We start from the raw sequence: 72,089 nt of genomic DNA, 5'->3' as shown, positions 1-72,089 counted from the left end.
TGTCACAACATTTGCTTTGCAGACACATATGAGACAGGAATTGATGGTATGAATAAATTACTCGAATAAACTGTGTTAACTTAGTGTCTTGTCAACACAGAGCTAGCTAATTTGCTTAATGTCACTAGGCTGAGATTATAAGAGTATTCAAGGGTGGATGAGGCAAGGCCTTTGTTTTGTTTTGCTCAACCAATACGTATTAATAATAATAATAATAATAATAATTATAGAAATACCAGCTCTATTTGTATACCACTTTTCAAAAAACGAAGTCAAACTGTGCTTTTCAGAAATGAAATAAGAGTAGACTAAGACTAAAACAAAAAAGGAAATTGCAATATACATAGCAATAATGATATAAAATTAATACAAATTAAAATGCACATCACTCTTTACATGCAGATATGTCCATCAGTCAACACTGAAGCTGCAGTAGCAATTGTGAGGAGCAGTTACCTTACACTTTTTTTTTTTTTTTTTTTTTTTTTACAACCAGTGAAGAACAACGGTGATTTATGAGTTGTTATTTCTTTAAATCAACTCATAAAAGACTGGACAGCTGTGTTTATCTCATGTATAATTGTTGCCATTTTTCTGTCATTGTTTTTCATGGGTTTAACCAGGCACCTTTATGTAAAAGGATGTACCCATTCTTAATCCTGCCTACAAAACTCGGATTTGTCGTCAACACCAGACATAATCGCTGAACAAAAGATGCCCTCAGAAGTTTTGGGAGATGATCCACTGGTCCGGAACCAGTCTAATCACATCCACACTCTCTTTAAAAATGATATGTGAATTCAAATGGCAGAGAGACTCTATTCTGTTGTCTCAGCATATACAAGTACCAAGAAATTCTCATGTGAAACAGGTTATAATCAAACCACTAATTTGCACTGAGATGGATAGCGATGCATTCTTTCTTTTTTGGGAGTTTAAGTGAGGAGTTGATGAGCAGCAAATCGGCTCAGTGTGGACGTCCTCAGGGTACTCTGGTTCCTCCCACACAGTCCAAACACCTGAAGGTCAGCTGAAATGGAAACCCTAATTTTGAAAAGAAAAAGAAGGCTTCATATGACAGTACCTCAAATAAAAACACTAAACCTATTAATGCTTTTATTTTAAGTATGAGTTAAAGGTCAAGTTCCAAAACAATACTACTGTATATACACTATCTTACAGACCTAACCTCATAACTCATAGAAAATTATGTTTTTATGAACACAGGGGAACCTATTTATTCCAGATGGACAAGCAAAGGTTATTTCACTGTCATTTAAACACACCAAAAATAATAACAGCTATGTAAACTAGTCCCCCACAGCACCATTTTACATCTTCATAAGCAAGCATTATAGTACAATCACATTACGCTCACATAACATATGAGGATTTTAATAACACAACTTTATTGCCAGCAACTCTTTGTGTGCTTAAATATTCATGTTCATACTTTGTAGTACACACACACACACACACACACACACACACACACACACACACACACACACACACACACACACACACACACACACACAGACAAACATCTATAGACTTAGTACTCACATGTCCCTACAGGGGCAAGAGCTGCACCACAGGAATATTACTCTTCCTGATTGTTTAGCAGTGTATGTATATGTGTGTGTGTGTGTGTGTGTGTGTGTGTGTGTGCATGTATACGTATATAGACTGAAGGTGTGAGAGGATACTAATGCTGCCTTTTTCAGGAGATGACAGAGAGAGGCAGTACTGTCCCATTTTCTTTACCATACCATATGAAGCCACCCTTAAAAATTATATAAAAAAGTTGTTTTTATCAACCTACTGACTGATATCTATGTATGTAACCGTCACACCAAGACTCATGCTAACGGCCAATCTATTGAACAAACTGCAGAATTTCTCACAAACTTCACTAGGTATGTTGAGAAGATTATATAAATAAGGATTACAATTAACATGTAATATACATAAAAGAGTATCAAATTCATGCTTTTGAATTACAATTTGTTTCTGCTATTTAAAAAAAAAAATCTGTGACAAAGGTTTAACTACAACAAATTTTCTATTTGCCCGGATAATGTATATCCTCCTAAACAAAAAGTGTTACTCCAATTTGTCACAGCAGCTCAAGCTCTACAGTTACATATGTATGCATATGTAATGTAGATTTGCATTTTTCATGATTTCATTATGCATTTAGTGACACAAGTGGTTACTGGTGGTAATAGAAAGTGTGCTTCAAAGGGAGACTCAGATGATTTTACATGTGAAGATCAATTGTCATGTGGTGTATTACTCAGCTTGTGAAAGCAGTTGTATAATGTCTTCGTGGGTCTGAGAAAACCTTGATTATGTCATGGATATCTTAGCCTCAGCTAGTTTGAATCTGATTATTCTATCTTTAATATGTCTCTAACAAGTTACCCAACTTAAAGAAATCACTGGAGCTCCTACTTAATAATTGGTTTCCACAGTTCCACTTGCAATTACACATGGATTGACCACTGGGGCAGCAAACATGTATTGAGTGGCTACTTTTATCAAAATTTAAACAGAAGAAGATAAACTTGTGGGCTGAAGGGATTCATTATGTCTCATTGTTTAATTAATGAACACTGAAGAAGACAGTCAACCATGTTGTCTGGCACAGTAATACTGTAAATGTATTGTTTCCCTTGGGGAAAAGATGGATTCCACTAATAGCAATGAAAATGACTATAAAGAGAGGCGATTACTAAATGCAAATACATTGCTGAAAAAAACGGACATTTTTATACTGCCTTAAGCAGTATAAAAATGAGCTCTGATATCCTAAAAATCCTATGTAGGATAATAACTTTAGCTAAATGCAATGATCAGTAAGTAGGCAATCAAAAGTAGGCAATCAAGTGCATGGTACCAATGTGTACCAATGCTCAACATTTACATAACTTGTATAACTGCATTTTGCACACATTTTGTTTAAGGGGTAGCATTTCAGAAGCTGAAATCTTGTTTTTGCAGAACTTCAGTTGCTGGAGTCGTGTATGCATGTACCCATGCTGTTGTCAGTAAACTCTGGCATCATGGTTTGGTTACAGGTGTGATAGACCACATATCTGACCAAATAATGCTTTTCAGCTTGGTGTTAAGTAAATCTTTAATGTCCTACTTTATACAAGTATACCTTTTACCTTTTCATTACCCAATTTGGGTAATGAAATGGTCATTTAAAAAGTTATCTTCTGCACCCTTTGGGCTGTAGTGTTGCTGTAAAAACTGTAAAACCACATGGATGAGGACTCAAAAGCATGGTTTAGAAACAAGCACAAGGTTCAGTAATAAAAGTCTCTAATGGCCAAAAGGTTTGGTACACAGGTAGACAGTCAGTAGAGCACGTAAACAAATCTAATATGAATTAGGCTAGAACTAGGTCTGGGAAACTTATGAGAATCATTAACAAGGAAAGGCAAACCCTAGGAAAACATACTTGGAATGCTTGACACAAAGGGCGAAGAAGAACTGTCACAGGGGAAGGGAAGCAGAGAGACTAAATACATAAGGAAGGGGAAAACAGTGAGACACAGGTGAAACCAATCAGGGTAGGGCAGCCAATAAGACTGGAGACAGACAAGGGCAGGAAGTAAAGGATCTCAAATGCAAGGATATGTGAGAAACACAAAATAAAACAGGAAATGATGGAAAACCTAAAACAAGGAAACATTACCTTAAGACACAAAGGGAGGAATGACAGTGCCCCCCCTCCTCCTCCAAAGAGGAGGTCTAGAGGCAGAGGGTCAAACAGGCGCCACAGAGCATCAGGCATGGTATTCTTAGAACCAGGATGGTAAATCAGAGGAAAGTTGAATCTATTAAAGGCGCTGGGTTGTTTGGTGCTGTGGATGTACTTCAAGTTCTTATGGTCTAATCCTCCAAGGCCACCTTAACAGCCAGCAGCTCTCTGATCCCCACATCATAATTTCTCTCTTTCTCTCTGCAGGAGACAGTTTCCTGGATAAAGTAGGTGCACGGATGGAGCTTGTTATCTGCCGGGGATTGTTGGAAGTGGACTGGCCTAATGCCAACATCAGAGGTGTCCACATCAACAACAAACTGAAGATGAGAGTCTGGGAGACTGAGGATAGGGACGGAGACGAATCTTTCTCGTAACCTCTGGAAGGCTTGGTCAGCCTGGGGAGACCACTGGAACTTGAGATTGTTGGAGGTTAAGGATTATAGTGGAGAAGCAACAGAACTGAAGTTCCTAATAAAGCTCTAAAAAATTTGCAGGAAAGCATTGCAATTGTTTGCAACTGGAGGGCGTAGGCCACTCAGTGACAGCACTGACCTTCAACAGATCCATCTGGATGATGTTTTGCAAGACAACAAACCCAGGAATAATGCAGTGGAGACGTGAAATTCACATTTCTCTGCTTTGAGGATATCAGCCAGATAAACAAAGACAAACAGGCTCAGCATGTCCTGGAGGATGTCTTTTACCAAGGCCTTAAAGTGAGCTGGGACATTTGTAAGTCCAAAAGGCATTAAAAGAAACTCGTAATGACCACTAGGGGTGTTGAAGCCGTTTCTCCATTCGTCCGCCTCCCTCCTCACCAAATGATAGGCATTTTTCAGATCAAGCATGGTAAGGTTCTTAGCATATTGTAACAGTTCAAATGAAGAAGAAATAAGAGGGAGTTTGTACCTGTTTCTGATGGTTTTGTCATTCAGGCCATGGTAGTAGATGCAGGGGTGATGCATTTTGTCCTTCTTGTCAGTGAAGAAAAACCTGGCCCCAGTAGGAGATGAGGAAGGTCAAATAATGCCAGCAGTGAGCGATATTTTTATATACTTCTCCATTGCCTCCCTTTAAGGAGAAGAGAGTAGAGAAGCAGGAAGTAAAAGTGGAGCGGCCCCCCCTTGGAACAAAGTGCAGTAAAACAGGGTAAGTCCAAGTCTTTTTGCCTGTTTCCAATCCATAAAATTTTCATCTGCCCCATAGTCCATTTACACCATGTAAGAGAGAGAAGAAGAGGGAGAACTGAGTTGAATCTGAGTTACAGTTCGAGAAGGAGAAATAGGAAAAGTAGTTTGGCTCACCAGTGCCCTCCTTTTCACTGGTGAACCTGATCTTTTACTGGGCAAGTGACATGATGTAACCCAGTTGGGAGCAGCAGATGATTCTGTCCTCCCAAAGACTACGCTGTTGCTCTTCAGGAATGATCTTGGCCCTTCTGCACAGGCTCCTCCGAGGTACTAAAGGGTGCAAATGAGCTGGTCACCCCGTTGAGACAAGGAGCAAATCATCGAGGAACAGAATGATTGGAGTTGGACTGCCCCCCCTGGTAAGGTGGCTCCAAGTCATGTCTCGATTTCTCCTGTCTCTCTGTAAGGCAATTATCAATCTTTGTAGCAAGGGCCATTAAAGAATCCAAGTCCGAAGGACGCTCAAGGGAAGCTAACTGGTCTTTAATGGAATCAGTCAAACTGTTGTATAGGGCATCAAGCAGAAAGAGGAAAGTCCAGCCACTGCCAGCAGCTTGAGTAGTTAATTCAATGGCGTAGTTTGATACCTGTCGTTTACCCTAGCATAGTCCAATAAATGCCCTGGCTGCCCAATGACCAGGAGCATAATGATCAAAAAATTTGCTGAGAGTGGCCATAAAGAGATCCGCTGAGAAGCAGATTGGAAAGTTCTTGCCCTCTCCACTGTGGTCCAGGCTTCAGCTCGGCCAGAGAGGTGCGTGATAGTGTAGGTCACTTTAGCCTGCTCTGAGGGAGACGATGAGGTTTGCATTTCAAAGTGTAACCTACACTGGACCAGGAAGGACCGGCAGTTGTCAGAGTCCCCAGAAAACCGTCCTGGTCTGGAAAAGTGAGAGCCTGGGGTTACTTGAGCTGGCACGGGGGCTAGAACTTGAATGTGGCAAGACGATGGCAGGAGATGTACCGGAAACAGGAGTAGGTGTGGCAGTCAGAGTGGAGGCTCCTAGAGTGTCTAGATGGGCCATCAGCTGTTTCAATTGTTCACTTTAGGAGACACATCTGGATTGCCGATGTTTGACTGATGACTGAGGTAAGTTGCTCTTCATGCCGTTGAATCTGTCTGCCTTGAGACCAGGTTGGTGGTTTCACAGAGTTAGAGTCGACTGAGTCCATTACATGGCCAGTTTGTAATGTAACAGCTGTAAAACCTCAGGGATGTGGACTCGGAAGCATGCCTCTGAAACAGGAACAGGGTTCAGTAATAAGAGTCTTTACTTGCCAAAAGGTTCAGTACACAGTTAGACAGTCAGTAGAGCAGGCACACAAATCCAACAGGGAACATGCTAAAGATATGTCCAGGAAACTTGAAAAAGTCATTAATTAGGAAAGGCAATTGTTGTAAGGAAACATTGCTGGAATATTAGACACAAAAGACAAAGATGAACTGGCAAAGGTGAGGGGAAGCACATAGCCTGAATACATTAGGAAAGGGAGGACAGGCATATGGGCCGGGGCAGCCAATATCACTGGTGGGAGACGCACACGGGCAGGAAGTACAGGATCTGAAACGCAAGGACATGTGAGAGACAATATAATACAAGGAAAACATGACCTTAAGACACAGAGCGGGGCATGACAATTGCCATGTTCAAATGGGTAAAAGCAGTAAAACTGAATAAAGAGAGATTTTTTGGGATAAAAGACAACTGCGTTTTCAAGAAAAATAATACTTAGCACAGCAGTAGAGACTGAAAAGCTTTTAATGGTTGAATAAAATTTGATGACTTTGAAGATGCATACACTTTGAAATCCAGTTCACACTATTTCTGTGTGATTTCCATGATATCGGAGTTGCTGTTTTCAGCCCCACTCACTTTATGGGGGGGGGGGCACAATTGACCAACAATGTAGGTGCCCTTCTGATTTACTAAGGCCATTTTCAAGGTGAAATGAAGAGGAGGATGAGGAGAGGAGATTATAGGGAGGGAAGAGGAAAAGGAGATCACAGGAAATGGAGAGAAAAAGAAAATAAGAGTTGAGGAGGTGGAGGAGGAGGAGGAGCAAGGGAGCCCTGTCACATGGGACCAGGCTATTGATTAAATTCCGACGCTGATTAAGTATCACCTGATTCACAATGCCATGTGTTTGTGCATGAGCGTGTGCAGACCGTGTTATGTATGAGTGTGTTTGTGTATGCAGGGGGATTGTACTTATTTTAAGTAGTATATAAAGTGAATGAAGGGATGAAGAAATAGGAATGTGTTCATTTTCACAATCATGTCTACTTAAATTTACATGCATATACAGTAATGCGTGCTCTTCTAAAATGAATGTGAGCATGTATGTATGTGTGTGTTTCTACTTCTAGGAGGTCTGACTTGCAATACCACTTCATCTATCCTTGTGGGATAAAAAATTGTCTCTAAATCTTATTCTTATTTATTTTTTTTGCTCCCCTCTTGCTTTTTGTCTCCTTTGTCTGCACTTTCTTTTTTATTCATCATTAATCCTGCAGTCTGAGTATGGGATGTCACCCCCCCACCCCCCTCCACTGCCCTCTCTACACATTCTCACTCTCTCTGTCTGTTATCGTGTGTCTTAAGAGTGTGTGTGTGTGTGTGTGTGTGTGTGTGTGTGTGTGTGTGTGTGTTTGTGAGAGAGAGAGAGAGACCTTGTCATCCTGTGCGCCTGTCACTCTGCTTCTCAGTTCACCCCCCAACCAGCTCTTCTTTTTCTACCTTCTCCTCCTTTACTCTTCTCCCCTCCCCTTGCTATCTATCAAAATTCAAATTCACAAAATGCAAAACAACAGTGTTACATAATCACCAGTATCACCAAAAATATTCATAGCCCATAAATTGTGAACACAAAGCCATGCAGATCACTCAAAAGCAAGTAAGGGACACACTGCTAGTAACTTTAGTATAGAGGTAAGTGTTTTTGTGTGTGTGTGTATATGTGGACATAACGGGGGGTGGGTCATGGATGGAGTGAACCAGGTCAGGTAGTGTACAATGCTTCAGCCCTGGAAGCCAGACATATAAACACAAACAGTGTCAAATGGTAGTCAGTGCCTGTAAATACTGTAGGACATGCACGGATAGTCATGGACACATACCATACCATACAAATACTTTTGCATAATCCATTAATGATTTCCAGACTGGGGTCCAAGGACACTCCATGAGTTCTTGATGAGAGTCCGGGAAGTCCTCCAAAAAAAAAAAAAAAAAAAAAAAACAATAAATCACTACTGTGGTCTTCTTAATAAAAGAATGAATAAGATTTTGTTCATTTTGCCAACTGCTGTGCAAATAATCCCTTTCATAATGACTGTTAGTTCATACTCCATATAAAATACTCCATAAAAATGTTATCTGTAGACATTACTCAAATCCACAGTGAAGCAATCAAAACTGTAACATGTCTACTGTAAATAACAACTACAAGTCAACTGACCAATGTCACAGTATATTGGATGTTCCAAGAGCCTGGATTAAAATGATTTTCACTGATAAAATAATCTTTACTCAAGGGCTACTTAATAGCTCAATTCATAGCTTTCAACTGCATCTCATAGTCTTCATTCAGTGAATGGTGCTGGCTCAAATGTCCTCATGTGATCTACAAACCTGGTTGAAATTATTGGCACCCCTGAATTTTAAGTACAGAATTTAGAATATCTTCAGAAATAAATGCAAACTAACCAATTTTGTATGATCAAAATATTTTTCATAAAATGCCCAAAGTTACTGAACAAAAGAAAAAAAGAAAAAAATTTTGCATAATAGTGAAAAAATGCAAACACAAAATGTACCCCATCCACAATTATTGGCACCCTTCTCTAATATTTGGTTGCAGAACCTTTGGCAACAATGACAGCCTCTAAACATTTATTGTAGCCATCTAGAAGCTTCTTGCACCAGTCTGCTGGTAGTTTTTGCTACTCTTTCATTGCTATGCATTCAAGCTGTTTTAAGTTTGCAGGAGTCCTTTTTGGAACTGCAGATTTGAGCTCTCTCAAAAGGTTTTCAATGGGATTTAGGTCAGGACTCATTGCTGGCCAGTTTAAAACAGTCGATCTTTTCCTTTTCAGCCATTCCTTTGTACTGCAGGATGTGTCCTTTGGGTCCTTGTCCTGCTGAGAGACCCAACACATCAGTCTCAAACCTAGTTTTCTGACAGTTGGTAACACATTTTGCTATAAAATGCCTTGGTAATCTTCTGATTTAATCATCCCTTTGATACATTTAATGCCTCCAATACCAGTGGCAGCAAAGCAGCCCCACAGCATGATAGAACTTCCACCGTGTTATACTGTAGGTAGAGAATGCCCTTTTCTTATGGGCTTCATTTAAGTGACAATAAACAAACTGATGCACTGCATTCCCAAAGAGCTCTACTTTGCTTTCATCTGTCCATAGAACATTATCCTACAAAGACTGTGTCTTATCTATGAAAGTTTTTGCAAACATTAGTCTTTTTTTGCCTTTCTTTCAATAGTGATGTCCTGCTTGGCCTTTGCCCATGGAGCCCCACTTGGTTCAGGGCTGAACCTACAACTCCAGACTGCTCCAGGTCTGCCTGAAGCTCTTTAGATGTCCTGCATGGTGTTTTTTTTCCACAATCTGCATCAATCTTCACAGCCCTCTCTCAATGAGTTTCATCTTAGCTCCCCGTCCTGCAAGCGTTAACAGTTTTATGACTTTGAAACTTCTTGATGACATTATGAACTGTTGAAACAGGGATTTCAAGATCTTTGAAGGCTGTCTCGCATTGTATGTTTTTTGATAATAGCATTTCTGATGGTCTCAGACAGCTCTCTTGTCTTTGACATTGTGAAAAAGAAACTGGAAACAATCAGCCCCTCAGCCCCTGCAGTAAAACCATCATTCATTTGCTAATTCAGGTCATGTGAACACTGAAAATTAAGCATAGATGGGTCTTATTTTTTTTTTTTTTTTGAGGAAGTAATTTAAATTCATCAAAAGTGTGCCAATAATTGTGTCAAGCGTACATTTTATGTCTGTATGTTTTAATTCACTATATGAAAACATTTTATTCAATATTTTGATAATACAAATTTGATTAATTTGCATTTATTTCTTAGGATATTCAAAATTCTGTACATAAAATTCAGCAGTGCCGATAATTTCAATCAAGACTGTAAGTATAGAGATTTGATCACATGATGACAGCTGGGTATAAGGCAGAGAGATGGTAATCCCTGTATCTATTAAAGGATGGTTTTGACATTGGATCTGAATGTCCAACTAGATCTTTCTCCACCCGTCCACACACGCCTGGTTGATGACCTTTGACCCCTCGCCAGTCAGTGATAAGACTGGTTTTGGTCTGTTTTTTATAGACAAATTATGTTTTCTATTTCTGCCCCTTAACTTTAAAACAATTGACCTCTTACTATTAGATTATCTCTTACAACTGACGTAAAAAAAAATCCTCTAAGGACTAATTTAAAATGGGCGCAGACTACAGGAGTCTTAAAAGCCTAACTTATTTTGAAATCGGGTTGCATCATGCAGATAAGGAGAAACTTCACGGATGTTTTCCTCTGTAATTTCAAACATGCGCACACTACAAGATTTGAAAATAATGGTGCATCACACACTATAGGATATTATTAAGATTATTAAGAAGACGGAGCAATCAAGCAGGGTTGCCAGGTCTGTATGACAAAACCAGCACAATGACCAATCAAAATGAGCCCAAAAACCAGTCCAATACCAGTACTCAAAATATGCCTCTGCAAAACTGCTACTTTTATAGTCCAACAGCATTCCTATCGTTGCCAAATGTATAGTAATATGTACAAAGTAACACCATAAATGTTTAGTGTGCTGGCATTAAAAGCAGTTTTCCCTGAACAGTTCTTTCACCTAGGTCCTAAAATGCCCTCCTTGGACTTGCTAGCAAGCTTGCTTTGCTCTGCTAACTAGCAGAGTTGGGATCGAGAGACGGCGCAGCAGCAGAGAGCATTGCAGCACGTGTGTGTGTGTGTGTGTGTGTGTGTGTGTGTGTGTGTGTGTGTGTGTACGTGGGTGGCGTGTTGGCAGGTGTGTACGTGCTGATCTGGAGTCAGTTTGGTAGGATTTCATTATTCATTCATCATTATTTCATTTAAAATATGGATTTTTATCAATGGATATTATTCATGTAATTTGCATGCAAAATAGGTCTACCCGACCAGCGGACAAAAAATTCAACCCGAGGCAGCACTTCAAAAGTAACCCAGCAGGTTTTCCCCTGTGGGAAAACTGCAGACCTGGCAACCCTGCAATCAGGGAGCAATGCATCTCCTCACTTGATCTCAACTCACGTGACCTCCTGGAGAAGCAGATGTAAACAAAATGGGGACCGTGGCGCAACAACTTGATGTAAAGTTAGTAATACTTTGCAGTGAGAAAAACCAAAAGCAGAAGGCTACAGAGAAAATGATTGGCGAGACGCTGTCAACATGGGTTGTCTATCCCTCAGTGAGAACTGGAGGTGAGATTTTAACTGTCCTTTTTAATATCTGTCAACTGTGGTACACTAGTTAACGTTAAGCTCAAAGACTAGAATTTTTACCGTAGCTTGGCAATACTGTCAGCTGTTCCTGGGACTGTAATCATAATCGTAATCATCCTGTTTTGAACTCCTAAATATCAAACATGTTTAATATTATTTGGGGCGGCCCCGATGAGTCGGCAAGCAGTTGGAGGAGGTTTAAGACTGGAACTGTAATCCCCTCACATAACTTGATAATCAGAGCCAAACATCAGTACCGACCAAGGTCCCAGACCAGATTTCTTCTCTGATTGTCAGGAGGGGTGAATCTGGGTTAAATAGCTCCAAAACTCCTTTAGGCTCAGCCTGGCTTTGCTCCTTTTGTCCACAGGATCCACTGTGTCCACTGGAAATGTTTCAGGAGCAGCGCATCAGTTCTTCAGCAGCCACATTTCTTATATGGTGTAGAGTTGTTTTGCCAACATCTTTCGTGTTTTAAAACATACAGAATATATGTTATTTTGAGGTTATTTGGATGCTTTGTGGCTGCACTTGAATAAGACAACCCTTAGTGCCTCAAACTTTCTGTATTATCATGCATTTTAAATGTCAATATAGTCATTCTCACAGCACAGCTGCTGCCATTAACCTGTATTTTTGTTCATTTTGTCGTACCATAATGATTTTATCTGCAGCATACGTCTTTGGTAGTGGCTGATGATTAGCATAGTAGCCTATTTATGAGCTCTGATCATATTTCACACAATTTCTGGGAAAATATGTAAATGAGAACTACTATATTGTGAGTTTGGCTGCATTAAAACACAGTATCGGTGAACACAGAGACCTTGCCATTCCTAACTAATGTTTTCCATTCCGATAAGTGCAATTATTGTTTTTAATTTTTTTTATTGCAACTTCCTTGTCTCCTCACTGTCTGAGTATTTTTGTCTTAGTACACTTTAAAGCTACTATTTATTTTGGTGCCTAGGATATTTAGTACCTTTTTCTTTTCATTTGTATATACACTGACAAAAGTACACTGGTCAGCTCAACAAACCGGTAACAAATTTTAATGTTGTGGTTTTTTTAAGATTAGACTATAGGTTCAGTGACTTCAGTGACAGTTTTAAAGTGGTTATCAGTGCACCTTTTGTTGTAGTACTGTGTTCCAATCACAGATACTTAAAGCTATTGGAAATGGCCTTTTTCCGGCTGGTTTGCAGTCAGCAAGTAAAGTTGGTTTAGAGCGTATTTGGGGCCGGCACTCGCATGGTCCATTACCCAGCAGACGGCAATTATCAAACCAGCTTCTGCCTGATGTCTGACCAGCTCCGCAGTGGTGAGTTTTTCTGTCGCACACAGGCACCTCTTGTGACCGATTAGGCTGATTGTCTCTACTCTTCCGAACTTGGAAAGACTAAGGAGGGATTTTATTTTCCTGTTGTGACGTGCTGCACTGATTAATTACTGCAAAGTGGATGTAATGTTACAATTTGATGGATCATTCACTGTCTCTTGCGTCAGATAATCCTCCTGTCCAGTGTTGCCAATTATTTTCAACGGAAAGTCTCTAAAGCCTGCATAGAAAGTGAAATTGACTCACTCTAATAAACTCTGTGTATTTTGAGAAAAAATTGAAAACTCAAAAAGACAAGTTAAATTTAACATTAACTTTAACGGTAACAAAAAGAAGTAGTTTACTTGCATAAACAATGGGGATCTGGGATTGGTCATTTAGGCATGTTCACAGCGCATTCATGCTTCTTTCTGGCTGCTGATTGGTTGTCTGAACATACTGCTGCCCTTCCACGCTCACTGAACACATCCAGTCCAGAGAGCCACAGCCACATGAAAACACATTCACTGAGAAATATTAGCGATTCTCCTCAAAGGAAAGGAGTCAAAGCCTTCCCAACTACCTTCCACAAACTGAGTTATACATGTAATTACAAAGTAACATTGCTTCACTTTGAACAATTCTAGATGAGCACTACAAGGAGCATAATCTGTACAACCCCTGTTCTTGTAGTACTTAGACTTTTTGTTTGTATGTTTACTTATTGGTTTCTGGACTCTGGACAGTTAGATCTGTGTCACCTAAAGGGAGCCTGACTGATTGCCTTGGTAGCCAGATAGGTTGTTTCAGTTTATCTGTATTACTGTACATTGTGCTGAAAAAATTATATTTGTCAGGCAACAGAAAATGAATCTAGACCTGTTTCCTTCCAGCATTTAAATAAAGAAAGAACAACAGTCATTCAATGGTTCCAGTCTCTTAATTGTAAGGAATTGATGCTATTCCTCATTTTATGTTATAGAGAACTGAAAATCGTTGACGATTGGACCTCTTGTTAGTCAAAACAGTGAAGACCTCACTTTGACCTTTAGGAAACTGTGATGGACACTTTTCACTGTTATCAGACATTTTATAGACCAAATAATTGTCTGTAAAATGTATAGAGAATTATTTGAAAATAATCAGCAGATTGGTCAATAACAAAAAAATATTCTTAAGTGGTTGCAGCCTTAATGTAGAAACTGTATATTAACATGCGGTTCAGCATACCAAAAACACTAGCTGAGATTTATAGTAATATTTTTATGTACGCGTTTAATCCAGTAGATTCAAAAGTTACACCACCAAAGCTTCTCCACTTTATTTTCAATGTATCTCTATTTTTTGAATAACAGTGAGTGTTCAATTTGGTAAGCCCTGTGTAAGAGTGAGTATCTCTATCTTTAGAAATTTAGAATATGACTAAGAATATTACTAAATAGGGTGCAGATGACCCAATCAAGAAGTATCTTGGGGGTTGTACATCACAACATATCCTGGATTCAGTTGGTTCAACCAAATTCCAAAACAGCATACTTTTTAATTTCTTTCTAGTGGTATATTTTCTGCAGATAATTTTGGTTTAATGCAACCAAATTTTGAGATATTCTTCTCAGAAATTTCTGACTCCAACTCAATACATTGCAGGTAAATGGAATTTAGCCTGTGCCGCTCAAAGCATGCTGGAGAAATAAAGAAACATAAAAACTGAGTGTGTTCTATGGCTTATACAAAGTAAAAAGAACAATGGTTCTGAAATAGATGTTGCTTGTGACTGTTGTTAATGTCATGTTTCTGAGCTGTGTGCAGCACAAAATAAATCTCATTCACCTCCATTGTGAAGGCAGAAATCCCACTGACAGATATCTCCATACCTTGATGAATAAAAAAACAAAATGATCATTTGTGGACAGATACTTCTAGAGGGGAGGGAAAACATGTCTTTTCATCATTATGGAAAACCAACCCTTTAACTCAAGTATAGCCTTTCTGAGACATGGAGGGAAGATTTTTTTCAACCAAAGTAACCAATATAACTCCTGTAGCCAGGCTGGGAGGCTCACATTTTATATTGTTTTAACACAAATATTTGTTGGCACAGAGGTTGCAGACATTTGGTTGGTTAAACATTTGGTTAAACTGCATTTACGTTTAAATGTGTTCTAGAAAATGAACTAAAACAGCACAAAGTGTAGAGTAAAACCTGAGCTCATACAGCCCACAGTATTAACTTATGATAGTGGTAATACGGAGTGTTTAGAAAAATATTCTACAAGCTTTGGATTTCTTGAATTTATCAGGCTCAGCTGATGGTGCAAGATAATTGAGTAATGGAGTAATGTCCTAAGATAATCTGACATAAAAGGAACATGTAATATGGGGCTTTCATCATTGATTGCTGTTTCTGCACATCTTCTACGCAGCACAAAATAATTCGGTGGCAAGGATTTTCAACAGAAAAACAAACCCTATGATGCAGTTTTTAGTACTGTTGTAAAAGAACTTTGTTAGTGATGACAATGCTATGTATGTTATAAATGTTTGTGGCCAAATGCATATTTGAGCTAAAGCACGTTTGGTTTTAATATTGTATATGCATTTTATGTGGCTTTTTTTTTTTTTTAATCAAAAAAGATCTTTATGGTGCGAAGCAATATATTTTATGCATATTTGTTGGTCTGAATGCACTGTGAAATGGACTGTAATGTAATTGCTCTATTGTGTGTGTGTGTGTGTGTGTGTGTGTCTCAGTCAGACTGTATATTGTAGGAGTCAGACACACAGACACACGTATCCACATGTGCTGTACACATACAGTCTTTTTTTGTGCTCTCATCTTCTAATTGGTCCTGAATGGTCATCCTTATAAACAAAAGGCAGTTCAAGGCCAAATAAACAAAAGCCTGTCCTTTTTGTTTATTATCATTCCTTCATTCTTTTTCTTTTATTTCTGCATGGCCTCTGGTCAGTCAGTGGGGAGGAGGGGGGGGAGTGGGAGAGAGTCCACCCCCCCCCAATCCCTCTCCCTCTCAGATGCCCGGTCTGTTGTCTATTGATCGCAGAGGTTCAGTAGCAGAAAAAAAAAAATGGGTTGGTGAGAGCTTAGCAGAGAGAGGGAGATGGAGAGAAAAGGAGAAAAAAGAGATCTACAACTATGGATGTACACACACACACACACACACACACACACACACACACACACACACTCACGCAGACACACACATACACATACATCACTCCCGTATACAATCGTGTTTCCCTCCCTCCTCTCTGCCCTCAGCCCCCATATGAATATTGGTTCTCCCCTAACTCCTTCATGTCACTGTTATGTGTGTGTGTCCAGGCTGCTTCATTTGCATGTGTGTGTGTGTGTTATCTATGCGAATAAATCCTTCCAAGCCCCATGCGCCTCAGGGTGATGTGATGCGGCCAGTGCCCGAGCAACCATACCCTAGCTAATTTACAACCAACCTAGTGTGTCCCCCCAGTCCCACGCACACATACATACTCACAAACACACACTGACATACACACAGTTTGATGACACCGCGGTGAAACATGTCGTCTAGACGACATTGAACCCTGAGTCCGCCCAGGGTAATTGTTTTATGCAAATGGAGAGAGCTAGGGCTGACATGATTGGGCCAGACCTAGTTTTGATTGAGGTGTGTGTGCGTGCGTGTAGCTCTTATTATGGATGTGGCCATGATTGTGGTGTAATGCTGGTTGCCATTAGTATTATTGTTATTGTTGGAAATGTTCTATTATTCAGCAGGGCGGGGCAGGGCAATATGTACATTACATGCAGAAATATGGAGGCGGCTGACATGCAACCGCGCACACACACAAAGAGAGAGTCAATACGTACAAAAAATATATCTGTGTAATATTCAACCAGTCATTGAACTGAATCATGAATCCACCACGCAGTCCACACGTCACACTGTTAAAGAAAATATGAATCATAGCAACGGTGCCACTTAATGAATGTGTCAGTGTTTGGAGCATAAACACACCCCAAAGCGTGCGCATGCGCACACACACACACAAGCATGCGCGCGCGCACACAAACACACACACACTTATCCAGGGCCATGCGTTATCAGGGCAGCCATCAGAAGCGAGACAGTGTATGTGTGTGTGTGTGTGTGTGTGTTGTGGTCCAAGTCATAAATTTAATTTCATGCTGGATTTCCAGAGCTCATCTGAATTGCATGTGAGCAAAGCCTGATGGGCCTCAGTCTCAACGCTGGAGAGTCACACACTAAGAGGCAGATGCTACCATCGATGGCATGCATGAGCATGCACACACATAAACACACAGACCTACACACATGCAACACTTGCATCTCAAGGTCAGTATATCACCATGACCTCTGGGCATGACACCAGATATGCAAGCTTTCCTATTATAGTGATGTTGCATCATTGGTGCACGCACACATAAAAAGGCGTGAAATTTCCACACGTCATGACCACTTACCTGGCCTCAAATGCCAGGTACATAGGTCAAACCTTTTCAAGTCTGGTTTATTACTTACAGTCCTTAATGTTTTTGGTAGTGTGTTTTATCTAGTGAAAACTAATCAGCCTGATGGCTAATGGGAGCTAACCTGCCCTCAAAATTGTTAGTGTATAATGTCGTTGTTGACCAGGATTAAAAGCAAGAGGTAACTCACCAATTGTACATTACATTGATTTTTAATTAGCTGGTTGTTGTCGGGGGTTACAGAGGAATACAACAATTAATGCACGAAGAGCATAAATACACTAACGAGGACCTATTGACCAGATAAAAATAAGTTATATGAGCAACTTGATGGTAATGCTTCGCACAACAACGTACAACTTAGTATAGACAAAAACATTTTTCTTTCGCAGCATCTAGGTTGACTCTAAAGGTCTAATGCTTGACAATTAAACCTTTACTCCTGTTACTGTTATTTTGCTTCAGCAAAAAAGGCATTGCAGGATTGTATTAGGCAGAAGGTTATGTGCAAAATTTTCTTATTACAATATCCTTTCCTAGCAACTAAAATATGGTCATGGTTAAGCAACTAACACTACTCGTGTAAGGTTAGGTTAACATTGTGGTCATGGTTAAAGAAGCCAATATGTGGAAGGCAAATGTCCGTCCACCACCCTGACCTCCACACCCTCAATTTTTACTGCACTAGAAGAACCATACCCCTGCATTACCCCCGACAATTCCATTGAATGTTACTTACTAATGTAGAATGGCTGTATATGAATAGGGGGCAGGGGTTGTAAGGCTATTTCATAAAAAAGGACATTCTGCATAGCAAATTAATCTGTCCTTGAGGTCCAACAATGACTGCATTTCCTTCCTTAATAAAACATTTGCAAGCCAATTTTTTTTTATTTATTTCAAATCATGAATTGTTTACATCCATGTGTGCTTGCTTGCGGTTTTCTTCCCCCCCCTCCTTGTGGGCACATTACTACACTTCTTTGCACATTACATCCAGCAACTTTCAGAGCTTGAAACCAATGCAAGGAATGTTTAGTACTTGTAGGGTGCTTGTGCATCCTCCCACACTGCAAAACCATTTGTAAAAACGTTGCTCGTTTCAGCTAGTAGTGGTCAAAATCCCCAAAGAGTACCTTAATTACCTTATTACAAGGACAACAACAAAGATAAAAATGACGATTTTTACCTTTGTCTTAAGACACTTAACATGTACTGTTTGGAAAGAAGCCTAAAATGTATGTGTGTGTGTGTGTGTGTGTGTGTGTGTGTGTGTGTGTGTGTGTGTGTGTGTGTGTGTGTGTGTGTCACTTACTATTTATCCCTAAGTACTGTGTTTACATTTATGCTACTTTAAAACCCTTACTTCCTACATTAAGAAGCAAATATTGTACTTTAATTAAGAGTTAATTTGGAGATTTTACATAAAAACATATGCTCATTTATAAAAAGATGTAATGCTTTAGATTAAACTATCCAACGGTATTCAAAGTAGATAAATTAGCTGCACCATGACAAGCTGCATCATTAAAATGTTGTTTATATATTAATGCATCAGCAATAATTATTTAATAATATTTATATCATAAGATTCAGAAAGGGTCTATTCTTCATAATGAGTCCTTTTTTTTTAGTACTTCTTACATTTTGCTAATACATCTTTTGTACTTTTACTTAAATAACATTTCAAATGCAGGACTTTTACTTGTAAAGGAGTGTATTTTACATTGGTGGAAGTATTTGAATATTGTTCCACCACTGGTGTCAGTGAGTGTTTTGTCTAAGTTTCTTTGTAGTTCATCTGTCAAATGTGTGTGTCAGTGAGTGTGCTTTCCATTCAGGTATGGTTCTTCACAACACTACATTGCTATGCGCATGTTGAGACTATACATAAAAGTGACCATAAGATTCTCACCCGTCTCCACATCTAATCAGCTTGAACCCCAAACCTGTCACGATCATCATTCAACATCCATTTAGATAAAACACTGCCTCCATTTCACACCCCCCTCCATCTCTTCTCAATAATTTTCTCCCTCCCCTCTTCCTCCTCTGTCTGTCGGCCTGCCTCACTGATGTATGAAATGGCGCGAGGGAGTGAGCGAGCCTACAGATACATGCAGGCTAAAGTTAAAAGAGAGAAAGGGAGAACTCTGCAATTACGCTGTTACAAGGATTGGAGCAATTAAGGGAATGTACAGTTCAGCCAGGCTCACGGTTTCAAATGCCCGTCAGAGGCATACAGTGAGCCTCATAAAGGCCTCATGTGTCATATTAACTGCTCAAGGCTCTTCACACACAGATACACACACTCACACCCTGGCATTAAAGCAATTGTTAAACCCTTTGCTGACATGCTAAGGGAACCAATTCCTTATCTCAAGTTTTAAACTGCCACACTTTTATGACATCATCGTTGTTATGTATTTCACATAAATAAGTGTAAAGTGCTCAAAGGGAAATCTTGATATTTTTAGGTCTGAGAGTTAACTTTTCTCACTTACCTCTTCCCTTTCCCTGTGCAGAAACCTGCTGAGGTCAGTGGCAATTCATTCTGTACCATCTGAAGGACAAATGAAGCTTTCTGTTCTAAAAAGCCTTTATTTTTCATTAAAAAAAAAAAAAAAACAACAACAAAAAAACTATTCAGAACACACTGAATATACTGTTAAGCCAGAAACCAGTCTGTGAAGGTGTTTGCATTTGGCCACCCCAAAACTCTCACTACCTGCTGTGCTCACTATAATTCATTTTCGATTTTGTGCCATCTATCACCGTGTAGACACAGACCAACACACTCTTTTCATAATTGTTAACTAACTTTACAAAGAAAGTTTGAAGAGGGCTGGTATTCGGCTCTTGTCACTACAAAAACTTTGTAAGACAAACCAGATGAACATTTTAAACCCAAGGTACCATTTGAAGGCCTTTCTTTCTTTCCTTGAGAGTGTGAACATGCTTATTGTGGAAGATTGTCTCACAGAGCACAAGGAAAAATGGAGATATTCACTCTTTGTGGTCTTTATTTTAGGCCATTTTGACTGAATGCGTTTTCAGTTCCTCCGGTCATTGACCAGCAGACAGATTGAATGTCCTATGACAGTTTGGAGGACGTTTTGCAGGAGGAGAACACAATTTTCTTGAATAAAGACAAAATGCGGAAAGAGCACATAAATATTTTACCACCCACTGCAAATATATATCTTAATTTCCAGTTAATCGCCATTTTATGTCGACATTATGACATAAACTCACACATCATGGTTAGTATGATCTGTCGGTTAAATTTGACGTGCAGATGAGACAGCTGTCACTCTGCATCTCACTGTCAGACCGATAAGGTGAAACTGAAACTTAACCATTATCTGAAAAATTCAATGTAATTCAGTGTAATTCCCAGGTTTATCAGTGCAATTTTTCAAACTACACTGCAGGCTTGGAGTCTCTGCTGACAGTGAGAAGCAGAGCGACAGCTGTCTCATGAATGGGTCCAACCTGGGTCAAATGCGTCTTGACTTGTCCCATGTCTGCTGTCTGAAAGCCGTGAATTACAACTTTTAATTTAACGTCAAAAATAAAAAGAAAGGGCTTGCAGCACACGACCAAATCAGTTTGGAATCAACTTAAAAACTAAACATCTTGATGTTCTTGACATTTCCTGTGATTACAAGTGCAAGCAACATGTTCATCATTCTTGCTTGTTAATTATTTTTTGGTTTTGACCCATCAAAGTGAAACAATGTCTAATTATGACTCCTCATCAGGTAATGATGCCCTGTGAGAGACATGGGTTCTGAACACCTGGTGATATTTCCCTTGCAGATTGTTTCATCTAAAGGAGTTTTAGAAGCATGTGTAGATATACAGTAGATGACTCAAATCTTGTAATCACAAACTCCACATAAATTGTGTAGAGACTCAGAATTTCAATCACGTCTGCATAGACACCTTACAATAAATACACAGATAATGTATATCCAGACATTTCAAAAATAGATCAATGTCAGTCCACTCAAAAAGTGTGCTTGAATATTGTTAGTTCATATGGACGTTGGATATTCACTATTCAAAGAATGATGTATGTGCGAGGGCGTTGTTTCCTCTGGGAAGGGGGTTTGCAGGGGGGACCTTTTCTCCTTCAGGTTAATTTTTCTACTAAAATCCACAAGAGAAAAGACAGGAGGCAGCAGGCAGCAGTGGTTACTTATCATTTTTCTTATTCTTAGGCTATTATTCAGATTCACGTGCTCCACTTACAATATATACCAATATGTACGCCTAGATATCTCTCAAACTGTAGATGTAAATTTAATAATTTAGCAAAATTGTTAAAAAGGAAAAACTGAAATATCACATTGACATAAGTATTCAAACCCTTTAGTCAGTACTTAGTTGAAACAACTTTGACAGCGATTACAGCCTCGAGTCTTCCTGGGTATGACGCGACAAGCTTTTGGAACCTGGATTCGGGGATTTTCTGCCATTCTTCTCTGCAGATCCGCTTAGGCTCTGTCAGGTTGGATGGGGACTGTCGGTGGACAGCCATTTTCACGTCTCTCCAGAGATGCTCGATTGGGTTCAAGTTAGGGCTCTGGCTGGGCCACTCATTCACAGAGTTTTCCCTGAGCCACTGCTGCTTTGTCTTGGCTGTTCGCTTAAGGTCATTGTGCTGTTGGAAGGTTTTGTTGCAACTGCAAGCAGGGCTTTCATGTGCTTGTGCCTGCAGTGATGGTTGTCCTTCTGGAAGATTCTCCCATCTCCAAGCAGGATCTCTGGAGCTCAGCCAGAGTGACCACTCTTACCAAGGACCATATCTTCCGATTGCTCAGTTTAGCGGCCAGCTCAAGGAAGAGTCCTGGTTGTTCCAAACTCCTTCCATTTAAGAGTAATGGAGGCCACTTTTTTTTTTTTGGGAACCTTCAACGAAGCAACATTTTATTTTTGCCTTCCCCAGATCTGTGCCGCGACACAATCCTGTCTCTGAGATCTGTAAGCAGTTCCTTTGACCTCATGGCTTGGTTTTTGCTCTGATATGCATCGTCAGCTGTGAGACCTTATATAGACAGGTGTGCCTTTCCAAATTATGTCCATTTTTGATAGCAAAAAAAGTGAATTTAAATGATTTTAACATAAGGCTGCAAAAAAGTGAAGGGGTTTGAATAGTTTCTGAATGCACTGTATATATATATATATATATATATATATATATACATAGATAGATATATGTGTGTGTGTGTATATATATATATATATATGAGAGAATGCGAGAGAGAGAGACAGAGTCAAAAGTATGAATTTTAAAACATTTTTTATTGAATGCTGTGCTTCTGCAAACAAAAAGTGTGAGGGAGGAGGCCTTGAGATAAAACAAAACAAGCCTCAGCAAACATCTAAGAAAAGATAACTTTCACAAAGATCCACCACACAGTGACTATGGTTGCACTCCCAGGGTGCTTTACTTTCCGAAAGCTGCTCCAGTAACAAAGACAAAAGCCAGACACACACCTACACACACAAATACACACACTCGTCTTCCCCCCTGCCTTGCCTGGCCAGTCTCAGCATCCCAGAGCTCTTTGAGGCGACATCCCAACAATTCCACCGGGTCCCTCATTAAGGACCAGGCGCTGACTCTCGAGGGGAGGTGGGGGGGTTGCTGGGTAAACTTTGGAGAGGTCACCTCCTTGTTTCCATCTTCTGCCTCCTCTAATCCCTCATTCTGGCCCATCCTCAGGTCCTGTCAGCACAGAGTGTAAACAAGCAGAAAGGTTAGCGCTGTTTTCACCTGACACCATCTTCTCCCATTAGGGAAAAGGACAGTGAGCAGGTACCACCAACAAAGCCACACCTTGTTGTTTAAGAAGCAACTTCTGTGATCATCCCTGTGTCCTGAAATATATTCAGGGTTAGGTGAGGAGTCAGCTGTCATAAATTAATGTTTAAATTACAATGCAGAAAAAAGGAAAACTCTGGAAAAGTTTGAACTTACATATATGTTCAAGGTCCATGTCAGATTAAAATGCAGACAATAGTATGTGTAATAAAATGTTGGGAATTTAAGTGAGTCAGTAATTTCTTTTCCATCTCTTTTTTCATCATGGTCGCTTTTTTGTTGCACCTATTCCTAAAGACTTTCAAAGACAGTCCTGTACCAGTTCTGGTACTCGCAAACAGCAAAAAGTACGTGTGCAATGGGTTAAAAGAGAACCTCCTGTTTGTACATATTTCACTTTCTGTATGTAGATGACGTAAAATGAATTTGATGTTAGCGGGCTGCTAGTGAAATAAATAGGAGGAAGGAAAAACACATTAAAGAGAAAAAAAGGAAATAATGTACATAATATACACCGTTGCTTTTTATTGTAATTTTATTTAGTCGAAAATTACATACAATCTTTATTACTACATGTGACCTGGAGTAACAAAGTACAGTAAACTGAGTGAGTGATTATACCCATTGTTCTATTACTTCATGTTACACTCTCAAATGTGTAACTCAAACATCATAATAAAAAAACTTACTTCCTAGCAACTTACACAGTGGTGGAGCAAGAGGCAAAAAAGGACATTTTTCAGTTAGTGCATTTTGAGTACATTTTTGATTTTGAAAATCCAACATGCTGGGACACTTTCAAGTCATTTTTCTATTTGCCCTTCAACAACGTTGCCTATTTTGCACTTTTCTACTCAAACGTTGCTTTAATACTCTCACAATGAGTGATACACTGTGATGTTTACTATTATTACTACAATGATGATGATGAGGATGATAATGATTATGATGACTATTATTATAACTATAATCATTATGGTCTCTTATTATGCTAGATACAGCAACTTTTATTGTCAGTACCAGTAACATTCATATGCGTTATTATTGTTATTACATGAAACTCTTAAAGAAATACAGTTCTCAGTATTGTGTCAGTTCAGTGACAGAAAAAATGCATTACATACATATCATTGTGGACATGAACTGGAGCATGTGTGCATACCTACACAGACCAAAACGCAGACACCTTGGGCAATCTCCATCCTTACGGTTTGTAAACTGCCCATGTCGGGTCACACTACCCCCCCTTCATTTTAGTAATTGATTCATTATTTTTTTTAGTTTTAATTTATTTATTTTTTCTCCTTTTGTGTTTTTGTTTGTTTATTTTTGTGGGGTTTTTTTTTTTTTGCCTCAGTGTATTTTCTTGCGATTATTATCATTGTTACTATTATTATTCTTATTATTCTTATTATTATTGCCTTTTTCTCGTTGTTGTGTTTCTGTGTATATTCTTAATTTAAAAAATGCTGAGTTTACTGTTTGACTGTCCGTGTTTGATCGCCCGAATCAAAAGACATGTTGTTACTTTTGTACCAGCACACTATTTCACAACACTTAAACTAGTAGTACTACAAAGTACTACAAAGTAGAAGCAAAATTGTGGGTTAATTTTTGAAGGCATGTTGGCCCCTTTACTGTAATATTTGGAATTGGAATTTTGAATGGAGGTTTTGATTTGTTTGTAGGTGCTGTGATTAAGTGCAGTTTACTTAACTCCTACCAGAATTTGCTTATCCTGGACAAATTTTTGAGATCTTAGAAAAAATGTTTCACAGGTCATTCTGTTTCAGTGCTTCTGCGATGTCCATTGACCTCATTATGGGCTGTCCCAGACACGCCAACAGTTTTCAAACATGTCTGATTTTTATTATAGTCAAAAACTGGATAGAGCTGTAGCTGGAGCACCATAAAGACTAGCATGAGACAAGCGATGAGCAGTATCCAATGAGAGTACAAGAAGGAGCTGGAGAAAGGAAGGCAGTTGACACACAAACAGTGACTTCTCATATCTTTGCTGAATATTGTGATGACTCAGTGCAGTCTAGGAGCTGTCCAACTGGAATAATCCTGTAATCAATACACCTTGCTTGAGATCAGTTATATTGTTCATGCAGCCCCAGGTCACCATTACAGTCTTTGATGAGAACATTTTTTTTTTTTTTTAAATTTAGGTACTAACTTTTCTGTACTAAAGTGGCGTGTAGTATATGCAAGGCAGAAAGTACAAATGCAGTACAAATGCAGTGTATCTGGGAGTAGCAAAAACAGAAACTGGAATTCCTCTGTGCATAACCTGCATACCAATAAACCAAAAGATCCTATTCAAACTTCTCCCATGGAAGTATTAAAACCCCCTGCAAGAGTCATCCCTCTCCTTTATAGGGCTTCTTTTCCTATAGTCACTGTCCATCCACACACACACACACACACACACACACACACACACACACACACACACACACACACACACACACACACACACACACACACCGTCCAGCCCTGGTGTTCCTCCCTGCTACAGTGGTGATGTGTCCCTGCCTGTCTATGTGTTTGCTGACTGACTGTGGAAGAAACCATTTAGCATGCTGAATGTCAAGGTCAGCGTGTTCCGTCCTTGTCATCACTCTCCACAGTAGAAGGTCAGGAAAAAGCTCTCGTTAAATGGCCAGTACTAGACAAAGAACACAGGGAGCTAAAAAGATGGATGAAATAAAGAAAGAAATTAAGAAAGAAAAAGGTAGAAAAAAAAGTAAGAAAGAAAGAAAGAAGGAACGCAGACAAATAAACCTATTTTCAGCTCTAGTTAACCGATATTCTGTTTCCCTTGGCTCCAGTAAAGCTGCTATTCAAAGAGTTTTATTCATCTTGTCTGTGGTCTTTTAATTGTGTCACTATGAAAAAAACAAAAGCCTGGCAATAACACAAATATTGGCAATGCTCCCACTGGGGGCTAGTTTACAGTAGGATCAGGTACAATCGAAGTTTAGGTTTCATTTGGAACTAGTATTTGGTGTTTATTGTAAATTAAACTATTGTTAAGTATTTCTTGGTAAGGGTTACAATAATAATATTAATTTGAATATGCTACATGGTTGTTTTGCTCTGAGGAGAGCATTTTCTTTGCAAGACCTTTGTAGTACGAATGGATATACAGACGGGTGACAAATTAAAGAGAAAAAACCTGAGTAAATGAGTGGAGAAACATAACGCATGCAGATGCTTCCACACAGGTGCACTGCATGGTACAATTAAGCAATTAACATCCAGTCATGCTCTGTGGCAGGTATAAAAATGCAGAGCAGGCTCAGTTGATTCTGATTTTGAATCTAAATGGCAAAAGGAAGAGATCTAAGTGAGTTTGAAAGAGGGTTCATTGTTGGGGCTCAGATGAAACAAAGACTGTTCTACTGGCCAGTGTTGCAATAGGAACAGTAACTAAAGTGACATCTGCATTTAGATCTATGGGAAAGACATCAGTAAATAGCAACAGATATTGCGGTCAACAGCGCACATTTGATGACTGTTATGCTTGTGAATTAGTGCGATATGTAAGGAAAAACAGAAAAGCAACTCTTTCTCAGGTGACTAAGAATGTCAATGCAGGATGTGATCAGACTGTCAGCAACGAGAGTCTGTTGACAGTTACATAGAGAGTCATATTATCGTAGGCTTGCAGTGCATAAACCCCTCATTTTAAAGATGAATGCACATTTGAGAGTTCAGTGGTGCAAAAACCATAGGCACAGGGCTGTGGAAAAAAGTGATATGGTTGGATAAATCATCTTTCACCATATTCTCCACAGGTTGGCGAGTGCATGTGTTGCGTACACCGAGAGAATGGTACAGGCCCGAATTCTTGACCCCTATAGTGAGGGGATCCGGTGGCTCTGTTATGCCGTGGGGGGCATTTTGCTGGCATGGTTTGGGTTGACTTGTCTCCTTAGAGGGAAGGGTCACTGCAAATCAATACAAAGTTGTTCTGAGTGATCACCTTCATCCTATAATGAAACATTTCTATCCTGATGGGAGTGGTCTCTTCCAGGATGACAATGCCCCAATCCATATGGCAGGGGGGGTCACCGAATGGTTTGATAAGTATGAAAATTATGTAATGCTATGGCCTTCCCAGTCACCAGATCTCAACCCAATTGAACACCTATGGGAGATTTTGGATTTTAGATAGCGCTCTCCACTACCGTCATCAAAACACCAAATGAGGGAATATCTTTTGGAAGTATGATGTTCCATCCCTCCAGTAGAGTTCCAGAGACTTGAAGAATCTATGCCAAGGTGCACTGAACCTGTGCTGGCAGCTCGTGATGGCCCACCACCTTACTAAGACACTTCATGTTGGTTTTCCCTTTAATTTGTCACCCGTCTGTATTTGAGATATTGAATTTTTGGCCAAGACATACAAACCTTTCCCTTCCCCTTCCCCTTCCCCTTTCCCTACACTGCCCTCTGTCTGAGCTGTGTTCTGTATGTTTGCTGTCACATGGAGTAATGACCACTGAGGGAACCGGTTGTGGCCGTTCGAACGTCACCATTCCCCTTGTGATCCATAATATGGAATGATTTTAATGCAGCGAGTAATTACAATATGCCCCAACCTGCTCTCTCTCATTTTCTTGTGCAGAAATACTCCTGCACAAACTCAGTGTGCACGTGCAAAGCAATGCCCACATGCACAAATGCAAATAGACTGAGAAGTTGCAGACATAAACAAATTTAATTTAGTAGTAAGTCCTAAAGGCTTACACAGCGCAAAAATTCATTATTAGTGCACTGGAAAATACTGTACTTTATTTACATCAGCACCTGTTAACTTATAAATATTATTATTCAGAGTGTAAACTGATGAAAAACAGACGGCTGTAAAGTAAAAATTTGTATAGGGAAATAAAAGGACATTTTAGCATTATGTTTTTGTTTTCCACAACATTTATTACATCAAGCAATAACATGGTCTTGTCATGTCATAATCACCACCACTATGTTGTTCTAATTGATTCTACTATGCCAATCTTTCATTTGCTGTTAAGCTACTTTCACTTCAACTCAACATTTCTTGCAGATATTTCACATTAAAAGCTTGTGAGTAAATGGGAAGATTGCAACTTCTGAGCAACTGTAAGGCTTTTAAGGTGAAAGATCTTTTCAGGAAGTCCTGAGTTTTTTTGAAAGTAGCATAATACCAGTCAAAAAACAAAGTAGAAGTGACTGGAATTAAGTAGTGCATAAAAACATTTTTCTTCTGTAAAAAAGACATGACATAGCATGGTTGTGTTGTTATACTGATGGAACTGAACAGTTATTCCAACATTTAGTGTTGCACTTTCTTAAACCTGAGGTACTCAAAATAATAATAATTAACAGTGGTCAAAATCAAAACAGCAGAGGTCAAGATATCCTGGCATGAAGTCCCTAGTATGGGTCGAAACCCAGTGAAAGTGGATCCTACATTTCCCATAAAACTCAATAATGCCTCTTATTAGACACTCCCTTTCAGGTAAATGACCACACCATTCAGACTCTGTGTCCGAACTCCATGTTTTGTCATCAGGGGTATATCCTTAGATTTTGAATAACTTTTTTTAGAGGCATTTGTATGAGGCCAGTGATGACCTTATACAACTGTTTTCAGAGAATGAATATTGCTCCCCATGATAAGAAATTAGTGGAGCTCCTCTTTATCACTGTAGAACTGTATGTTATCCTGAATTTATCAAGACAGAAGGCAAACATGAAGTAAGCAATGCATTTACAGCAAACAGCATCAACAGCAAATTAAACAGCAGCAGATCAGAGCACTTACTAAAATATGAATAAATATGGAAGAGTGGCCATATGAACCTGTCTCAAATAAAGACCTGGCTGTCTGTGCAGTTGAAATAGGGCCACTATGTGAGAATTTACAGTATTTTTTTATACAGTAGGTACCAGCTATTTGCTGCCAGCTATCCTCTCCACTCCTTCTATCATTGTGTCTATGTGCTTGTGCCTACTTTCCACAGCTTGAGTAAACACTGCCAACTCTCTCATTAGCTCTCTCACCACAGTCTCTCTTTCACTCTGCGTGTCTTTCATCCCCTCTCACTCTGTCTCTATGTGCCCCTGTTTAAACAGATGAATGTGATTAGAGCCAGTTTTAAATGACATTGGAAGTTTGTGTGTTTAATGATTCAAATAAAAGGGATGGTTATAATGTTTAAAGATAGGCCTTAACAGGACGTCTCTGAGTGCCGCTCTGTGTACAGTGTGTGTGTGACACTCCACAAACTCTATTGAGTTTATTTTATTATTTTATCATGCAGATTGTCAGATGATTGACTATAGTGCCTGGCTTATGGAATGGTATTCTGTACATCAACACCAGCTGGCCCTGCGGTCACAAAACACATCTGTGTTCACAATTTACTCATTAGTTCTAGTTTTTTGTAGGTCCAGTCTGTCAAACAAAGAAGTTGTAGTCCTGCATTATGTCAACTTTTTTATGACAGTAAAAATGAAGTCAATGTGGTAATAATTTGGTTTGCTTAATTTACAGGCTATGGCATCAACTTTTGTCTGGCCTTATTCTCACCTAGTCTTGTCCTATTAAGCTATGGTCTTGCAGATCAATGCTACAGTTTCCAACAAAGAGACAGAAAAGCCATCACCATAAAAGCTCTTAGCTAACGAAGCTACATAGCTAACAACTTTATACTATATAGGAACACATTAATCAAAATGTTGTATTTATTTTGCTGATAAGGACCACATTGGGCATTTTTTGTAGTTAAGTAAGGTAACAGACAGATCCAACAGAGGTAACATACTACTAGGCTTATTCATTTACACATATTTTCCAATTTCTTTTTTAAACATGCCTTAACTGATTTTTTTTGGCCAGTTGGGGGTAGTGGATCAAGCTGTAAACACATCACTGGCATGTTATGATCCTTAAAGTTGATACGGTAAACTTGCCAGATACAAAGGGACATTAGCATTTATCTGTCGTTGTGTTTCTGGACACCTGGCAAATGCATTTCCAGTATTCTCTCTTTTAGCTCATTTTTGGTTCGCCACCAGCTCCTGAAGGAAATATCTAGGTCTTTATCAGCTAAATGCTCCACTGTGTTCACCAGCTAATTGCTAACTGTCTGTCTGACATTTTTTGCTAGGCAGGTAGTATACAGTGAGTTTATTAGAGTGTTTTCTTTGAAAACAGCTGCCTGCTGTGTCTGGAAAAGACACTGATGAGAATGGTGAGACCGGACCATGGATGTATTAAGGAGAACTGGATACCGAGTTCGAAGATGGCAACCCAATCACTCTTATGACAGGTGCTCATATGGGCATATGCCGAAAAAACGTTGGCTGTGTTTCCGCGGGCTTCCTCACGCTTTTCGGGGCCCCTTAAGCATCCACACTACAGTCTTCCAGTTGAGCCGGGTGAGAGCATATGGGTCTGAGTTCTACAGTTGCTGACTTCCTGTTTGCTCCAGACACAATGAATGGGATAAAATAATTTAATTGTATGGCTCTTCTAGACTTTCCAAATGTTATTGGACCAAATGGATCAAATTTTGATAAGAAAAAGAGTCATTTCATGGGGTTTTTGATACTCAGAAAATCTAGTCCACTAATATCTGATAACCATAAGTTTCAGTTGTAGTAGCCTGGTTTGGCCACTACGCCAAAAAATAATTCACAGCCCAGCTCCATTCTTAGGGGCTTGGATTGAACCAAACAGTTAAGTTGTGGGCTTTAATAGGGAAGCAAAGTTATGAAATGATGCCCGGGCTAGCCACTTTTCCACTAGCTTGTGTAATTCAATGCAAAGTGTGTTTGATGAGCTTTACTTTTCGAATTCTAAGACAAATCAGCATTCACTACAGTACTTGCTTTTAGGAGAGATTCCTTCACGATTTTTACAGTTAAATATTGATTCAATTTTTAAAATACAGAAAACTACAGCTCCCTCGTAATTTACAGTAAAATTCACAATCGCTCTCTTCAGAAGTCAATTTTCCAACTTCTCAATCATAATCCTTTTTATCTAAAAACTGCTACACCATGTGGTCCTCTCTGTCCTGCTGTTATTACAGAAATGTGTGAACTCATTGCAACATTAAGTAACCATCTTTTTTCAAGCACTGACAATTAACCCACGATGGTCTTTGGCTTACGGTATTTGTTAATGGCTGCAAAAAACAGAAATAGTAAAGAAACAATGATATGTCTTTTAAAAAATTATAATAAGCCTACCATCCTTATCTTAACATATGTAGTGAACAACACAACATAAAAATGGTTATGTTCCAAGGCTGCATTTTTTGCTATTTGCATTATAGTGGGATCTTGAAAGATGTTTTCCCACTTCTGGAACACAACCCTCTCTCTTTAACAATACCATAACAATCACCTGAAAAATGATCAAAGATATATAGGCCTACATATAGAACTATAGATTATAGAACTTTTAAAGCTAGATTTAAAAAATGAGGGAAGCTTCCTGAAATTGCACTGGGTAGGGAGTCTTTTATTCAAAATGGCAGAAAGTATTTCAAGCCATAAATCACAGCAAAAGACTGAGATTTCTGAGTCACTGGCACTGGTCAACAACTCTGTCACCACCAATTTATATATAATGGTCATTTTGTGCTGCAGGACAGTGTTTATTTTTCCAATTTCCTGTTAAACTGTGGCTGGTGTTTTTTTTTTTTATTTGCCCAAGATTATTTTGGGGTCTTTCCAACATTCCTCCCTGTCAAGTTTCATAACCTAATTAGTGACAATTAAACCTCAATTAGCTATGAACTATAAGCCACAGCATTAAACTAGTCATGTGTTTGGATCAATGAGAGTCACAAGTCCTTCTCTGAACGCCCACCGTAAACCCAACATTATCCTGGTACCATAGTCCTCAAATGCCTGGTCACTTTACACGGAACAGACTTTGGAAAACAGAGATGTGTTGTTTGGAGGCCTTCTGGGGAGATACTCAGAGTAGATTTGTTGATGTATAGTCACTGGTCAAACAAACGATGATATAAATTTGACTATAGCGAGGAAAGATAAGGCATATATCATAAATCAGTCTTTAGTTCAATGGATTCAAGATCATTTTTCTCTGCGGGGAAAAGTTAGGTTTTTATGTATCACACACTTATTAGTAATACAGTGTGTTGCTGTAACATATTTGGAAAATAAAACTTTTTTTCCTTTAGCTCAGTAATTTTTCTAATGTTAAACAGTTTAATCTGGGCTTTTGAATCCAACAATGCTTTGACTTGTAAATAGGTTTGTTTTACCTGCTATTCTACATGTTAACACTGGATAACTCCCACTACACTATAAGCTGTTAAGACTTTGCTGTGATCCAAGAGAGTGGATTTCAAACTTAAGACCTGGGGACATGCATTTCTTGGCATTTCTTTCTTTTGGTTACCGGCACACGAACCAGCATCAACTTTTACCTAGTCTGCTGCTGCTGAAAACAGTAAAACTACAATAAGTGTTAGCCATTTCAGAAATCCCACACAGTAGAACTAAAACAGCAAATATACTGTAATGTTGCTGCATGTAACACCTTGACAACAGTATATCCTCAAGTTTCTCTATCTTGGAAAAATTACCATAAACAATTGAGTCATTATCAAAATGACTGAAGCTTCCGCTCACCCGATCTGCATTGTTACTTGCTCAAAAATAACAGCACAATATTCCAGTGAGACCACATTAGTATTAGTTCTTTTCCTCATTATCAGAAAATCTATCTGCTTTAATCTATTTTGCACTAGAAGAACAGTACCCCCTCTCTGATATTTTTTTTACAGTAATTGAAATAAATATGATAATGATTTATTGATGACAAACTGTGAGGAATCCTCAGAGAATAGTGTGGTGGAGGGGTTTGTGTGTCCTGGTGATCATAGGAGCTTTGTTGTTGTGGGCAACAGTCCCTAGTAGGTTCTCAGAAGGCAAATTGGTCCCAGGGGAGGGTCCAGACCATAACCAAGTCACACAACCCTGATGGGCATTTTTTTTCGGGAATGTGTCGCCTTGCCCAGACCATGGAAACCAGGGCCCCCTCCGGAGCGATGGCATGTCTGGGTCCAGCAAAGCAACTCTTCCTCAGGTGACTAAAATTGTTGATGCAGGACGTGATCAGATTGTGTCAGCAAGAACAGTTCGTCAACAATTACATAGAGAATCATATTATAGTAGGATTGCAGTGCATAAACCCCTTATAACAAAGATTAATGCACATTTGAGAGTTCAGTTGTGCAAAAACCATAGGCACTGGTCTACAGGGCTGTGGAAAAAAGTGATATGGTTGGATGAATTGTCCTTCACCATATTCTCCACAAGTGGGTGAGTGCATGTGTCGTGTATACAGAGTGAACGTTACGGGTCTGAATTCTTGACCCCTACAGTGAGGGGATCCGATGGCTGTGTGATTTTGTAGTGGCATTTTGCTGGCATGGTTTGGGCTGACTTGTCTCCTTAGAGGGAAGGGTCACTGCGAATCAATTCAAAGTTGTTCAGAGTGATCACCTTTATCCTATGATGAAACATTTCTATCTTGATGGGAGTGGTCTTTTCGGGGATGACAGTGCCCCATCCGTAGGGCACAAGGGGTCACTGAATAGTTTGATGAGTATGAAAATGATGTCTGTTTTCTGGATGACTGATTCTCAGTGTTCCAGGTCATGGTATTTCTAAGTGTCATATTAAGGCAACAGTACTTTCCTGAGGTTGTTGAACACATTTCATCTCTCATCCGAAAGGCTTCTTCAGTTCCAACTGCCTGTTGGGGAGTGCAAGCATTTAACCTTGTGGGGTGGTTGACACCTTGAGATTTGTTGAGATTCACATTTGAGTCTTTGACCCACCCGGTCTACATGTGACTCGTTACGGTCACATGAGTCGGTATTAGGCTACCTGGGGAGGGATCTCAGGACTGATTAATGGGTGATGTAGGCCATCTCCTCTGTTTAGTGATGGTCATTCCAGTGTGACGTAGATGGCTTCTTTCACTCATCTTTCAAACCATGGGACTTCTCTGGCCAATATTTGTACATTGCTGTCCTCAAATGAGTGTCCCTTGTCCTGCAGATGTAGTTGGTTTACTGCTGAGACCTGACCTGAATTTGGCTCTCCTGTGTTGTGCCATGCGTTTGTGAAGTGGTTGTTTTGGTTCCCCAATGTACAGGTATGTACATTCTTTGCTGCATTGAACTGCACACACTACATTACTCTGCTTATGTCTGGGTGTTTTATACTTAGGGTGGACAAGCTTCTGCCTCAGAGTGTTACTGGGCTTGAAGTGCACAGGGATGCAGTGTTTGTTGAATGTTTTTCTCATACGCCCGCAACGTAAGGAATGAAAATGTTGTTCCGTTTATTGTTATTTTCTACTCTGTCTGTTCTGTATGTTTTTGTGGTTTTGACAAAGACCAAGTTTGGGTAACCACACATTATAAGTGCTTCACTGATGCATTTTTTTTCTCCTTCTCCTTCCCCTCGGTCCTAGTGGGCATGTTCTTCACCTGATGATGTAAGGTTCTGATAACCCCAGGCTGGTGTCCCAGTGGGTGATGAGAATCAAAGAGTAAATATTGATCTGTGTGTGTGGGTTCACTGTATACTTCAATATTGATGGGTTTGTCATCTTCAATGTGTACCTAACAGTCCAAGATGGTCAGAAAATTTCCTCTGACATCCTCTCGAGTAAACTTGATGTTGCTGTCCAGTACATTGATGTGTTCTGTGTAGGCTTTCACTTCCTGTGTTTGGATTTTGACCCAGGTGTCGTCCATGTACCTTAACCGGTGGCTGGGAGCAGTTCCTGCGAAGGAGATCAATGCCCTGCTCTTTACTTCCTCCATATAGAGAATGGCCACTATTGGAAACAATGGTGAGCACATGGACCTCAGGCTGTAGAAACCCTTATTGTGCTGGAAAAAGGTGGTAGTTAGGCAGGAGTCATGTAGGGTACATATGTGGTCTGGGGTGAGGTTGGTTCTCCTTGACATTGTGCTTTCCTGTAGCAGTTGTTTTCTTACAGTCTTTACTGCTTCTCGGATGGGAATGCATGTGAAGAGTGAAGTGAAATCGTAGAATACAATGACTTCATCTGAGTCCAGTTTTATTTTTGTAACCTTGTTGGCAAAATTGAAGGCGTTTTTGATGTGTTATGGAGTGTTACCAACCAGAGGAGCTAGGATGGTGGCTAGGCAGGAGTCTCTGAGGTAGTCAAAAAGCTCCAAAGCGGCAAGACACCAGGTCTGGATGAGATTCACCCTGAGATGCTGAAGACTCTGGACATTGTTGGGGTCCTTGAAAGGAGGCTCCAACGGATTGTAGCACCTCAGATCCAGAAGGACGGGTCATGGTAGTTTGAGCATCCAGTGTACATGTGTTTTGTGGACTTGTAAAAGGCTTACAACTGTGTCCCTCTGGGTTCTTGTGGGGAGAAGTGTGGGAGTATGTGGTATAGTGGCCATTACTACGAGCCATGCAGCCCTTATATAACCACAATGAGAGTTGTGCTTGTATTTTCAGCAGCAAGTCAAACACATTTCCAGTTGGTGTGTCAATGATGCTGTTTGTGATTTTCATGGAAACTATTGCAATGCGCAGCCTTGGGGAGGAAAGTGTCTCGTTTGGGGGCATAATCACCTCACTGCTTTTTGCAGAGAACATGGTTCTTTTGGCTTCATTAGCCTTTCCCCTCCAGCAGTAAGATGGTTTGGTGGGAAGAGGTTGGGATGACAGTCAGCATCTCTATGTCAAGAGGCCATGGTTCTCCACTGGAAACTGGTGGATTGCTCCCTTCAGGTTGGGAGCTAGTTGCTGTAGCTTGGTGTCTTGTGTCTTGTTCAATCTATGTTCCCAGCCTCAACTATGGTCATGAGCTGTGGGTAGTGACCGAAAGAACGAGATCGCAAATATAAGTGGCCAAATTGAGTTTCCTCTGTAAGGTGGTTGGGCTCCCTCTTACAGATAAGGAGCTGAGACATCCAGAGGAAGCAGTGGCTCTGCAGAGTAGAGCCACTGCTAGTTGCAAATTGAGGCATCTGATCTGATCAGGATGCTTCCTTGGTGCCTTCCATTGTCCACTGGAGGTTTTCCAGGGACGTCCAACTAGTAGGAGACCCCAGGATAGACCCAAAACACATTGGAGAGACCACATATCTCACCTGTCTTGGGGATGCCTCGGGGTCCCCTAGAAGGAACTGGAAAATATTGCCGGCAAGAGGGAGGTTGGAACAACTTTGTATCACCTGCTGCCACTGCGACCCGATTCCAAATAAGCAGAAAAAAGTGGAGGGATTAACATTTTTTCGATTATTGTTCTTGGATGTGGGTTAGAGCTGCTACTTTTTATATGAAATTTAAGCATCATTTGTTTGATTTGGAAATTTGGGTTATGTATGTGCCCGAAGCTGTGCCTTGTTCTCCACTAAGGGCGTTCCTAAAATGCAATGTCCATTTGACTGCAACTATCTGCCTAAAGTAAACGCCAGTGAATCTGTTTTGCGGTGTTCCACTGAATGGTGTGTAAAGTCTTGTGTGACCGCAGCCATGACATACTTTAGGATTATTCTATGAATCAATTTGAACAGATGACAGGCTAATTTGAATTTTTAAACTTTTTTGAAGAAGTGACAACCATGGTGTGGGTGTAAAAATCAACAGCAATTCACACATATATTTCAAGGGCTGAATTTCCAAGTTTCCAGATCATTTCCTGCCACTCCGGTGCATTGGAATGAACTCTGGAACTGAATGAAAATGTGGTTATGCAAAGACTAAGTTGTCATTTACAAGATGTATTTGAACAAGTCTCACTGTGTTCAGTATTCTGAAGTGTCTATTGGTTTAAAATTACAGCAGGAGTTTGTTGTTTTATTTTGCTTTATGATCATAGCTGGTCACTTTCTAAGCAGCTCCTTGCCGGAGGTCTTCACATTGGTGGTTGTTGAGGAAACAGTATTTGTTATTTAGTTTCTGCTGCCTGACTGTCTTGGGACCTAACAGGGGTTTCAAACCAGTTCACAAAAGTCCTCTTCTCTAACATCTACACTGCTGCTGCTTGGCCACTACTAGGCCATGTATAATAGTACATGAAAGATTAAGTGTTGTAGGCCCCTTTGTCATACCACACACATACTGTACATGAAAACACATCTGTCTGTACCTGCAACAGCATTTGCACTCTCATCTGCATATCCCTTGCTCTGCACTATAAATTCTACCAGAAACAGGCACTTATACTTTCATAAATCTCCCTCTTGTCACCTTCAAATTACAGAGATTTATTCATAGAAGAACAAACTTGAACAGAGTCGAGAGAAAAAGGGAAAGTATATAGGAGAGAAAACATTTTGTCTTTATGACCTGGCACAGCATTGTCAGGGGATTTAGAGTGTAAGTATGGAGTTTGGAAGTGCATGTGCAGCAATGTACAGTATGCTTCCACTGCGCTGTATATACATAAATATAATGGTTTTAGCAGCAAGCATTAAGTGTGTGAGTGTGAGTGTGTGTGTCTGTGTGTATGCATGTGTACAGCATGTGATGTAATCCTCTTCTGGTCACTTCACTGTGTCAAAACCCTAAAGTGCACTGAAGTGTTCCCTGTTGATTTGGCTGAGAACTCACTAGAGAATTGTGAAACAATTATTTCGGGGTTCTAATACAGAAGTAAGAAACTGTCAATCAGAATCACACTGGCAGTTGTAATAACGCAAAAAGCAAAAAACCCAACCTTGAAACATAGCCTACTCAACAGCATGTTCCTTCAGTTTATCTGTACAGGGATACACATTTGTAAAAATGCCCATAAGCCCTGGACTATTGTAGGTTAAATGTCACCAAATTGACAGAATGAAGTGAGTCCATGGTCGAATTGAATGTCCATGACTAGGTCAGAAATTCCTGAGAAGGTTGAACAGTGCGGATGTTTTTAGGCATCAGAGATTACAGCTAAAATATTTGAAACATAACATAAGAAGATAATGTTGGTGGATCATGGATGTGGTGGAACCAAGCTGCAGTGTTGTACTGGTAAGTTTTCATGGTAGCTGTACTTTACTTTTATGCAAACAAAATAATTAGGGTCTGCTAGCAAGTGCTGTAACAGGTATTAATTTATCTAAGAATAAGGGTAGTAAACCATAGGAATGTGTTTTACCTTTTCACAAAGATAGGGACTGAGCTCAGTGAGAGATTGCAGTAGCACACTTCCTCCATTTGGCACTCTTCGCATTGACCGCCCACTTCGAGATTAAAGCTGCATTCATTCATGTGGGATGGAAGGTAGCGAAGGGAACGTTTTTTACGATAATAACTAGTGAGTGTTCTCATCATTGGACACCTCAAGAGAGAGTTAATAATTATGGGCATTATGAATTTGGTAATATTTTTATTAAATTGGCTTTTAAACACATTTAGTGTTGAACTTTGACTGACAACAACCATTGGTGGGGTTTTTTTTAGCTATTATAGGCACTTCATTCAGTGCCAAGTTGGATACATCAGAGCTTTAAGAGAAAAATTGTCATTCTGCAGTGGTAATCATAATATGAATGTTGATGTGAACTGTGTGAATTGTATTTACAAGTCAGACACCAGTAATATAACTTCAACATGACATATCTAATACCACGGTATAGCACTATTTCCATATTGAAAAAGCATCATGCAGACTCAGGCTAAGGCATATCCGGTAATCCCAAAAATTCTGTTTGAATGACATAAATACAGCAAATAATTGTATCATTATTAATGCTGGTGTGACCAAACCTTCCTCATCTGCTTACTCTTTCCTTCTATGTATCACTATGATTTCTCTCACCCTCCATTTCTGTCTCCCTCCTGCTTCTCTTTTTCTGTCACTTTGTCAGAGGTGTTTTGCAGTTTCGTTAAATGGAGAGACCTTTGAAGCTGTAGTTACTGAGCCGGCAGCTCTGGTCTTCTTTGTCTGCCTCTGTCTTGCTCTCTCTCTCTCACTGTAGGGGAAAACTGTGATTCATGTACTCCTTGAGAAGACCACCATTAATTTCATGTAATACAGCTCTTATCTCCGTCCCTGGGCTTGCTATCACTTCCATTTTCTCTCTTTCTTTCTCAGTGTCCTTTCTGACTTCGCTCCCTCACTTTTCCCTTGCTAGTACAGTCGTTTTATTTCTTCACTTTCCCTGCCTTCTCTGCTCTGCCTTTAGCTCTTCAGTGTCAGTGCCATTTTCTATGCCAGAAAGTCTTTCTTTAGTCATCATCATCACATGATTATCATCCATTATCATCAAAATCATCATCATCACCATCATTGGTCATTTTCAGCCACGTCCCTACAATCATCAATATTATCACCATCATTATCATCATAGCTGTTATTCAAATATTACCTTCATGATAATCATCATCACAATCATTAAAATCATCGTTATCTCATCTAAATAAAATCAATAAATCCATCCTCATTATAATCACCTCATAAAAATCACCGTCATTATCATCATCATAAGAATCAAATCATCCTCGATTTTATTGTCACAATTATCACATCATCAGAATAAATCATCCTGTTTACACTCATCACAATCAACACCACCAGAGTGATGTAGTGTTAATCATCTAATCAGCTGTCATCCTTACAATTTTCATAAGATTTAGTGTCACCATGTGTCAGAATTCCATTTATTTCCACTTAAATACAGTCATTTTCATCTATAGTATCATCATCAATATAAAAATCATTAATTGTACATGTAATATCTATCTTCATAATCATTATTGAAACTGATACTGTTAGGAATCATTTCGACAGTGGTCTTGTCATAAGCCTGACCCCCCCCTCGCACACACACACACACACTTACCCCACGGAGCCCACAGTACCACTGAGCCGTGGAAATGTCAGGGGTCAAGTTTACGTTGACGTTAAAGCGCCGGTCACCCTGGGCCACAGTAAAGGTCGGCACCATGGTGACAGCTGGTTGATATCATCGTTGGGGAGGCACTCATGAGTCACTGCTCCAAATCCTCCATGTGGCATTAACATCATTTTCTGATTTCTGTCTCTCTGTCTATTTTTTTAGATGCCATCTTGACAGATCTGCCCTGTACAGCGTGTGAAGGAAAGGTCAGTTTATATAGTTAACACAGGTTATTTTTTTCTTTTACTTTCTAGTGTGAAAAGGAAGAAGGTAAAGCATAAATTTGGACATATCGAGTAATGAGTAACTTGAACAAATTCTGGATATGATCCGTCAAGCGAAAGGAAATTCAGATTTATAATAACATTATTGAAAAATGGGTTTTATTCTAAAATAGCTGATAGTGGGTTTCACCCTATTTATTAAACCATCACAGCCTACATGTATGCATTGATTAGGAATGGAGGCTACAGCTAATGAACAGTGGATAGACATTTCTGCCAACAGTGATGCAGTGTTCACATCATATTGAATTTCCTGTAAATACAAGCTGTCACCTGGGAGAAACCATTCACGTCATTCTGCTAGGGATAATTACCAGCAAGACATGGGCTTTTGTTTTAGAGGCCACAATGTCTTAAACTTGAAGCTATGAATGAAACATGTGACACACAAGGCAAAAAATGCTGATGTTGGCAGGAGAAAGAAATGACAATTGAAATAATCAGTCATCACTTTAATTGGCTGAAACTAGAAAAAACAAGTGATACCTGGTGTTGTTCATTTTAGTGATTTTAAGATAATTATACAAGTTGTAGCAATGGCATCTTATCCTGCTCTTCCACTTTTGATATGATGTGATTGTGGCATGTGTATATAAAAGTTTAATATAAAATATGATTGTTAATGGGACTTTCATTAACAAACAACAATAAAATAAAACAACAAAGTGAAACAAGAAAATATGCTAGATAAGTCAAGAAAGCAATGAGAGTAAAACACAGAATAAGACACTAAGAGTAAAGGAAGTGAAAACAAACAAGCAAAAACTCCTTCCTGATCCGACAATAAGCATCTTTTAAAGTGGTTTAAATGTGGTACAGATTTGGCTTGCCCAAGATGCTTATGTGGGATTTATTTTGTCTACAAAAATGCAAAGAAAAACAAAAGAATACCAAAACCAAAACTAAAAATGCAGCCCTAAATTACTATCGTTTCAGTATATGACAAAGGGCTACAGTGTGAAATGCAAACAATGACTTGCATCTAAAATTAGCTTAAGTCATCTTAAGCGTGACTGTATTAACGCTTGTCTTTTGGTTTGCATTTCTTCTTATTTTTTTTTTTTTGCAGTTCTTTGCAATTCTCCAACCACAGGCCTGTGAAATCAAAACCACCAGTAAATTACCAAAGTTTTACTGAGATAATACTGTAGTGTTCTCACCGAGGATGACCATGAACTTTGACCTACTTTACCGGCTGGTCATTTTGGGAACTGGTCTCCTAGGAAGATGTAGTTTGCCCCATTATCCCACTAATAGCCCCCCTACATCTCAGAAAAGTCAGAGCATGTTCTCAAGTGCACTGTAGGTGTTATCTGATAAATCAACCGAATTTTTTGAAATCTTCAACTGTCAATTCCCTTCCATAAAAATCCAATTGTTGTACCCAACTAAAACTATAACTATATAATGTACTTGTGGGTTGGGTTGTTCACTGCCATTGCGGCTGGTTGATCTAGTATGGATGCAGGAATACTACAAAAGCACAGAGTGAGAAGGCTTTGTACCTCGGCATGACCAGTTTTCTCATCCACTCCAAACATTTTATCTTTTCTGAATTTTCTCCTGTTGCAAATCACAAAGTAATGCTCGAGTCTCTATTTTAACATTGCCTGATATATCAGTGGATTTAAAACCACGGTCCGTGATTAATCATTCACAGTTAGCCTGAAGCGCCTGATCCTGATCACAGCAGGTAAGAAGGAAGCTGGGGGGCTCAACTCTCTTGCCAAATAATGTGCTCAGCAGTATCTTGGTACAATTTCTTCTTCTTATCTAGTGGTCTTCTTGCTTTCTCCATTTCTTTTTGTTTATTCTTACATAGATGATGCAGTCAAAATTATGATTTTCAACCACAGTCCCAATGCATAATAACAAAAGACATATAAAAGGAAGTGCTGCTTGGTCACTCCGTGCAGCACTGTGAAACATATTTACATGCTCTTACTTTGGAAAGGATAGAGAAACCACTTTATATGCAAACCATACAGTGTCTTTAAATGGCCTCTATATTTCTCCCAGTCCACTTTGCATTCTCCAGCCTTTACAGATTCCCCGGGCCCTTTGTTGTCCCCCCTCTTATGCTGGCAGGATGAATATCTGCGCTCTACAGCGCCACAGGGGGTCTAATGTGTGTGTGCTGGAGGAAGGGAGGGAGTGTTTAGAAAGCAAACGTATGTAGGAACGCCAGAGTAACAACCACTCTCCCCACTACTCACACACACAGACACACAAGGGTTAATATGGCCGCCAGCCAGGTGGCATTGCTCACTGGCCCACCTTCCATCTTAGTCAGCCAGGCTCCATGCTGGGCATGACACAACCGCTTGACAGTATGCATCCACCAGGCCACAATGGCTCACATATGGAAACCTTCCACCCCTGCCAGAGAGGGGAAAGGAGGGCAGTGATCATCTCTAGAGAGCCATACTGTAAAAACAAATGCATTTCATACTTGAGAGGACTTTTAGGGATGTGCAGTAGCAAAGTGTGTCCAAAATGGGCCAAAATGTACATTTGTGAGCAAGATAGCATTCATCTGAAATTTATTTTGACAGTAGGAATGTGTAATAAGCACTCAAGCCGCAAGAGTGAGTGAATGGGTGGATGTATGGACACTCGGAGCAGATTTTCCCATCTTATCCCCATCCTCTACCCTGCATTTGACATAAAAAGCACAGGGAAAAAAGATTTTTTTTTAAAATGGGAGGAAAAAAATAATAATATATAATCATAAAAAAAAAAATACTGATTTTTTTTTTTTTTCCAAGAAAACTTAGATTGAATACATTGATGACTGGTGTTGTGTGACAACACTGGGCCAACCTGTGTCCCCATCCATCTGTCTTTTAATTTGAGATATACAGTACGAGAGAGTAAAAAATAATCAGTGGTGGAACAAATGTAAAGAGGCTTGAAAAAAAACAACCCACTGTGTCCTGTGATGATAAGTGAGAAAAGAAAAGTATGAGTTTTCATTTCAAGACATAATTGATGTGTTTTGACAAAAAATCATAATAAATCGTGAATATGACCAAATTAAGCTGATTACCCAGGTTCATGTTGGCAACTACAGGCTCTTAATATTATCAAAATATCTCAACTCAGATCCATTTACGATTTGTTTCCTATGTTGATGCATTTGTTATTTGAACTATTTATTTAACTAATACCTTACATCGAATGAAATATTGAATTTGCTGGCTTTGCCAGATAAATGGCTTAATTGTGGTTTTAATCTTACTGTAGTAAGGACAGAAAAGGTTTGATGTGTTTTACAGAAAAGGTTTGAAGGTTTTTTTTAGGTTTTTTTTTTTTTTTTTTTAACAATTTCTAGCACATTTTTCTCAAGACTGAGTTTGCATTTTCAAAACTCTTCACACAATCATCACAATGTGGACAAAACTTAAGAACAATTTTCACTGCTGTGACACAAAATGCATTCAGTTACCACATTTTTCCAAATTGGTGCACTGTTTTCTCACTCAAATTCACCCAACACTAAAACTACATTCAGAACCTAACATAACAGAAAATGACGGTAAATTTGACTGATATTTGCTACATTCTGATATATCTAAATCTACAATGAAATTTAAAAATATATATAAAATTGCATAAATTCCTAACCTGGCTTTACATCGCCGAGGCCACTTTTCCACAGTGTCCTTGATGAAAGAAAGTGAGTAAAGATGGCAGGTGATGCTGAATCTTGGTTTATGCTAAATATATTATGTAATAAAAAAATACTTCAAAGTCAGTAGTGGTTTATATTGTAATGCTACATGTTGTTAGTATTTTTTTTTTTTTTTACGTCAGTGTATTCTGAGTGACAAAGTTTTCCTGTTGGGAGACAAATGTTGTCAGTATCATGACCTGATCCAAAGATGTACATTAAGTGTTTTGGTTGTTTTAGTACATTTTAAATGTTTGATTACTGCAACTGTTATACTGAGTTGCATTTCAGTAAAAATGACCCTGTGAACAGTTTTAAAAACTTGAACTCAGTAGAGAGAAATGTGGGTTACCAGTTGTAAAAAACGGTAATTTGTTATGTGGTCATTTTTGTCACAATCAGTTAACCAGTCTGCCTATCTATCCAAACAATCTAATTTTCTACAGTACAGTTTTCCCTGTATGGCCATGATATTACCCACTGTAGCAATATAACATTAGACACAGAAAGAGACAGATAGCTAGAAGGGGAGGTTAGTGACACCAGGTAGTTAAGACTGTGTGTGTGTGTGTGTGTGTGTGTGTGTGTGTGTGTGTGTGTGGAGTGTAGCTATCTGCAGTTCATCACAGCCTCTCCAAGTCTCAATCTTGCTCTTGTCTCTCTCTTTTGGAGACACTAAGGTCCCCGATGCCAGCAAAGGTCAGAGCCTGTGATTTATTGGTCCTCTTCTGGTCTGTGGACCTGAGATGCCTGCTGTGCCCCTGGATCACAGCCAACGTCCCTGACACCGACAACATGCTTCCAGGAGATGAAAAGATTGAGTCACTTATATTGGGCATATTTCATATTACTGTATCTGCTGAATTAACTTTAATAGCAATACAGTATACCCCAACATTACTATTTATGTGTTCGGTATAATATGTCTGTAAAAGCCCGTTTACCTTTTCACAGCGGGTCAATACAGAGTTCATCTTTTACGTTGTCACACTGCATCTCAGGAGCAGCCCCACCACTTTTAAAATACGTATGTTCTTTACATCACTGGTTTTAGTTGAAGGTCAGAGACTTCTTCTGGGGTTTATGTCACCGTTATATTAATTGGTATACTGATCATGGAGCTTGTTGTCCCTCTTTCTTTATGAGTCCCACTTCTAAGACCTGCATTTCCGCCTGAAACACAGTCTTCAGCAGCCAACAACACACAAGAAAACCTTTAATAGTATTAATGATGGCTGCATTCCTTTTCGTTGTGGTGTGTCTATTTTTAGGCCCTTGGTATTCTGAATACTGACTCACTGGCATAGTTTACTGGCATAGCTAAATGGAACGGAGCTGTCATTAATGTTATTAATTCCACCAGTGCTTCTTTTGCGATGACAGGTCAAAATGTCTGCTGTCAAAAAGGACAGTTCTCTTGACCCTGTTGTGATCACGAGCAACATACCCAAACTCAGTAGCTACCCTTTCCCCAAGTTCCAGGGAGGATTAACTTTGCCCCAATCCCTAAGGGCTTCTATACTTCATATGAGGAGGTTTCAAACCCCCTGCAGGGGGCAGCAGAGGCAGATACGTAAAGCAAAGATGCATCATAAGGTGAAAGGTGCGGGTGTATGCCAAAGTTCTAAAAAGAGCTGGAAGGGAGTTATTGTAGTTTGGCCACTAATTTTGCAGCATACCAGTAAGGTCAACAGCTGCAGCCGTGGCTGTGCCACACAGCTCATGCACACAGTTAAGGTACCTTAAAACCTTTAGCGCCCAATTTCTGCAGTTTGTGTCATACATTGTACTCCCTCTTGGAATCATAACTCAGTCAAATCTGAACAAACAGTTGTGATATACATTTTTTTTTTGGATTCGACGTGACTTGAACTTCTTAAAAATGTCAATATCCATAATGTCCATCTGGAATAAATGTCCATAAATCTGCATAGAAATCATAGAACAAAAGAGACGCCTTACAACTTCAGAACTTACCTGAGAGCGTCAGGCTCAGTGTCAGGCTTTGCATCCCTGCCCTATAGCAATTTGATTGGCCACCTGATAAGAAGCCTTCAGACCTTCAGGCCTGGGCCCTGTAGCTCACAAACCCTCAGGTATATATGATACAGTGTATAAATTGCTATATGGCTGTATTGAATCAGGCATCTATAAAGGCATGTCTGATATCTTTAAAAATAACAAACCAAATTTAAAAGTACACAAGCATCAAATTCTTATACAATAGGAGGTGAATTTAAGCATATATTTGGTCCCCCTAAAGAGCCTCATCTAAATTATACCATATGAATAAAGTCCAGACATTCATCCCTTTCATGTGATGTGAGTGTTTAATTTTAACTGCCAGTTATGTTTAAAGAATTTTCATGTTAAGCTTCTTGAAAATATAAATGATAAAAGGAAATTGAAGCCTGTGGCTAATTACTCTTTAACATTTAATTTTGAATAAGGAAATTATTAGGATATGGCCTTGTGATGCCAAAGCCTCATCAAGTATGGACAGTATCTTGCCAGGTCAAAACCAAAAATGTACACAAGTGAATGAACTCCTGAAGTCATCCCACTTGGCCGATCAATGATATTGATTAACTGTTAATGCCAGGGGGGAATAATTGATTGTCCAGCCTGACATGACAAGGTCTCCTAAAAAATCTTTAAAATGTAAATGTTAAATTAAACTTTTTAAATGATTTAGGAATTCCAGTTAATGCTCATCCACTGAGGACATTCTGCAGACTTAAAAACAGAAAATAAGTAATGCTTGAATCCTTGGAGCTATTACCAGGTACTCTTTAGAACCTTTTTCTGAAGAGTACTAATTGTGCAATCACTGAAATCAAAAAACACAAAAAAGAGGTGGCGTTATTTTTTCTATTTTTTTTTTCACCCATCGAAGACAAATGAGTGTTTGTGTGTTTCTGTATGCCTTACTGTTTGTGTTTAGGTTTGTTTCCAGGATATAATTGGTGGAAAATGAGAAACAAAAAAGCATAAAATCCCATGAGGCCCTGCAGTGTGCTGAGTCTGGGCCGGCCTACAAGAGCTGTGGGATATTATGCAACAGTAACACAGAAAGTTGATAAGCACTCCCATTAAAAAGACTTATATGGACATTTTACTTAAGAGCCGTTGCAAAGTGCATTACCAAGTCAATTTTTTTAAGTACAACAATTAAATGTAAAATATGGTGAAAAGCAGACTGTGACAAGCACTACAAAAGATATGAGATCACACAAAAATACAAGGAAAACAACAGAAGACATTTAGTTTTACACATTATATATGACATACACATATGCATTATTATGTACATTTTATAACATGCCATATGCAGTTAATAGGAAACGTTAGCCCCTTTAAGACATGTACCTCATTACGTAAACGTGATAGCACTTTCATATGTTGTTGGTCTCATTTCTGAATGAGCAGCAGTCACTTTTACATAGAAGTCATGGTGTTTGTCTTAGAAAGTCAGACATAGTTACATTCAGAAACACTTTCTACACAGCACACAGCACAAGCTACCTTGTTAAGAGCACTAGAAACCACAAAAGTGCACCCAACATGAAAGCGTCCTGCACAGTTTTCTTGCAAACAAAGAAAGTTGTGTTTACCTTCAGTATTCTGACCAAAACACATCGAGTGTATCCTTGAGGTCTGCGGAACATTCTGAATGCATTTCCTTCCTCATAAATAAAGCAGGTTCTTAAAATATCGGTTGTGTTGGTTACATCCATGCTTGCATTGGCAAGCAGTCTTCTGTCACTCCTTTGTTGGTGCATTGCTACATTTTTTCGTACATTACTGCCACCAACTGACCATTGGAATACCATGAAACCATTGGCAGAAATGTGTATTCGATTGCCGCATGCTCATGTGTTTTAAATGTATGTCCTAATTGCAAACAAAACGGGGCCTGCTTTTAAAAACTTTACAACATATTGCTACTAGTGCTCAAAAACTTCTGAGGGTACCTTTGATTTTTTTGCTTTGGCACTATCGAACATAAGGCAGCAGAATTCTCTTGCAAGCATTGCTGCTCTTTACGAAACTGTCTTGTCATGTCTGAATAAAGCTGTAATGGACACCTACTGTATGTCTGAATGACCAAAAATCCATCACTTTAACACGATGAAGCCAGTAGTGTTACATATTCCATGTCTTAAAAGGCCTATAGATTCTTTAAAATCTCCATGCATTAGGCATTCATTTGTACTTGAGAGGTAATTTAACTTCATCTTTCAGAAATCATGTTTTTGTTTAAAATAGGGTAAATGATCAAATGGCTTCTCATTTTGCAACTTTCTAATGTTTGCTTTCTTTTTCAATTTCCATTACATTCTCTATGAAGCCTTTAGCCTCAATTCTATTTTCCTCTCCCTTCGCTTTTTTCATTAGATTTTCTTTTTCATTTTGACTTCTGAATATTTTTCAAGAGTGACCCTCATAATTCTATCTTGCACAGCTCAGCATCAGAGCCTATAGCTGACTCAATCTACAGGAAAGCCTTTGGCAAAGTGGTATTTCAGTGCAATACATATTTCTAGGTGAACAAATACATACATATCTCAAGCCTCTCAACCATAATCTAACATAGACTGTTGAAGGTACAAGCACATTGCACTGCACTGACATGAGTGGTGCTCGCTTCCATTCTGTTAGATAATGAGTAAAGTTATTTAGTGTATGGTATTTTATTTAGAAATTTTCAGTGAAGGAATCCATTGCACATATCAGTCATGCATTGTGCCACCTGTACAAACCTCGACTGGATAATACAGCTGTGCTCAGAATGGAATACACAACCTCTCTCTCTGCTTTATGGCAGCTCAGTGAAGCTACCTTCAGTTTGTTTGCTAGAGGTATAGTTCACCAGCAACAGCTATTCATCAGTAAAGAACTGAAATTACGTTTGAATAGGGCGACAATGTGGAGTGCAACTGCAAGGCTCCTGCAAAACGGAGAAAAGAAAAAATGTAAGGAAAATAAATAGAAATGTAAATGTTTGCATCAGGGGTGTTGCATAGGCACACTCACCTCAGTGGAAAACAAACAACACTTGACCTTCAACACGGGGGTGGTAATGCTTAACAAGAGCTCAGTCTGGACTCTGTTTGTCTCTATAAAGAGGCAATGTGTAAGAATTGGCCAACTGTCCAATTCGTACTCCAAAGAGATCGGGGATAGCATATTACTAGAAAACTGCGGTGTCCCCCTGTATCGTAAGAAACAAGAAAATGCACTCCTTGGTCCCTCCTTCCCCCTTCTCTTCCCCTGCGCCGTAGTCGGACTGGCCATTGGGCTTACTTGGACATGGGAGGGCGGGCTGACTGTTAAAAAAAGAATGTTACAAGTTTTTACCGGCCCTCACTGTGTAACTGTCATTCAGGGTGCACATGAGAGCGTGCATGTTACTGAATGGGTTTCACTGGCCACTCTCAACCAAGTTTCAACCCTCATCCTCAAATTGAGCTAATGTTAGCTTGAATAAATGTAATCTCAGCATAGGACAGTTGTTGACATGTTGCCAGACCTCCATGGATTAAGGAACAATGTTTTCTACATAGGTTTAACTTGCAATCTGATTATGCATCTGGTAGGCTGTTTTCTTCGGTTATTGGTAGACTGACAACAGCGATTTCACGCCCAGTCTGCCCAGTCAGAGAGACAGGGAAGATGTAGTTGTGGCAGGAGTAGAGAAAGAGCCATGAGAGGTCAAGGAATGCAAAGGAGAGAAAGAGCAGTTAGAGCAGCGGTATCAGTAGCTGAGCATGAAGAAGGAGTGGAGGAATGTCGCCAAGAGAGGAAGGCTGCATCACAGGTTTATAGTCAACTGGCAATAACTACTTTCTCATCCTCTAATGTTTGACTGAGGGCAAACTGGACAATACAGTGACTAACTATCGCCTCTTGAGGTATATAGTGGTATTACGAGATGGAACGGGTAGCTGTCAGAAATTCCAGATATCTCCAATGAACAATCACAACTAAGATTAGATTAGGTGTGTTTGCTGTATCCACCTTTGATTTTACTTTTACGATAAAACCATTGATACATTGCCTTTGATCTGCTACAGCATAACAAAGTGTAACAGGAGCACAAGTGGAGAGGAGTCAAAAAGTCAGGAAACTGGCTCAGTAATGTCAGTAACACCACAATATCTAGCTAATACTAAGCTAAAGTTTGCTACCATTAGCTTAGTATTAGGCACCTTAGGATACTGGTCATACCAGACCAAGGCTGTAGCAGAAAGTGTACTGAAGTGCGTAAGGGTGCCTTTTATTGTATATGAACACAACATTTCATTTGCAAGATGAAAAATTAGTTATGTCTTCTTTCTAAAGTTACATTGTCCTGTTTTAGAGGCAATAAGAAAACTATTCCTGAATCCATCAAATAACAAAATGCCTTCCCATCCCCCAAATTAGAGAGGCTCTTATTTGACTGTAAAATACTTCCTGGATTAAAGGTGGTGCAAAACCTAACTCGCAACATTAATCGAATAGAGGGCTTTCAAATCTGGCATTTTACCGTGGGAAAAGACAAACTACTTTGTTGTCATGTGAATGAATGGGAGAGGCATTTAGTGACAAAGAGGTGGCCTTTTCCCTTTGCTTTGTGATTCAAAGGCGGGGGGAAGATTGTAGCTTCATCAAACTCTCTGAATGGCTAAATGCAGTAGTTGATTACTCTGAAAGTGCTCATCATTGTAGGAGGCACCAGGCAAGGGAGGAGGCAAAGAAGCAGGAAACAAGGAAAAGATGAGGGATGAGATTGCTTGTGGAATAAATACGGGCAAACGGAGAAAAGTAGGATTAATTTCCAAGCAGATCCACATGATTAAATTAAATTCTAGGCTAGCAAAGGGACAAAAAAGAATAGCATTCTTTCCTTTTCTTGTTTGTCAGCGCTCTCTCTATTTGACAGATGTTTCTGCGGTTGTCAACATCCCCTCTTCTTCTTTGCCTGATGGGGTGAAAGGGATCCGCTGCTCCCTGGGACAGAGGAGACCTCATTTTTATATGTGAATGGCTGTGAACACTGCTGAATGACACACTACAAAGGTTGGATGTGCCGCTGCCCTTTCTCTCTTAAATGGTACGTTGGCATTTAGCTTCACACATGTCAGCGGAACACACACCTCTCAAGTATTTGCACCCAAAATGTGTGGAAGTGTGTGCGCCCACATCAACACAGAGGATTTTTATCAGTTCCCAGAAACAGGAAATAAAGAAGAAAAGTGTGTGTGTGTGTGTGTGTGTGTGTGTGTGTGAGAGAGAGAGAGAGACAGAGAGAGAGAGAGAGAGAGAGAGAGAGAGAGAGAGGATGATAAGACACAGAGGAGCAAGAGAGCAGATTCGAATGCACATTACATTTCACAAAAAGACAATTTACATTTTGAGTCCATATTATGTTAATTTTGAGTGGCCTCTTCAGATAATTCTATTACACAGATAGCTCTCCCATGTCGTCCAGGGCAGAAACATCATTTCACCCTGGAACACACACCTGCTGACAAGCAATGCAACATGACGGAAAACAAAGGCTAAAGGCAGGTTGGTGTGAATCTGTGTTGGGTCCGTGTGTGTGAAAAAGGATGTGTGTTCACGGAGGCCTGCGAAGAGAAAGTATCTATCTAAATAACTTGTGATCCAGTGAAATGGTTTGTCAGTTTTTCTTTCAATACAGGATGTGCTGCCAGTGAATGCAGTACACGGTATTATAGCTTCTAGGAAACCATATCACTACCTCAATCCTAAAAGCAACCAAACCACTGTAATTCCCTGTCATTCTCATACAATCCTGTGCAGGCTCAGCACTGCTGGCTGGGAGGATGAAGCCTTGGATGGCAGATTTGAACAGACTCTTATGTGAAAAATTGGCTTGTCAACATGACTCATGAGCAAAGACGAATCCAACTTACACTCAGTTGTCAGTTTATTAGGTACATCTAGCTAAATCAGATATATATTCATATATATGTAGTAAATGTTATTTAAATTAATTACTATATGCTTATTTTTTGTTTTTTTTGTTGTAGAAACTCTGACTCCATTGTGTCCTCCCCCAATTATGAAATCAAAGCTATCTCCACCTCTTTTGTGCAAATCATTATTGCTTTGATATTTGTTTGTGTTAGTAAAATGTACAGTAAGTGTCTGTAAGGTGGTATTCTTTTCTTTGTGTGTTCAGCCATCACAACTTGTGCTAACTACCCGGTTCTTTAGATTTCCAAAGGCATAATAGAAGTTTAAAGCATCGTTGCATGAACCCTATAGCAGGTTTTACTGTAGACATGGTGTTTCTTCCTCAGGCTATACATCCTGTGTATTGAACATGAAAAGCTGCACTGTCCCACTGTTGTTTCATTAAACAGCATAAATGCGGTGTAGGGCAACATTTCCATTCACATCTGCTTTGTTATAGCTTATCTATTATCTATCTTTTCTTTCCATCATTGTCATCTATCCTTGCTCTTAATATAACCCTAGAATACATTTTCCGTGGAATATGCTTTTAATTGCCAGGCACGCTGACAATTTTGTTGTATCTTGATGAAAACAAAGTCCAAGCCCTTTGTGTTTCTCTGTGGCCTGTCAGAGGCCGCTTCCTCCAGCCCCTCCACCTCTCTGAGCAAGTAGGGATCATTAATGAAGTGGACTTCTCATGGATATTGACTAGCCTGTCAGCTAGCCTGCCACACTCACTAATAGAAGCTATTGGTCTTGGCTTAAGACCTGACAGAGGAGAGGCTGAAAAGGAAGAAAATGAGTGAGCATGTTCCTTCACCTCAAGGTGGGTTTTGGGTTTAGCCCTCAGCCATCAAAGATTGAGTCTGGGCTCAAGAAGCTTGGGTACATCCAAGGTTTGTCCCTAAAAGTCCAACTTCATTCTCTAGAAAAGAATGCTTGGTGAGAGGTGAAAATGCTGTTTTATAATGCCACTAGGGCTTGTAGAATGTAAGCAAAGCCACAGTGTGTGTTGAAGCACAGCAAGTCAAGGAGCGCTCATTAAAATAGATGTGATGGTAAATTGGCACTCTTTAGAGCCTGAGGGTTCTCTAGGACTTTTTGTGAATTTAAGTAATAATATGTGACATATTCATATGAATAAATGGTCATGTATTGCTGGTCGATATACAGTAAAAGTGGTTCACTGTAATCAATGTCACTCAGTCTAGTTCAGGGACTGGAACATTTGCAATTCTAAACTCCATATGTCATTACCACGAGATGTGATGTACTGATGGGAAGAGATTTTTGGTTTTGTTTGGAAAAAACAAGAAAATAACTCCAGTAGGCTTGGACATGGCCAGTCATATCCACTATATCCAAAAGCATTCATTTCCACTGTGCAAATACAGTATGTATGCTTGTGTATAGGTCCTGCCATTTTACATCACAGCAAATGCAAATCCTCTCCTCTATATGCAGTGGTTATGTGTTTTAGTGCTAATGAACTAAGCCTTTGGCTCGATTTTTTTTCAACCTGATTTGCATAGAAGCATGCAAGGCAAACAAGGCACTGCAGCAACTGAGCAAATTGCATGCCAGCACATGATTGGAGACATTGGCTGACAAAACAGGACTAAGAGTCTACAGCCACATTAGCAGCTCTTGAAGGCTGTACTTTGGCACAGCTTTGAGCTATATGCTAGTGCCAGCATGCTTCTGTGTTCAGAATGAAAATGCTAACTTGCTGAAGCTAAACAGGTAGAATGTTTTACCATGTTAATTGCCTTAGTGTAGCATGTAAGCATGCTAATCTTGATTAGCACTAAAAACAGAGTGCAACTGAGACTGATTGGATTGTCCTTAGTTTTGTTGGTATTTGGTCATAAACCAAAGTGTTGAACGTATTAAAATTTTTCTACAGATATGTCGCTAGCCTGAATTAAAAAAAAAAAAAGCTCAGAATTTGAAAGAATTTGTGTAAGTTTAACAATTGGTCAGTGCACACACTGCAAAATGAAGCAAGCTATTTAGAAGAATCTTTTTAAGTAAGACTTTTTCACAAATACTGCTTCTATTTACAGTAAACTTTTTAAAATTTGGTTTCTGAACAAGTGTGTCAGATTGTATTGAGAAACATTAGACCAGTAAGAAAAAACTAAGTGAAATACATTCCAATTAGTTTTCTTGTTCATGCCCTGCCCACTAAAAAAATTTGCTGAAAAGAGAAACAGACAGGGAAAGTCAAAATGAAGTCTGTCATTTGACTTGCACCCTTCCTGTTGGCGATGTGTCTAGAGGGAATACTTGCCCAGAGCTAAAATGAATCCAGCCCTGACTATTGGTTTTCTCCTAAACAATGAAACTCGATGGATCCAAAGCGAAAATAATTATTTCCCATAATATAAGTTATACAGAGCTGCAAAACATTAAGTGCTAGTTTAACCTCCACTGCATTTACTTATAGAGTACCTTTACAGAATTTGTGTGCCTACCTTAGTAATCATATAATAACAATGAACTCATGATATATTGTATAATACCACAAATGTAATAGATTGTAATGGCCAAAATCCAAACTATAAAGGAAATGTCATTTACAAATATTCCTCTATATATTTTTTGCAGTTGCTGTGTGCAGCATATTGGTGTTTTTACTATGCATCGATAGCAAACCATGATGACTGTGTGCCCATGTGGATTTACCGTGACTCAAACTTGATGTAGCAGTCTAACATGTTAGTTATAAAAAGAATTATTCCTGTATTAGATGAACAACCCATAGATCACTGGTAAGCTCAGCCTTAAATGACAGGGAAGACTAAGTGTTAAGAAGCAGTGTGATTTGTAAGGAAAAAACCCTATTTTACTCTCTTTGCCCCAAGCTTTAAATAACACTAATGACAGTGTTTTGAAATGTTCTACTCATTGGAGCTATCATCATCTTAAGGGAGAAGCTTTTTGGTTTCTGACACTAGGAATACCTAGCGTGTGCCAGATACAGTAGATCTTAAATGTCCCAGCAGTATGACCAAATTGTCTCCATCTCTATTTTTTCTTACATAATTTATGATGACTGTTAAGAAAATTTGTAGGTATGATTTTTTAGATAAATGAGTCTGTTTTATTATTTCTTTTTCCTCGTTTCAGAATATCGACCAGCACTTTGGAGTTGAATTAGATACTTAAGCCAACATACCTTAAGCAATGCGTTGAGATGAAGGAAGTTCACGATCTGTTCCTCTTTGTGACTTTTTGCCCGGACTCTGTTGTTATTTCCTGTTTTATTTTGAAATTGCTCATCTTGTGTGTCTCTTGGTTGTTTTCTTCCTGCCCTTGTGTGTTTTCCACCTCTGTGATTGCCCGCCCTGCCCCAGTTAGTTTTACCTGTGCCAGTTTACCTTTGCTTTCCTTGTGTATTTAATCTCAGCGTTCCCCTCACTCTTTGTCAGTTCCTCTGTTTTGTTTGTGTGTTTGTTCCCCAGTGTTTTCCATTGTGCCTGCAACCTGCGTGGAGTTCTGCTGTCCGTTCCTTCTTTTCTGTCAGCCTGTCGACTCATCAGCTTGTAAGCCTATTAACTGTCTTTACTAAAGTATCTCCACTGCATCAACCTGTCTTCGTGTGTGTCTGCATTTGGGTCCTCCCCGCCTGTGCTGTGACAGGAAGATCTTTAAATGATTAAAGTGTTTAATATGTATAGTGTTTTCAAGGTTGTATGAACAATTCATCCATATCTTTTATAGTGAGGTCTTGTGGATAAATTATTTTTTACTTGCTGTACTTGAGGTTCGTTCTGGCAGATTTGTGTTTTTATTTTTTTATTTTTTTCGACTGTGATGTACATTCTTACGTTTGTTATTATTAAAGCTGCATTTATCAATGCGTTCATATTAACAATGGATCAAATGACAATACATAATATGAAAGGCATTGCTTGTCTCGACAAACCTGCATAGACTTATGACCCAGCCCTGCAGTTTCCTCTTAGCGCCACTGAGCGTTATAGCCTCTTTCAGCCAATTTTTTTTTTTGGTTTGAGGGCCCACAGCTTCACTGTTTTAATTCAGTCTCACTACTCTCATGTGCATCATTTCCAGCTGCAGCATGTAGGTGTTATGGCCAAAAAGCTCTGATAAACCCACTGTACACTGCCCAGCACCAAAATTCATGCAATAAAGTTAGCAACTAGCTGGTGAACATAGCCTAATGGAACATTTAGGAGCCAAATATTTTCCCCTATAAATTGATGGAGACCAAAAAACAGAGCTAAAAGAGGAGTGAAAATTGGCCTTACAATTATGTCACCAGAAATATGAGCCCAAGTGAATGCTAATGTTGTTCTGTGTCTTCTAGATGTGTCAATGTGTAGATGTACTATACATTCATCATAACATCTTAAGTGGTTGGTAGTGCTATTAATTAATATAAATTAATTAAGAAAATGCTGGTTTAAAGGATGCAAAGTAGTTTTTCAACCAATGGATTGTTTTTGTAGCCCTTACTCTTCTAAAGCAGAGATTGTACCTACTGTACAGATGTTAGCTGTTGCTAAATAGCACTGCCAGTTTTATTTTACACCAAACACCCTGTTTCTCTTCTTATCTGTGTACTTTAATGAATAAGATTTCATAAGCCTTGGCACAATTTTTGCTCAAGATGTCATATGCTCAAGTTGAAAACATTTTCAACACCCCTTTCTGTAGCGTTGTCAGTTTGTGCAGAATAAAAGGAATGGATATTTAATTTAAGGGCATTTTAATTTGCATTTGACCCTGAATGGACTGAAATACAGCAGTAAGCCATCAGTAGTCATAAAAAAAGAAAGAGAGTCTGATATAATACGAGAAGACAAGAACTCATGGTTGAAACCGGACAAAATAAATAAACAAACTTCTAGGAAGAGCAAGTCCTGGCTGGAATTAAGGATGGTGCTGTAAAGGTTAGTTTGCTGGCCTTTCTACAGTAGATCACTGGGTGTCTGCTGACGGGTGGGTCCCTGAGTGGTGTGTGTGTGTGTGTGTGTGTGTGTGTGTGTGTGTGTGTGTGTGTGTGTGTGTGTGTGTGTGTGTGGGGGGGGGCTGATGAACTTCACTTTCTATTAGGAGCCGACAGGGGCTTGCCAGCTCAGTCGCCAATCAATAGGCTGAAGGACAAGGGTGTCAGAAAAAATGAAAGACCCTTCACTTTCTGGCTGGCTAAGCGAGAAGAGAGGGGGAAAGAAGGGGAAAGACAAAGATGGAAGGAAATTAGACTGTAAGAGAGTGAGAAAAATGCAGCACTAAAGAAAGAATAATAAGGAATAAAGTAAGTAGTAAGTAAAGTAAGAGTGTTGAGTGTATGTGAATGTAGGGGTGTGCATGTAAGTGTCAGCACCAGAGCACATGCATGAATCGCTTGTTCAATATGAACCATCAGTGTCAACAGGGTGAGGAGGTTATCAGATGAGGCAAACTGTCTTCCTCCTTGAACTTCAACAACTTGTTTGATCTCTTAGAGATACAGGATCCCAGGGGGTCCACAGCTCACATTGTGCAGACCCAGTGGAGAGCACCGGCAGGTCCAAATCATAACCTTTCCTATCAAGAATCAGATTATCCTGGACAATGAAAAGCATTCAAGACTCCTGATGACTCCAGAGCACTTGGAGCATGACAAGGTATTTTCCAGTTTGTTTGAGTGGGGCAGATGACAAATTATACAATAGGGCCTGTTCAAAGTCACGATGAACGTGAACAGAGGCTGTCTAAACCCTTTGAAAAGCTTCCTGTCATAGCAGATCCAAGCTGATACTCCTCTGTGTACATGTTATCCAAAATCCTACAGGATACAGTATAACATTGGACGAAATCATCAAAAGAAAGTTGTGATGCAGGTTATATTTTTGCTGAGCTATTCTGCTATCAGAGGCAAACTGTCTCTGACAGCAGAATAGAATGCTCTACTAATATTGATATAGGCTTAACTAAATATGCAGGTGTATTAGGTAAGGAAAAAAATACAAAAATATAAGTAAAATCATTTTTATTTATATGGTGTCAAATTATAACAGAACTCATCTCAGGGTACTTTTCATACAGAGCAGGCCTAGACCATACTCTTTATGGTTATATTTAGAGACCCCCAACATTCCCCAATGAGCAAAGAGTGTGGAACAGAACCCGACTCATGTTGGGTGGACGTCTGCCTGGACCGATTGGGTTGAGAGAGAAGGACAGAGGGGGAGAGGGGAGAGAAAGAGATATTAACGCTGCATTACTAGATTTTTTTAGGCTACACTGACATATTATCCCCTATTAACCTATTGCACCAATTATGAAATTGTTACTGTTGTTAACCTGGATATTCAGTGTTTTTTTTGTTTGTTTGTTTGTTTTATGTCTGTTTTGGACTCCAACGACTCCTGAAAAAAATACCTGCTCTTTAGCTGCTAAATGGTCCACGATGTTCATCAGCTAACCGCTCGCACTTTCTGTCTTTTGTTTGACGCTGGGCAGGACTTTTTAGCTGAAAACAGCTGTTGATGAGAGTGGTGAGAGAAAACCGACAGTAAATTTGAGGGCAGTGAAATCGAAACAGTTAGCTGAAAGACAGTAAAACATTCCATCAAGCTGGGGGGAACTGCAGAGTTACTATATATTACCCCTCTTACATTACCCGTAGCTGTTCAATCAGTTGTAAATGTACAAATATCGACTAGTGTAGCTTCAAAGAGTATTCCTTGCAAAATAAGACAAAAAATGATCAGGATACCCCTACTTTTGACTGACTCTTCATATTTCCTGCCTCCTCGGGCACATAGGCTTTTGCGTGGTTGGCCTGTTTGGTAATCCATTCTTGTTTGTTCAGTTCACGTTAGTTAAGACAAAACAACAATCAGTTTTCCTCATTCCATAAAGGTGCATGTAGTTTTTTTTTTAAATCAGTAAGTGTAAAAATCAACAGCCATGGAGACACATGGTTTTCACTGGACAGCGATAATTTGTAATTTTACTTACAATAAACTATGACTCTGTTTTTTGATGAGAAGCTAAATAAAACGAAAGTTAAATCCAATGGAAATGCAATATGTTCCAATTCACGTAAAGAAGTGGAATGAACTTTTCAAACGTGAAATGTGCTTTATACTTCAGTCTTGTAAGGCGAATCCTGATATCAATATTTTGCCTGCAATATCCTGGATGTGACCACGCATCAAGGATATGAATGTAACACAACAGCCTTTCCACTGGTCCTGTCCTCCTGACTAAAAGCCTTTTTGACATGAATTAGCATGCCGTCCTTAAAAGGTAGACAGGTCCAATTTTCCTCTGAAAGGTCTGTCTGTAATAGGTACTCCTTCACAAATTCCAGCTTGCTCTAACCTTGAATAAAGAAATGTACTTTTTTCCTTTCTCTATACCTCCCTCTCTTTCCCTACTCTTTTTCTCCTCCCTGTGTTAAAAAAAAAACATAAAAGAGGAAAAAACAACTTGTCATGTCAAAGCTTATATTAAAAAAATACAACAACAAAGATTTCATTTCCATAATGCATTCTAATGGATGGGTGATGTGTTTCAGTAGGTGAGACCAGAGGGCAAAAGCCTCCCAGACAAACACAACAATAAACCTGACAAGCACCATTATGCCATAGATATTACCGGCTGTTAGGGAATTGAAATGATGATAATTAGCTAATTCAGCTATAATCTCATTTGTTTGGCCTCACCTTTTACTAATACGACTTTGACCCTTATGCCTGAATGTTCCAAACAGCATAAATGAGAGTGCCAGTTTGCTAATTTAGCAGATATATATATTGCTTGTTGTATGGCTGTTTGGCAGGTTTGTGTGTTACAGTATGTTTCTTTAAAGCAGTTTTTTTGTTGATTGGGGAGAGATTTTGAGGTGTTTTATGGTGAGTTTAAGAAATGTTTTTTTCTTCCTATTTCTCTTTGATTTTTATCCAACTGCTACATTAAAAACATCCACGTTGGCATGTTTCTAGTCCTGAAAGGCCATTTATGTTGACACACTAAGGATGTAAAAAAACACGATTATATTATTCACATATTAACAGATAATGTGCATCAAACAGGTACAAACAGCATCCAAATTTTCTGCAGTAAGTCAACACTCACACATATAAGAATAAACATACTGCTACAATGAGCTGTGCTCCCTCTGTACATCTCCAAATAATCTTCAGAGTTTTTGTTCAGGGAGGATTTTCTAGCAACTTCCTCTGTGGTTGAATTTAAATATAGATATATGGTGGCATATTGGATACAAGTAGCGATAGTAGCTTGCTGTTACACCCTTATTGCACACATATACATGATACAAATTAACACAAGCCGCATTTCTATCTTTAACAGGTACATATACAAAAAGACCCACAATCATACACTTGCAAGAAAAAAGAACATAAAAAATTGTGCATGCATGAATTCACACATTCTTACCTATCTAATATATCAGCTTTATCCAGACAAATATACGTACTTACACACACATACTAGCATACATACAAAAATACACTCTCATAGGCATACACACATGCATGTATAGCTTTGTTTCCTCAACTCTGTGATCCATTGTGCATACAACATCAAATGCAGTTTTAGCTCTATCATCAAAGCATATACATGCATATACTGTACACAAACACACTTGTATGCATTCAAAAAGCAGCACAAACAAGGACCTTGTTTGCAGTTACTTCCACACTGTAATCTGCTGTTGACCAGACACATTCCTCCAGCCTGGGCCGCAGCACATGGTGCCCTGTCTTCTCTCCAATAAACGCTCCATAGGCACTGGGCTGCGGGCCATGGTCCAGGCATGGGGTTGGTAGGGGGTGAGCCATGGTTGTGTGTGTGTGTGTGTGTGTGTGTGTGTGTGTGTGTGTGTGTGTGTGTGTGTGGTTAGGTCCAGGGTTTCTTTCATCCTGTGCCAGCCTAGGCCGGGTGTGAGCAGCTAGGGGTAGAACTCCAGGATTTATTGGTTCCTCTGGTTCCTCTGGTTCATATACTGTGAACCCAGGATGCTGGGATGGAAGCAGCAGTTTACGATCCACTTCCCCAATGTACCACCACTGGATGTGGATCCCAAAAATTCCCTCCTTTTCTCTATGATCCTTTTGAGGAGTACTAGTAGTGTAAAGATGGTTTGGAAATTGCTGAACCAACGTGGTTCCCTGGATACAGCTGTGTGGGGACTGCCAAATGAAGACTTCTTATGTAGCTGAATTTTGTGCTTGCTGATTGCCCTGTAGATCCAAGGATAAAGTTCAAAATCTTACTGTGGCATAGACTGGAGTGTTTTCATTACCAGCTAGAGTCAGCTACTGATGAACGTAATCAGGTTTCCCACTGTATGCCGACTTTTTAGTCTTCCTGCTGCTGACGGTGCAAGCTGCCAGTGCCAGTTTGCTACTTTGTGCCGACTTTTCAGCCGGGGTTGCTTCTAACCAATGGGCTTAACCATTGTGCTAGAGAGTGTTCAGGCGCCTCTGTGGCAGATGACTTTGTCACAAAGCTACTGGTTGCACCAGCACAGGGTCATGCAGGTCATGTAAGTCATGTAAGTCACAATCCATCCATTTATTCTTACATCAATCAGGCTTTCACAATTGTGATTCTTAATGCATTATGCTTACTAACTGCACATACAGTAGATTGCATTCAACCAGATTTTAACGTAGTTGCTTAAAAATTTAAGACCTTTCTTTGTTTTATTTACTTCATTATTTCTAATCTCTGAATTAGACTCTCTTGACTTCTCTACATCTCAGCACCCAAAATCATCTAACTCTTTGCTTTGGTCTGAGAACTGAGCTCTTGTGTCTTTCCACCCCTACTTTTACTTTTGTTTCATTTCCATCAAAACCCTCACTGGTAGCCTCCTGTCCACGATCTCCTCTACAACATCTTTAAACGCAGTTTGCTGTTCCAAACCCTGCCCTTAAACAGCGTCTGGCCCGACAAAATGGTCCCATAATGCACCTTTCAATGACATTCATTTGCTAAACCCCACCCCCCCCTCCATTTACACGTGCTCTACCCCCTCTCATGACCCCTCAACTTCCATCTCCTTTGTGCTGTGATATGAATGCACTTTGATGCCCAATAAGTGGCTGTGTTCTTTTTGACATGAACAGCCTGTGCCTGCCCTGTTCAGCCAGTAATTAGCCTGCACTCCTTACTTAGCAGCCATGTACAAATTAGGCAGCTCCGCCTCTATCTCTCCGTCTCTCCTTCCCTGACTTTCATTCATTTATGGGTACTGTCTGTTCCCAAGTCATTCTCCATCTTTCTCCCTCCCTCATTTGTTTTTTACTTATTTTATAAGCACTGTCTTTCTCATTTTATTTCTCTTTGTTCATGTGTTTAATTCGATTCTTCTAATGTCAAAATGTCCTCATGGAATGCTGCTGGCCCACAGACTTATGGCGTAGTCACTACATGTCTTGGAAAGGAATGTCATACATTTATTTTCACAATAGGTATTTCTACTCAGATATGGCATTCTTCATCAAGAGTAACTTGTGTCTTTGCCATCACAAGGCAAAGGTAGGGGTTTTAGAAATGTCTTAGTAACATTTGACTGCATTCGGTTACAAATGCTGGTGGAAGTCAGATATGGATAGCTAGAAGTAGTAGCCAGTAGTCAGTGACTATATAAACTTAAACTTTGAAAATTTAGGCTTTGTTTGATTCATTTATTTTCATTATTTTTCATTATGTCAAATCCTGTGATCCTTACCATACACATGCTCTTTTTTTATGTATGGTTGATAGAAAATGTCTTACAAATGCAGTATTTGATTTGATTGTTAATTAAACCCTATAACAAAAACACACTTCAAAAACTCTTTCTAAGTAAGTGAGATAATCTTACATTCATATTTAAAATCGAGTCTGACTTGTTTTGAGTATGGCTTGGATTATCTATCTGACTATGCAAGGCTGTTTGACACAATTCAAGTAAATGTCACTTGCCTTGTAGTAATTGGCAATTCTTACGTTCAGCTAGATACAAGAGACATATTGTATCTGTTATAGGACCTCCAGTATGCTTAGACACTTATTTTAAGCTCTGGTGGTTCAAGACAAAAATATCTTATTTGAAGTGTCTCAAGTGTCTTGCATGGTGGTACATTGTCAACTTTAACTTTCGACAAAATATCTAATTTCAAGGTTTAGACTTGTCCTTGTGTAAGTAAATTTTTTTTCTCAACCTGTGGCATTCCATTGAAAACAATACTTCTTCAGGGGGTTTACATCCTATTCAGTACGATAAAAACCTATAGCCTCACAATGGTCATTTGACCTAAATCCCTTCTCTGATGATGAACAAATACAAACCAGAATAGCACATCTACAGCAATGATTACAGGTGTCCTGGACACAGACAAAATGATGTAAACACACAAAATCCATCATTATTGGTCAAAAGTGTCATCAAAGGTTTATTCATAGTTAATAAATAAGACTACGAGTCCACTGCCATGCTATTGGATCTGTGAGGGTCTGGTTACAGCAGTGCTTTGAACTAAATGCTAATGTCAGCATGATATCATACTTAAGATGCTAACATTTGTTAGTTGCTATGAAACGCAAAGTACAATAAATGCTGATGGGAATGTCATAATTTTGCAGTTATTTGGTCATAAACATAAGTACTGGACAAATTGTGCTAGATGGAAAGTCAGGGGATCACCAAAGTTATTGAGACAGGGGCATTGTAAATATCTGTACCAAATTTTGCCCCAATCCATCTAATAGATTTTGAGATATTTTACTAAGATAAGTGAAAATTTTGGCCCGCTGGTGGCACTAGGGGAAAAGTAAAGGGATCCCTAAAGTCATTTGGATTCATCCTCTTGGGGCCACGGATGGCTGTACCAACTTTTGTGCCAATCCATACAGTAGATTGAGATATTTCACTGGATAAGTGAAAATTTTGACCTTCTGGTAGAGCTAGAGGAAAAGTCAGACGCAGCACCAGAGACATTAACATTCATCCTCTGGGAATCCTGAATAGCTGTACCAAAGCTCATGGCAGTCCATCCTAATAGTTGGTTAACATTTCATTCAAAACCAAAAAGGTCAACCATGTGGTGGTGCTAGAGAAAAAGCCAGGGGATCATCAAAGTCATTGAGAAACATCATCTTGGGAACACGAACATCTGTACAAAATTCCATGGCAATCCAATAGTTGAGGAGACATTTCAGTCTGGCCCAAATTGTTCGACTGACGGATGGCTCTCCGATGGCTAGAGCCGCAGTATCAGTAGTCAGTTGGCATTGTGGCTAAATCGTTAGCAAAAATGTCTCTTAATGTGAAGACTTCAAGATCAAGACCTCTTTGGACAAGGGTCTAAACAGGTATTACTTGTGTAAAGTTTTGTTATCTGGATACAGGAATAGCATTAATCTAATTTTAAGATGTTTGATCTTGTTTTACAACTTCCATTAGCTGAACATCCTGACTTATTTGAGGTGCTGTTATGTGAAAATCACTTACTGCACTAGAAGCCGAATTGCTTGTTTCAAGCAAAAGAAAGCTGTATATATGTAAAATGTTTTCACTTGAGGCATTTTTTGCAGTGCAATCAAAAACATGTCTTAAAAACATGCATTTTCCTTATTTTCATGTATACTGGAAGCACACCTCCTTCTCAGAGCTACAACTCACTTAAATCTGAACTCACACACTGTCAACACATTGCTACACGGAGTCAGCAGAACTCACTCTGTTGAGTGATACCAGTATTTGTGATCTAGTATGTGAAAAAAGATGCTCCTTAAGACTAAAGATTTTGCTTCACAAAGATTCAGATCATAGCCATCCCAAATGGACATAAGAAGAAGAGAAAAAACAATAGGAGTAAAAAATATCTGTGAAATATCCATGAAAACTTTCATTTTCTTTTGTTTTAAATTTCAATACTTTTTTAACTGTACTAAAGCATTGTTCTTATATCCTTGGAATGCTGACAGTGTTACCATTCATACACAGATGTTATTGTGTTTAGAAAAAAAACATGGACATGCAGCGAAAAAAAAACAAAAACCTAAACAACGTCAAATTGCACAAAACTGTTTTTTGCCTGCCTCAAAAAAGACAAAAAAAAAAAAAAAAACCTAGGCATGTACCAAATGGTTTCTGACATATGCCTAGTTAAAACATTCAGTGACCATGCCATTAGTCAGTAAATGTTTAAACTATGAACCTAAGAGAGTGAAGACCAAGAAAAACAAACTTTGGGCTCAATTAAGGTTAGAATTTTGACGTATAGCAAGCCCATGATGGTACTCACAAATACAGCAAATGCTTATGTATACAACACATCTACACACAACTTTCAGAACAGTGCAAGACTGGGGGCGACTATGGGATAGATGAAGTGATGAATAGGAGCACATCCAAAACCACACATCCAAAGACGGTCAGACACACCAGATCTGAGAGTGTTGTGCATCTCCAGCTGCCCTGATGACCAACCTTTGAAAGCACATCCACACCGGGACAGCTTCACTCAGGTAAGCAGACTATGTATGAATATGTCTCTTCCTGTCGCTTTCTGCAGATACTGTGCTATGCGCCCCCCTCCTCATTTCTCCCTGTCTCTCTTGTCTCTCTGTGTCTCTCTCTCTCTCTCTCAACCCCGCTCTCCCTCTGCCGCCCACCATGAGCTGGGTTCTGGTCAAGGTTTCTACCTGTTAAAAGGGTGTTTTTCCTTGCCGCTGTCACCAAGTGCTTGCTCATGGGGGGTATGTCGGGTCTCTGTAAATATAACTATAAAGAGTGCCCTGAGATAACTTCTGTTATGATTTGGCGCTATATAAATAAAATTGAATTGAATATGTGCCCTCACACACCCAACACCCAGCCTCCTTATGTGCCCCCAAATCAGTGGAGATGCAAATAAGTTCATACAGTTAGGGACCTTTGTTTGAGGGGGCCACATTGGAGAGGCTTGGCAAGTGCTTGTCCTTTGTCTCCCCCCTCTCCCCCGTGGCCGTCTTTATACACACATGGAGAGTGAGTTCACCTGCTCAAGATCATCTGTTTATGAAAGGAGGCTTGTGTTTCCCTTTATGGGGATGAGATGTTATTTGTGCATGTGCATGAGTGTGTCTGTGTCCATGTCCTAATGAGAACGACAAGAACAAATAAAAATCCGCATCTGTTGGTACCCATTTAGCCTTGTATACGTGTGTCACAAGTTTTCTTTATATAAACAAAACTGAGACTTTGAACCCTAGCCTAGCTCACCCAGTGTATCAAGAATAAATAATAATTCTAACACATCTTTATTTAAGGCACAGTATAACTAAGACCTAGGTGTAGTATCATCTCTAATTACAAAAGCAACCAGTCTCAGATTGTTAATTGAAGAGGCTGAATCACTAAATGTCGGGGAAAATATTATCTGAATTTTAAATTCAGAGTAATTAAGGCCACTTTAATGGAAACTGCAAAATAACTGGATAAATAAAAAAGGCAATGTGAGGGGATTTCATACCAAAAAGCACCAGGCAATCAGATGAAATCACAACAGTTATGAGTTTGGCAGGTGTACAGCGTCCAAAGCTTTTTGCTGTAATGGCCAGCGCTATTATGAACATTAGCCCAATTCCCTTACGAATTCAGTACTCTGTGGTAAAATGGGTCAGAAACACAAACACACACGTACACACTCATATACAAATGCATCCCCGTGTCAGGTCCGGTTGGGTGCTGTGCTGGTGCTAGGAATGTTTGTAGGTTGAGTATTGAGGAGAGGCAAGAGGGCAAAAGGGACGTGCTGGCATAATGCATTTACTAATAACTGTTTATTATTGTTGGTTCCCCAGGGGAAGCACTTTATGGAAATGGCTGTATATGAAGGGCAGAGGTGCCAGAAGGCCACAGGGAAAATTAGCTTTTTAGATCCCCCCCACAATGTCCTACCAGCTTCATACCTTGTCTGCCTGTTGTGTCACCCTGAGACCTTGGATCATATACATCTGTTTATTTATGGTGATGCAGATGCACAAAATAAAGGTGGTGGTGGACTAAGAAAAAACAAAAACTTGTATTTAAATTCAAAGATAGTTTAATTCATTTTTGTGGCAGACACAACATATTCTACCCTGAACCAGCTCATATGTCTCCAGTTCGCACTTTAGAAGACAGTGGACCAAGCACAACGCAGTAATGAACACACACAGGGACACATACTGTATGTAATGCTCAATCGCACCGTCTCATACTTTACTAAGGTGTGATCTTGCACGTATTTGCATACATTAATTAAGTGCTTTTCTTTTGATAACACAAAATGACAACCACACTACTTTAATGAATTAACTGTTCCAGTGACATGCAACACGTTTTTATAGTCACAGTAGCGCTAATACAGTAAGACTTATGATATTTTCAAACAGGCTGGACCCAACAGGAACAGTCACAGTACATAATAAAGCAGCGCTGTCACACACTTTGCACTGCAAAATACATGTTTTACAACTAGAATCGCATTTTGTTATGTAAATTAGATATCTCCACAGCACACCTTGCTATGCACTGAGTCAGTAAGAATTTACTTTTTTTTTAAATCAAAGAATGTTTCCCCGAGTGCAGCTACATGAAGCAAGATTTGGAGGTTGACCAACATAATGTGCACAGCAAACGCAGCCACACCATTGACAATCAGCAGTCAGTCATTTCATCTGATGTTTTAACACTACATTCAGGTCACTATTAATCCAAGTAAATTACAAGTCTTGCCACCAGTGAAACATAAAATGTCGACCGAAGTCTGTATTCAGCACATTGCCTCCATCGGGCTTTACTTTGCTTGTTGAGATCATAGTAACTGCAGTTTATTTTCCTTCATGTTTTTTTTTTCCCAATAGAAATCCAAGGTGATTTAATAGACAGTAAACTTACAAAAAAGGACGTATGAATCCTTGAAATGTGCCTCATATGCATGTTGCATTGCCTTTGGTTATTGGTTATTTTCTGTGGTACTTTATTAACTTACTGCAGACAACACATGGAATGTGGAGATATACTCAGTATTAGTGTGACAGACTTATATTGGGGTAAAAACAGGATGGGGGCATCTATGGGGAGGTGGGCAGTTCAATATCCCCACAAATTGCACCCTCCAAAAGGATCATACAGTTGAATCAACACCATTTTAACAGTTTGAACAAACACTGACCACTGAAACCTTCATGACAGGACGATATATTGCAGGACTGTTATAGACTACATTGGCCTTAGCTTTTTGATCCTAATAAACTGACCACTGAGTCTATATGAGCATTTCCTGGCTCAGAGGTGCTGTATGTTACCTGTCCCAATCGTCATGTAATCTTTATGATTCAAGGACCCAGTGAGGACTGTTTCCTGATGTTTGGAGGAATTATGGGAAACGCTGTGTCAACTATACATTGTTGCACAGCAAAAACTGCTGACCAGAGTTGTGTGTTTGGACTCATCTACAAACTGCAGCAATATTTCACTGCTGGATTAAATCTTAATGTTGGATGTTGTTTGATGGCCTATAAAAAGAACAAAAAACAATGAATTAAAGAAATTGGATGGCCAAACACAATAAACAAAGGATCGTTTAATTTCACAAGTAATGCATTTAAGGAGAAAAAGAAGAACAATAAACATATCTGACAAAGTTCCTGGTTATTAACAAACAATTTCACTGTACAAACCTCTCAAAACTACTTACTCTTCCATTGAAACAAGTGCAACTTCTGGAACCAGAGCAGAAAAATATCTGGCAGGACACTGAGGTCATTTTATTGAATATGTCTTGAAATAAGCCTTGCGTAGCAGGATTGTAGATAAAAAACATTTGTCAAGCCTAATCATTTTTGCAGAGTGTGTGCTTGTGTGTGTGTGTGTGTGTGTGTGTGTACTTTGTAATAACATGGCTGGGTGAGCCTGTTGACCTCACAGCGAAGCACCGGGAGAGCCTATTTTTCCTCATTCTCCAGAGGAAGCAGGAGTCCAAACCCCGCTGGTTTTGGCTGAGGATGTGTTTGTCTGCTGTGTTAGTCTTCAGCGCGTCTGCCGGTGCTGTTGTGCGGTCGGGAAGAGTCCACATGGAGCCCGAGCCAGCTATAATCCAGTCTGGACCCAGCTGGACCACATCGTGAAGACACTCCAGATGCATGGTTTAACACATTATAACACGCTGCTGTCTGTCTTCACATTTGTGTACGAAACAGAAAAAGACATAACTATAGCTTTACACAGCTTTACATTTAAAAGATCTTATCAGCCTAAATAATAAAGTGTAACTACAAGAGGAAGAATGTCCCATCACCACTTATTAAATGATTATTCCAGTTTATTACAGCCTGGATCTTCTTTTTCATCTTTTCCCAGCATCATATTATCGTTCCGATTTGTCAGATTATTAGACAGGTATTAAACAAACCTCCAGCTTTGGAGACAACAAACAAGAAAATATGAAATTATTACCTAAACTGTCCATCGTAAACTTCCATCACAGTTTACAGACCAACTTCCTGCTTCAGTTTTGATCTGATTTACTCAGTATAGCTGTGTGCAAGCTAGGGGTAGTTGGATCGACCGTTTCACATTAGATTACATACACTTCAAAACATACAACAGTAAGTCAACGCATCACCATTCACATGACCTAACATTAAGCACTTAGTCTGACTGTCTTAACTTCCGCAATCAGTCTGTTGCCAGCTCAAGCTGTTACATTCAGTTCGTTGATCCAAGTTTTTGGTATCGGTGAGCCCTAGTGCACACAATTTTCTCTGTGAAATTTCAGGTCCACTCAAATAAAGTGGGTTAGGTAATCTGCTTAGAGGGGCCTTGTTATGCTTTTCCTTATTTTCTGTCATTTATATATATATATATATATATATATATATATATATATATATATATATATAATGTTACAATGTTGGATGTCCATATTAAACGTGGCCAAAGTTTAAAGTAATGATGTGAATGGATATAAAAGTAATCCCTGTAAGACAATAGCTCAGACCTCAGACTGCTCTGAACACTAGGTTTCCAATGGTTCTTTCTACTTCCGACACGAGCTGATATCAGCTCGTCAAGGATTTCTTGATACGGTCATCCACTCCAAGCACAGCTCATTCTCTCAAAACAGTCCACTCGAGTAGTATTATAGGCATTTATTGTACTCCAGGATATAAATAATGGATGGTGCAGGCTTACTATACAATTGTTTGGATAACATTTTACTGGCAAGTAAGTAAGTAAGTTAGTTTTTTTATTTCCTAACAGCAGACGTTTTTCACTTCAGTATATATATATAAAACATGTTTATATACAGGTTATGATTGAAAGACTAAATAAAAAAAATAAAATATAAAATATATATATATATATATATATATATATATATATATATATATATATATATATATATATATATATATATGTATACAATTTTAAGGAGGCCTCTTAAGGAGGCCTGAGCTAATACTGCCTGTTTCATTCAGAGGCTCATCTGAGGGACTGCATAACAGGCAGTTTGAGATAAAAAAGGTCTTCTTGTGAATCAAAACTACTCTATTGGAGTCCCCAAATAAAAATATAGAGCTGGAAATGAGCATGATAGGTCCCCTTTAAACTGCTTTTTACAGCCTGTTTGATCATCATGACATGTTGCAGCAATGTCACCGTGTCCTCAGAGCACTACTACTACTACTATTTCCTTTAACACACTGTAGAGTTCCTCCAAAATTAATTTCAGGTGTTGGTATGGTATGTGGCAAGAACTGCTCATGGTTATACATTAATTTCCAATTCAAAACATGTAAAAATATATATATAAAACAAACATTTTAGGACATTAAAAGAAATCATGACTGACCCTCTTGTTAACTTCCACCAGACCACACAAAATGTATTTTAACTCAAAGGAATTCTGGGTAATGAAGTCTTCAAGCTTAACTAGATATTCTTAGGGCTACTACAAATTGAATGCATTACAATATGTTCCTTTGCCCTCTTTGCTCTTTTCAGTTACCTAGAAATGCTTCCTTTGTATCACCCACTAATGTGTGTTTGTGTGTCTGTGTGTGAGTGTGTGTGCCTGTTCGTGTGTTTGTGTGATGAGTTATAGACCTTACAGACAGAGGACATTTTGGGAAAGTGAGGATATTTTGGCCAGTCTTCACTGTCTGAGACACCTTCAAAGGGCTGTTTGACGGTCAGGACTTTTGTGGTTCAGGTTAGAATCAGGTTTACGTTAATGTTAGGGTCTTGGTTAGGCATTTAGTTGAGACGGTTAAGGTCTGGGTTAGGGGCTAGGGAATGCAATATGTCAATCAGTGTCCTTTACAAAGATAGATGTACGTGTGTGTGTGTGTGTGTGTGTGTGTGTGTGTGTGTGTGTGTGTGTGTGTGTGTGTGTGTGTGTGTGTGTGTGTAAGTACTGACAAAAATAACAAGGAAATAGTTACCTGATAGATGATTCCAACCAGCATTTTCCTAACGAGAATGAAAAAGATCAACAGAAGAAACGAAACAAGAAAAAAACAAAGAAAACCAAAGAAACTGTCTAAATCAATACTGAAAGAGGACATACCCTAGCATGAGGAAGAAGTGGTAAGGCAACCAGGCAGGCAAGCAGCCGGCCTGAACTGTAATTAATGAACAAGTTTCTCATGATTAACTTTTATTAAGCGATACTCCTGAGTCCTCTAGCCGGCAGGTAATAGGAGAGGCCTGGGGAGAGAGAGAGAGGATGGAGTGAGGGAAGGACGAAGGAGGGAGACACTCGACCCCATTATTTCTCCTCAGTTGCTCGTAAAAACAGCATCCCGTAAACTCATAAAATCCTTTCCCACTGTAGATGGGCCCTTAAGCTGCGGCCTGGTGAATTGGAAGGGCACGCAACGCACAACCGGGGAAGGCTACTATAGAAGGAATGTTACGCGACTGCATTTTGAGATGTTATTTATTTCTCATGTATGACAGTTTACTTATTTCAAGAGAGATGATGATGATTATTATTTTGTGGGTACCTCAAAGTAAGAGGTAATACTCTACCCAATTAATTGATTGATCATAGAAATGCTTTATGCCCAAATTTGTCA

At 39.3% G+C, this 72,089-nt stretch overlaps 1 pseudogene; it reads right to left on the bottom strand.

Annotated features, from left to right (window-relative positions):
• Positions 1–19,302: 19,302 nt before the first annotated feature.
• Positions 19,303–40,118, bottom strand: LOC120796729 (annotated as a pseudogene).
• Positions 40,119–72,089: the final 31,971 nt, after the last annotated feature.

Source organism: Xiphias gladius, chromosome 11 (assembly GCF_016859285.1).
Source record: "Xiphias gladius isolate SHS-SW01 ecotype Sanya breed wild chromosome 11, ASM1685928v1, whole genome shotgun sequence".
NCBI classification, from domain to species: Eukaryota; Metazoa; Chordata; class Actinopteri; order Istiophoriformes; family Xiphiidae; genus Xiphias; species Xiphias gladius.
This window is presented reverse-complemented; position numbering and strand designations above follow the sequence as displayed.